The following is a 72,089-nucleotide window of genomic DNA, read 5'->3' on the forward strand; positions in this document are numbered from 1 at the left end:
ATGTTTCTTGAACGTTTATAAGCAAAAATGGGCGTGTCACAGAACAACCCTTTAAAGTCAGTCTCATGCCTCAGTAATTCCCAATGTGTAATAATGCTCTTTTTGATCTCATTTGAACTAGTAGAGTATTTAGAGACAAATACCTGACGATGTTGTTGCTTTTTCACTTTTGTGATAAGTAGAGAATCACGTGGTAATTTTTCAGTCTTATCCTTAGCTATTTCTAGCACAGTAGGAGGATATCTCTTAGATACATACTTTGCTGTGATGGTGTTCAGATTGTTTTGAAACGTTTCTGCTTGTGAACAGATTCTTTTGGCTCGTAACATCATGGAATAAGGTAAATTGTTGATGAGATTCCTGGAATGAAAACTGTTATACATAAGGGCCGTGTTCTTATCCGTCACCTTGTGGTATACTTCAGTTTGTATTGTGTTATCCTCTATTCTCACAAGTACGTCCAGAAATGCGATCTCTTTTTGTTGTATGTTACAAGTGAATTGGATGTTCTCATCATACAAATTCATTTGGGCAATTTTTTGTTCCAGCCTTTCTTTGGTATTTTGCCAAATCAAGAATATATCATCTATATAACGACAATATAAAATTGTATTGTCTGTCCATTCTTCATCATTCCTTAGGAACATATCTTCATACCTTGCCATGTATGTATTGGCATATGCCGGCGCTCCAGAAAAACCCATAGAGGTACCCTTGTTCTGCAAATAAAAATCACCGTTCCACCTGAAGTAACTGTGGTGTAAACAAAAATGCAAAAGTTCTAGCAAAAATTTTTTTTCTGCTGGTATCTCCTCTTGTTTCAACAGGGCCCATTCTACAGCCTCTATACCCTCGGAGTGTGGGATAGATTGACCCGCCAATTCCTGACAGTTTCTTTCCCAAAACAACCGGGAATCTACATGCTACCCAAAGTCCATAAGGATCTTTCGAACCCACCATTCCGTCCCATTGTCACCGGGTGCGGCACCATTTTTGAGCCTCTGGGTCAATACATAGACCAGTTCTTACAACCATTTGTCCAAGGCTGGTACTCTTATACCAAGGACACTACTCATTTTTTTAAAAAACTTATGGATGTACAGGTAAAACCAGGTGTATGGATTTGCACGCTAGATGTCAAGGCCCTCTACACCTCTATCCCACACTCCGAGGGTATAGAGGCTGTAGAATGGGCCCTGTTGAAACAAGTTACTTCAGGTGGAACAGTGATTTTTATTTGCAGAACAAGGGTACCTCTATGGGTTTTTCTGGAGCGCCGGCATATGCCAATACATACATGGCAAGGTATGAAGATATGTTCCTAAGGAATGATGAAGAATGGACAGACAATACAATTTTATATTGTCGTTATATAGATGATATATTCTTGATTTGGCAAGATACCAAAGAAAGGCTGGAACAAAAAATTGCCCAAATGAATTTGTATGATGAGAACATCCAATTCACTTGTAACATACAACAAAAAGAGATCGCATTTCTGGACGTACTTGTGAGAATAGAGGATAACACAATACAAACTGAAGTATACCACAAGGTGACGGATAAGAACACGGCCCTTATGTATAACAGTTTTCATTCCAGGAATCTCATCAACAATTTACCTTATTCCATGATGTTACGAGCCAAAAGAATCTGTTCACAAGCAGAAACGTTTCAAAACAATCTGAACACCATCACAGCAAAGTATGTATCTAAGAGATATCCTCCTACTATGCTAGAAATAGCTAAGGATAAGACTGAAAAATTACCACGTGATTCTCTACTTATCACAAAAGTGAAAAAGCAACAACATCGTCAGGTATTTGTCTCTAAATACTCTACTAGTTCAAATGAGATCAAAAAGAGCATTATTACACATTGGGAATTACTGAGGCATGAGACTGACTTTAAAGGGTTGTTCTGTGACACGCCCATTTTTGCTTATAAACGTTCAAGAAACATAAAAGAAATGTTGAAACGTCATCCTATGATTTCATCCAAAACCTACAAGGGCATGAAAAAATGTCAAAATTGCGTTCACTGCAATAATGTTATCGTGACTGACTGTGTAAAGCATCCCCACACAGGAGAAACAATCCCCGTTAGGATCAGTGCAGACTGCAACACTGCCAATGTTATATATGCCATCAAGTGCCCATGCGGACTTTTGTACATAGGCAAGACTGAAAGAAAGATTAAAATCCGCATTTCGGAACATAAGAGCACCATCAGAAACAAGAATCCTAAGAGCAGTCTAGCCTTACACTGGGATAACCACAGACACACCATTGCGCAGGTGAAATTCCAGATCCTCGAAGTGGTCACCCCGTCACCGGGTAAATGTCTCACTAAGACTCTTTTGCAGAGGGAAATTTTTTGGATTCGAAGATTACAGACACAAGATCCCAAAGGGATAAATGATCGAGTGGACCTCGCTTGTTTTCTATGAGAAACTGCACAACTACTGTATGCAGAAGGACATTTGATACTGTATAGTAAAATCGTATGTTTGTATTTTGTTCTGTCACATGGTGATATTATTGTTATGGATATGTATTTAAACCACTTCCAATATACTTCGTTTACACACATACTTTCCCACTACAATATGGCGCCTCCAGAGTTTTGCAATAATTGACCCTCAGGCTTGTCCATGGCTCCGCGTTTCCCCCGTTTCATTTTTTGGTCCGTCATTTATTTCCGTTCTTCAAGAGCCACGTCATTTAATGGCGTCGCGTTGCGTCAGGGAAGATAGATTGAATGGTGGCAGCAGTCCGGCTTGGTAGAAGCTCAGCGTCGAAGCTTTCAGGTACTTTTGCACTGGTTCCTTTTTTTGGCAGGATGTACCACGTAATTAGACGTAAGCATATTTCAGTTTCGCCGTTTCATTTGTTTTAGACAGTCGCACCAGGTTACAAGTGGAAAAATGCCGAGAACAGTTTGCCCGTTACTGTCGGATTAACAATAAGGTCAGTCTGAGATTATGTCAGTTTAGTATCACGGCACAGGTTCATTTGAGTGAAGAGTGCGTTTCACAGTGTATTGAACACGGCTTAAAGCCAAGTACATTTGAATTTATAGAAATTAGTTCGGTCAAATCATGGCTTATTTTGTTTCCTTTAGGTCGGGCGCACTGATTGTTCCCAAGTGATTGTCAACATATTCATGCTTGCCAAGTTTTGACACCACAGCAAAGCTTCTTGTGAGTGTGATTCTTTAGGGTTTAAACCGGCACGTTTAATTTTTACCCGTTTTTTGAGCGGGTGTATTTATCCATGTCTCTTCGTCATTTCTTTCAGTATACTGAAAAAACGCAGCCCTGACTCACCACGCTTTCAAATCAAATACCTTACAGAACCCCCAGACTCTGGCATCACTTTAGGCCAAACAAGTGAGTTATTTCACATATTTAGGGTCATACAACTCACCATATGTTTTTGGATGTATTTTCATTGTGTTATTTCAATGGGGCATTATGTATATTTTCATTCCGCACATGTATATGCATGACCCAGGTTCATTAGAGTTTTTTTTAAAAAAAGCGCATTTCCAACTTTATTAATTTGGTATCCATGTACGTTTTTACACGTTAAAAATTCATTGTGGCATATTGCACAACTGTACGATGTTAGACCAGTATATCAAGCAACAATAAGATTTATGTCTCTTTTCAGGTACTGCCCCCGACGAAGGGCCGCGTGGCCCGAAATGCATTGGGCATGATAACTTGTGGCCATAAATTGTAAGATGAAAGTTATATAGATTTGATTATAACATTAAGATTCAATGAATTCTTTCGCACAATCAATATGAGCGTTGTAAACATAATTGTGATTATGGATCAATAATACAATTCAATGTGACTGAAACCACAGCTTGTGTTGTTTTCATTTTGAATTTTGCAAGAAAATTGGTCAGAGTGACTATTTGAAACCCAAAAGGGCAATAGCCACAGTGCGCAGAGGGCAAGCTGTTTAGCTTGATCCTTTCATGTGTTGTCACAAGCTGCCTGAGTCCGAGGTTGGCGGGGTTGTCAATCAGGGTGGTGGAGTTGGTGTTGTTGTTGTTCTCGAGGTGGAATTTCAGGTCCCCGAGGAGGATGTAGTCCGCGGATGCGAGGGCGTGAGTGCTGTCGAAGTCAGCGATGGAGTCGCTGAACTGTGGTCGGGGTCTGGGGGGGTCTGTAGATGAGGGTTCCTCTGAGGGTGGTGTTGGGGTCGGTGTGGATTTGGAAGTGCATGTGTTCGATGGTGCTGAGGGTGTCGTTGGTGTTGGTGGAGACTCTGAGGGTGTTGCTGTGGACCATTGTGATTCCTCCTCCTACGGCGTTGGTACGTGCCCTGTGGGTGATCTTGTAGCCTTCCAGGATGGCTATGGCGATGTCTGGTGCCGTGGAGGGGTTCAGCCAGGTCACCGTCAGGAAGGCGACGTCCGGGGTGTTGGTGTTGAGTAGGTCCCAGAGTTCGACGGCATGTTTGCGGGCGGAGTGGGTGTTGAGAAGGATGCATCTGAGGTAGTTGGGTTTGTTGGTTGGCGGTTTGGTGGGCCGGGTGCTGGTGAAGCTGCAGTTCCGGCAGGAGAAGGGTCCATGGGTGTGCTTCGGGGCGGCCAGGCAGCAGGTGCATGATCGTCCGGTGTTGAGTGCGTGGAGGGTGCTGGAGTCGTAGCGGAGGCGGTCATTGTGGTCGTGGCGTTTGCGGGGTCCTGGGGTCCTGCCGCTGCGTGCGGTCCAGGTCCGGATGGGTGCAGATGGGCTTGCCTTTGGCGCGCCTTCAGCGTACCAGCGGCGCGCCGCTGCGCACGTCTGCTGCACAGGGGAGGGGAGGGACACTCAGCTGGGAGGCGGGAAACGGGGCAGGAGAATGGGCGCAAGGAGAGGGGAGGGGCCGGGAGAGCAGAGGGGGGAAGCGAGGGGTGTGGGCGGCGAGGGGGCCAGAGACCAGAGGGAGACAATGGGGTCAAGCAGAAAAATGGCAGAAATAAAGCAAGAACGGGGCACACAATAATAGTCCGCAAAATACAGTACAAATCCGAGCAAAAATGGCAGTGGCTCACAGCAGCAACAAGTTACTGTGATACGTTGTGTCAAAGAGAACGTGAAAAACAGCACAGTATATGATGAAACATGGCAAAACATCTCTCTCTACCAGCAATGACGCACATTATTCTGTTATGCTCCAGTGCACCCTTCCTTTCATCACAGTCCAGGGACATGCACCAGTGGTGTAACAAAACCTTAAGTGGCACCCCTGCAAGGTATGTTTAAGGGTCCTATAGTGAGCGGCCCATCTCGTACTGTACATTGCACACCCTGTAACATTCCTCTTGGGGGGCTCGCCCCAAGGAGATAAAGGGGTGCATGACTGCTCTGGGTCTCCATCCACACATACCACTACTCTGTGCGTGTATCAATTATTGGAAGGTTGGGTAGGGTCCAAGCACTGCACTGGTACGCCCTTGCCCTACGACCTGGTGCTCCACACTGGCGATGAGGCGGTTCTTACCCACGTCGTCCACGGCTCGACTCTGCTGCCAATGAGCCCTGCTCATTCAAGGGTGCTGGTTAGTGTTATTGCGCCAGCTAATTCCTAGACAGCTGGGGTTGTCACTCAACAACATCCTCATACTTGCAATGTCCCACAAATTATCAAAAGCATGAGATGGAAGCGGCCTCAACAGGCACCCGACCACATCTGCAGCTCCTCGACATGCCCAAATCATAGAGTAGCGGGTACACGCCATCCAGAGGCACCCAAACTCAACCCAGGCCACCCCGAAAATACCCGTGGGTGGACAATGCGGAAACTGAGGCCCGAGCACCCACCAACTGGCCTTTACTATGCAAAAGGAAAAACATGCTCCTGTTGTGGTGAACAGAACCATTTCGCAAAGGTCTGTAGGAGCGACAGATCCATAGCTACTTTTAACAGGGAACGTGGAATGCCAGCCAACATCAAGCAGTTATCCCTCGACGACCCGCTGGGGCAGGAAGACGTCGCCCCAAAAGACCTGGGTTTCAACATGGAAGGGGATGATGACAATGTATTCGTGGTGTCTTTTGCCAGCTGCACTGATCGGCGCCGGTAACAGACCCCATGTGTGCAAGCCTAGTGGCAGGGCTCGACGGTGTTGGCGCTCATCAACACAGGAACGTCCGTAAACTTCCTGGATTCTGAACAGTATGAGCGTCTCTCACCTTTTCCCCTCTTTCACCCACCAAGGCAAAGATCTACACCTATGGTGGGCCATAGCCACTCCTGAGAGGAGTGATCGAGGTAGAAGTGGCCAGTGAGAGACATGTTACTCAAGCAAAGTTCCATGTGCAGATGGGAAGAAAGGCACCCTCCTCAGCTGGCACAATGCGGAAGACCTGGATCTAGTCTTCTTAGCCAACCAAATCCAAGAATTCCCGAAGCTGTTCGAGCGTCGCTGAAACAAACAATTCAAGACAAAAGACAAACAATTCAAGCTGCACAAAGACTCCTCGATCCGGCCAACAGCACTGAGGCACAGAAGGGTGCCCTTCTACTTGCGCCCGCAAGTGGAGGAAGAGTTAAGGAAACTGGAAGAATTGGATGCCATTGAAAGAGTCACAGGCCCGACCCTGTGGGTGTCACCACTGGTCATCGCTCCAAAGCCGAAGCAGCCGGGAGCCATCAGGCTGCGCGTTGACATGCACCCCCCCAACCAGGCAGTGAAGAGGGAGCGCCATCTAACACCCACTATGGACGATATCGTGGTGGACCTCAATGGGGTTAAGTGGTTTTTAAACTTGCACCTGAGAGCAGGTACATCACCACCTTCTCCACTCATGTTGGCTTGAGAAGATACAAACGGAGTTTTGGAGTGTCGTCAGCCACGGAAGTCTTCAAGAACGTGATCTGAGGGACGTTGTTGGGCCTGCAGGGAGTCATAAACCTCAGCGACGCCATCCTAATATTCTCGGCCAGCCTGGAGGAACATCATATGCACCGGAGGAATACTCTCCAGAGCTTGGCAAGTAGTGACCTCACCCTCAACAAAGCAAAATGCACACTCTACTGAGAGTCGGTCGACTTCTTCGGGTACATCTTCTCCCACGATGGGCTCCAGGTAGATCCGAAGAAAGTTATCGCCATCCGGAAGGAGCTAATCCCCACCACCCCGACAGAAGTCAGCAGTTTTCTGGGGATGGCCACGTACAGTGGCCACTTCATACCAAACCTCGCCTCACTGTCAGAGCCGCTGCGAGCCCTCACGAAAAACGGGGCGCCCTAGGACTGGACTGGGGAAGCTAATGCATTCTTCCATGCCATCAAGGCACTGATGGACAAGACAGTCATGGCATACTTTCATCCAGGGCGGCGCACAGAGTTGGTCGTAGATGCAACCCCCGTCAGTCTCGGAGCTGTCCTCCTCCAAGAGAATTCAAATAAAGACTGGGCACCAGTGGCGTACGCCAGCAGGGCGCTTTCCGAGACAGAGAGGAGGTATGCCCAGATTGAGAGAGAGGCCCTTGCCATCAAATGACCCTGCAAGCACTTCCACCTCTATCGGTATGGACACAAATTCCGAGTGGTGACTGATCATAAGACACTGACCCCCTTCTTCACAGGAACCACGCGGTTAGCCCCTCCCAGGATAGAACATTGGGCCGTACAACTCCAGGCATATCGTTTTGAGGTGGTGTTTCGGCCAGGGTCCAGCAACCCTGTTGACTATCTGTCACGCCACTCCATCACGACAGACACGCCACATTTGCACACTGATGAAGAACACTCTGAGGAGTTTGTGGAAATGGTCACCAAAGAAGCATGCCCCAAAGCACTGATGCTGGAGGAGATAGGGGCAGCGACTGCCCAAAATGGAAACCTGACAAACGTGAAGGAGGTGCTGGCTCATTGGCCTAGCCCATGTCGGACACCAGGGGGTATCCAAGATGAAGGCCCACCTCCAAACCTGGGAGCGATCCAGCACTAGCACCCATCCTCAAAGAAGAGCCATGCGGCGACCCGTAGTCAAAGGTCAGCATCGTTTTTGGGGGTTTTCCCGACGGCCGCAACGCCATGGTCATGATGGACTCACACTCAAAGTTTCCTATCATGGAGGGCGTCTCATCCAGGGCATTCCCTCACGTCAAGGCTGTCTTTGACAGGACATTTGCGATGATGGGCCTCCCTGATGAAATCAAGTCTGACAACGGACCCCCGTTCCAGGGTCAAGAATTCCAGGAATATCTGGTGGCTCAAGCCATTCAACACCAGAAAATCCCTCTGCAATGGCCGCAGGTCAATGGTGAGGTGGAGCGCTTCATGCGGACCCTCAACCTAGTGTTCAGGATTGGAGTGGAGAAAGGAGAAGATACGGAGGCGTGCCTCCACCTGTTTCTGAGTGCGCACCGCCAGACTCCACATAGTATCACTCGCTGTGTCCCACCTCATCTGCTCTTCCGATGCGCCACACCGAACAACATCCCTGTGGATCCCACCTGGCACTCAGCTGAATTGGACACCGAAGCCACCCAAGCCAGGAGAGAGCCAACAACCGAAATGCAAGCCTCACTCGAAGAGCCCAGTTATCATCGTGCATGGGCGACTACGCTGTAATCAAGGACAGACAGCAGGGGTGGAAGTTCCGGACACCCTACAAGCCAGAAGAGTGGGAGGTCATTGCCACGCAAGGGACCATGATCTCCTCCAGGAGGGGTGCGCGAGTGGTAACCAGAAATGTATCTTGGTTCAAAAAGGTGGTCGGACCCCAGTCCGGGCAGGAGTGGGGTGCAAATCTAGAGATGGAGGATGACACAGCTGAGGATTTAGTTCCTTCTCCTGCGGCAGGCAGAGACTGTCGCGTACCGATGGAAACAAACAGAGTGGTCCCAACAGAGGTTCTGTCACCCCAGGTCTAGTGAAGTGCACCTCTCTCAAACAGCCGGGCTGGAGCAGGACTCAGCTCCAACTTCCGGAGCCAGAAGTATGGTCTCCGGGCAAATCCTGCCCCCAGCTAACAACTCAAAGACTTTATATTTTCCGTGCCTCAGGGGCGGCAGCTAAGTGAAAAGTAAGCACCTAAAGAAAAGGAGGTATGTAGTGAGCTACCTGGCTCGTACTGTACATTGTCTCACCCTGTATTACTTCTCTGGCTTGCCCATAGGAGATAAATAAAGGGGCTTATGACCGCTCATGGTCTTCACCCGCACATACCAATACTGTGTATGTGTATCAATTATTGGAAAGCTGGTTAGGCCCCAATCACCGTGCTGCCAGGCCTTTGCCCTGCGACCTGGCACACCACATGCCACATTACATTCTCAACCTACCACATATCATGTCAGCTTCTGTTTGAGTAGGGTGGGTGGTCCAGGGTGATAGCGCAACAAACTCGGGGCCTGATTACGAATTTATAGGAAGACCACCAGCCTGCGGCCGGGGCAGTCGGAATATGCCGCCAAGCTGGCGACATCCAGACCACAGAATTATGACACCAGAGCGGGGCTGGCCGTGTGTTAGTGGCACAGCCATGGCGGCGGCATTCTTTGTCTCTGCAAGTCAGATGCACTTTTCCCATGCACCATGTTGTGCATGGCAAACAGTGAGAGCACCAACAGTGCAAGCATTGGGGGGCACATCATGGGCCCTGGCAATAGTCCACATGTGCTTATGCCCAGGGGCCTTTTTGTGGCCCTTTACCTACCTTTCCACCAACCTTTTCATGGCAGTGTCACCTTCATTAAAAGGTCGGAGATAAGGCAGATTTCCATGGTAGTGCCCATGTCGGCACTGCCAACATTGACTGCCTCTCTCCCCACTGCCGCGGGAGCTCGGATCTTAGCGGTGGCAGCAGTCTGGAGGCGACCCCCCCACCCACATTGTAAACTGACAATCGGACCGCCAGGTATGCAGGCGGACCACCAAATAGCAATGGCGGTTCCCTGACTGCCAGTGTTGTAATCAGGCTGCAGAGGAGGAATGACTCCCTGTCTCTCTGTGCAGTTATCTTCACCTTCAGACTTATAGCTGCCCCAGGAGGAGGAAAGAGCCTGGAAATGTCTGTACAGGTTTCTGCTCAGGTACTTGTATGACCGTGGAATTCTGGTGGTACTGCAGCCTCACAAGATACTCAGACTCTTTTCATCTGAGAAAAACTACAGCACCATCGAAAAAGAAGCGGGAGCCTTTACTTTGCCTGCTTTGTCCCTGCTTGCCACCACTGTGGGGATTCTCTTGCTGCCTTGTCCCTGGTGCCCCCGCCACTGCAGGGATTCCTTTGCTGCCATCACTGCCGGGACCAGCCTCGCCGCAAGGAGGGAGCCTACAACTCCCAGGCTGCACCACAGCAAGCGGAGCTGCCGCGAGTGAAGGGGAGGTGTGGTGATCGCGCTTAAAGTGCTGCCTCTCCCCCCCGCGCGTGGGACGCAGCCCGGCCGGAGCCCGGGCCAAGGGCGGGCCCATTTGAGCCCGTTAGAGAGACCGAAAGAGGCCGGGCTGGGCCCCCCCCTCTAAACCCCTCAACCATCAACAAATCAAGGTCAGTTTGCACTAGTTCATTGTTTGTCTCCTTGAAGGCACCCACATTTCGGCATTTCGCTGTTATTGTACTCAGCCCAGGATGAATACGTGAGAGGGTAGGGGGAAAGGCGCATCATCTGGCAGAAGTGTGGCGGGGACGCTGGATCAGTTCCTAATTAGAGCTAGTTCAGTCCTCGCCCACGAGATCGCACTAACTGAGCGCCGCCTATCCCTTGATTCCCTCCACTCTAAACGATCTTCAATGAGTGGTTTGATGTCTGCTTGCACCCCCGAAAGCTGTTTGGTCACAGACACCCAATCTGGGCTGGTAGGAGATGTTAGCCAGTCCCCGAATGTGACACCAGATGTTTCTATTGTACCAGAAGCCCCTATCATCCCATTGACTACTGAGATGGTACAAAAGGGAACGGCAAGTAGCTTGTTCCCACGTATTTCCACAAGGTCTGTGCCCCAACCTAAGCATCAAACCCCTGATTCAATCCCGGAGCCATCTACAAAGAGGAAGCAAGGAGGGGGTTCCCAGAGGCAGAAAAACACAAAATTGCAAAGGACAAACAAGAATGGAGGAGCTGCATCGTTACTAACATTACCTATAGTAGAACCGACGACGGCTTCCTCTGGTGGTCCGAATTTAGATTTAGTAGGTGCTCTCGCCCCAGAGGGACATGAGGCTTTGTGGAATAAACTGGGGAACTTAATCTCAACTTGTTTATCCCCAATTTTGGACAGCTTGACAATGATTGAGGAAAGACTATCACATTTTGAATTTGAAGTTATGTTCAATTATTGTTCCATTGAGGGTTCTTTGGCAAAAATTAATCAGTCTCCTGTAATTTCGACAACAAATGAGCCCTGTAATCTTGCAATACCCAAGCCTATACCCGGCAATCCTCCTACAATAAGGCCATCGCCCCCACCAGGGGGCGATGGCGGGGTAGCTACTGTTCCTAATGTTGGTGTTGTGGCATCGGGTGGAAATATGGGCGAAACAGGGAATATGTTTGGTGAATTTGGTGAGTTTATCCCGAGCTCCCCAAGAAGGAAGGGTAGCAGACCATGTGTAAGGATAGTGAGTGATACAACCTTCTACCATCATCAAATTAGCCATTCAGGCCAGTTCTGTATCTGGGCCATCCGGCCGAGATCTCTCTCCTATGCATGCAGGATTGGCACATAGCTTAGAACCAGAAGGCCAACGAGCCCTTCACCTTCCACCGGCCGCCGCCTCTTTGGTGGTGGTTTTGAGGAATGTTCCTGCCCTTCACACTGGGCAGACAGAGTCCACCGACCAGTTAATGGCAAAAACCATGCACTGGCTTACCACACAACTGAAGGGAGCTGGGGTATGGGATTGAGATATTTGCAACCAGGTGATAATGGCCAGACGTTCTGCATGGATAGGGCACTCTATAAAGCATGGGGGGGGGGGGTGGTGATTGCGTAGTTGCTAATTTTAACAATGAGAAAGTTGTCAGATTTCTCCTGGCCCACTTAGGTATCAGAAATCAAGGAGATTATCCTGGGAAAATTTCCCTTTTGCCTTTAGGGTTCTTTTATAGACCCCACAATTTCCCTCCGCCTGGGGGAGGGGGCGTCCAATATGTACCATTTACATATTCACAGAGACCCTTTGACCTAAATTTAGCTAATAGATTTGCGCCCCTGTCTGGCCTAGATGCTTGTGATTGTCTACCATCTGAAGCCCCAACTGAGATAGAGAATTCCCTTACCCAGGCTGCTCTTTGTACCCAGATTAATTGAAGCCCCCAGTTAACAGCATCTATTCGAATGGAGAATACTGGGAATCTGCTATCGATAGAAGGGGGAGGCGGTATTGCTTCTGACTCTATAAATATTATATCATGGAAAATCGCTGGCCTTCAACCAAAGACCATCTCTTCTGACTGGTCAATTTTCATAGAGAATTATGATATCATCGCCTTTCAGGAGACTTGGTCACTGAGCATGATTTTTCGCCCAGGTTATCTAGCCTTTGGCAAACCGGCCATTGTAAGATCTAAAGGGAGACCATCTGCGGGTTTGACTATCTGGGTTAGACAGAGGGCGGGCTACCGGGTTGAAGAGTTAGTGATTGACAATCTGGATATTTTGGCTATTAAAATACATTCTGATTACGACCCAAAGCTTATATTGGTCAATGTCTACGCAAGAGGGATGGTGGGAGGGAAATCTTCTTCAACCATTTCTAGCCTGGACTCCTTTATTAAATCTTTAAAAGGTACATGTCATTGGGTTATCGCTGGCGACTTCAATTGTACGTTTGAGCCACTTGGCCTAGATGGGGGTAGCCTTACCAGTGATGAGGATGTGATTTGGGGAATACCATCTCTGACGCTCCCCCCAATTAATAAATGGACAGAGGCAGTTCTCCAATTAAAAAGTCTATCCTTGGAGAGGGGCCTAAGGGCTGTCAACGGGAGGTCAAAATCTGATAGTGAAGACTCCCATACTTTTAATAATGGGTCAAGAAGTAGTAGGATTGACTACTTTTTTATTAATTTAGAATTATGGACAAGGTTAAGGTATATGGCGGTTCATCAATGAACCGAGAGTGACCATGATCCCTTGATATTGACACTAGAGGCAAAGGGCCATCTATCAGTGAGGGTTGGAACAGAAACCGCAATGGCAGATGTATTTATGTCTCATGACTGCCGTAGATTAAAATGGGCACGGGTCTCAGAAGATGAGGGCACTATGGTCTTGATAAAGTCAACTCTTGAAGACACTCTTTTAGCCCTCTCTCATTTTGAAATTAATGAGGCCACTCTCCCTGCCCTTACAAAGGTCCATGAGGACCTGTTTGCAAAGCTGAAAGTTTTTTTTACAGTAAACAAAAAAAGATTCTATAAGCAGCCTATTAAAAAATCTGCAAAATGGTATGATGTAGGACAGCTTTTAGGCACCTCTCTCAAGCCATTAGGTTGGGAGTAGCCCAAGAGGTTAGGAAAGCTAGGTCTGAATATAAGAAAACCCAACTAAGGGCTAACATGACCTTTGATGAAAAAAGATGGAAGGACTTGCTATAATGCAAGCAATGGGAAAAACTGGTGTCGGTTTTGGCAAATAATCAAATGGGGTAGTGGTGACGCAGGGCCGGTATCAGTTAATAATGTCCCACCAGAAGCATTGGTCGCGCATTATCAGACTCAGTTTTCATCTTTAACTGACAGTTCAAGACATTACCCTCGAATAATCTCTGATTCAGTCCTAACCTTCAACCTAGGGGAAATTGAGAGAGCTTTGGACGGTGTCCCAGCAGGTAGGGCCCCTGGCTCGGACTGTATTCCAGCTGGTATATTTAAAGCCAATAGGCAGAACTGGCTTAAATATATTCTCATTCTAGCCAATGGTTTGGCTAGAGATGCCCCCATACCAGAATCCTGGCACGAGGCAGAAATTATCGCCATTTACAAAAAAGGGGACTGCGCCAGGCCATCTAATTATAGGCCTATAAGCCTTATAGACACTCTGCAAAAGATTGTGGCTAGATTAGTGCTTAGTAGGGTAAATAGGTGGATTGATGATGATGAAATTCTATCCACCTATCAAGCAGGATTTCGCTCCTACGTTAACACTACTGACCACATTTTTAGATTCATGATGATTTATTGGAATACAGTGATTTTAGCTGGGGGGACTCTCTATGCAGCATTTATAGATCTTAAATCTGCATTCGACTTAGTGCCCTGCTTTAAGTTGTGGGACACATTGAAGGAAGCTGGGATGCCCCCTGAGATTTTATAATTCATTATTAAGCTTCATGAGCCTACCTATGCCCAGGTAAGGTGGAAACAACAGGGTGAGGTAACTGATAATTTTTCTGTGGACAAGGGAGTTCGGCAGGGGTGTGTTTTGGCCCCTACCCTTTTCTCATTGTTCATAAATAATGTTATCTCATATTACACTGAATATCCGACAGATGCCCCCACTCTGACTGGTTCTAGGGTTCCGATTTTAATGTTTGCGTACAATACTTTAATTTTGTCTAAAACACAATCTGGTCTGCAACGAGCCCATGACAGATTCTTTTTAAAAATTTTTTTTTATTTTATTTATTTTTTCCTCATTCTGCAATCGAGTGTATTTGGAGTTATCGGGGACCCACATCTCTACTTTCCAGTCCATCACAACATCTGGAGTCGGGGAAACTCGCTATGTTTCTTTACAAAGACGGGTCCCCTTACATCCATGACACTTTCAATACTTTTTCTGCGAAGTAGGGGAGCTGGCCACCCTGACCACTCATACAAGCATCATGCCTGTTGGAAGTATTGCCATTGCATAATCATTGGAAATGTATAGGGCTTAGCATTTCAGTGCTATCAGTCTCCCAATTAGTAAACAAATTGCGAATCTTCCCAAATCTCCCAATAGTTGTATTTCCTGCTAGGTTTCCCTTTCCTATCCCACTTATTTACTCTGTTCACGGAGGCCACCCATTCTAAATGTGTGGGGGGGACTGTTCCTATCCTCTTAATACAAATCAGGATCATCATAAACAGCAAATTCTCTTCTTTTCTTGTTAAGACTGTTACCCCATCTTGATGACTGACCCCAAAAATAACAAGATCCATACTTACTATAAGTGGTCTTCGCAGTACTGCTTCTAAGATTTTACTCACTTCCTCCCAAAAGCCATCAAGTTGGGGACACTGCCAGAACATGTGCACATCGTCAGCCCTTGGTAAACCACATTTGGGACAGGATTTCGTTTTAGTGCCACTGAATTTGGAAAGACGCTTCGGCGTCCAGTAGGCTCTGTGGGAGGTAAAGAGGTGATTTCTCCTTAGGGTAGCAGATTTCACAATGGACCAACATTTGCTCATGGATACGTGCCACAGGTTTTGGAGGTCCAACGATGGAAGATCCTTCCCCCAGGTATTTTCCGGGATCCGCAGGTCCTCCTCCCTGGCTTCGATCATTGCCCAGTACCATAGTTTAATTTCTTTTCTCATTTGGGAAGTTGTTATCATCGATGCCTCTAGGGTGTTATTTCCGCTGCACTTCTCATTCAGCGTTCTTGCCCAACCAGAGAGTTGATAGTACTTGAATTTCGAGAGGGATGCATTTGTACTTGCACAGAGAGTCTCCCAGTCTATTAGAGTGTTCTTATCTACTAATTGGCCCCATACCTGAAAACCTGATGTTTTAAGCGGTTTTGCCAAACTGTCTTTAAGGCACTCCGGAGTTCCTGGGGAGTCCCATATGGGCGCAAACTTACTATAGTACGGGATATTGAGGGTACTCCTGATCTGATACCACAGTCTGGTTGCTGATTTTAACAACTTCAGTTTTATTTTTTTAAAGTACTTTGGGTGACCAAATTTGTACAGGAAGTGACCAGTATTATTGGTCATTGCTTTGAGATGTTCCGGATACAGATCTTGATTGCCTAGTAGAACCCTGATATACTTAAATTGAAAGGCTCTGTAATATTCTACTAGATCAGGGCTAGCAATTCCTCCCTCTGATTTTTTTCTCCGAAGTTTTGCCCATGCAATACGAGAACTTTTAGAGGCCCAGATGAAGCTTGTTAATTCACCTTGTATTTACTTCAGAGTGTCTCTCTAAAATTCTAGAGGGATTGCACTAAATAAAAATGTAAATTTCGGGAGAATAGCCATTTTAATCAAATTAGATCTGCCCAAAAAGGTTAGAGGGAGGCCTCCCCACGCCTTCAACAACTTTCTTACTTCCGCTAGTATCCTGTCCAGATTTATCTTGGTTATTTTATCTAGGCTTTTAGTCAACTCTATCCCAAGATATCTAAGATGGCGGCCAGCTAGAACGCTAGGTCGGGAGCTCCGGAATGACTACCTAGTAAAATGGAACAAACGCGGAGAAGTGCTCCCAAATTACTTTCTCCCCAATGAAGAGTTACCAGTAAGGCTTCAATTAACCTTAATCTCCGCCGAAGAGTCCACAGCCCAAGTAAAATGAGCACTCGGTAAAAAAGCTATTGGCAATCCTGCTTTTGCAGAAGTAAAAAAAAGAAAAGTACTAACCCTCGAGAGTTTTCCTTCCTCCGGAGATGCACCAAGCCACGCCGCTTGTCAAAAGGATTGCCCTGGAGAGAAGACGAGGAGGTGGAGGTATTCGCATGCCGACATCTACACAGGCGAGCTTGCCCCCCGCAGCACTAGCGGATCAGTGCGCAGATAGCCGGGGGAGGTGGGGACTGGTGACGATGCCTTACGCGGGGCTGTGGAGTGCAGCTCGGGAGGCTCGCGGGGCCTGTCGGAGTGCCGCAGGCAGAGTCTCCTTTCTTTTTAGAGGGAACGAAGTCGGCAGTGGAGGTGTTAGGCGTCTGTCTATATCCGAGGACGCTGCAAGAGGACAGACAAAACGGCAGTCAAAGGGAGAGATCGGAATACAGGCGAGTGACCCTTTTCAATGGTTTGGAATAAGGGGGGGCAGCAAGCAGCTTAGGAGAGGTGGATATTGAAAACGCTGTGTTTAATGTCAGAAATAAGGAATCCTTAGGGGACCAAAGGAGGAAAACATCCAACTCAGTGCATGTACAGGGTGGGAGAGAAGGTGGGAGAGGCACAAACACTCTAATTTCACCTTCCCAGGACGTAAGGCAGGCGTAAGAAACTCCCAGTGCACAACGCTCACAGAAACAGCAACGGATGAACAATCTTGATAACTCTAGGGGTATAAGGAGTTTTGGGTGGTAAGGTCCTGAAGGGGGAGGAAAAAACACAGACAATTCAAACAGCTCAGATCTAGAGCAAGTACACAAATTAAGAGTGGAGGTTGAGGTGGACTGCACAGAAGCGAACACGGAGGCTAGCAGCAGTAATACAGAGGAGGGTAGAAGGGCGGCAGTACCGGTGCCTGTGGAGGAGATAGTCAAAGAGGTGACAAAAGTCAGTGCAATCCAAGAGAAAGGCATATCAAGTTACTGCTTGAGAAACAAGCAATTCCTCAAATATACGACTCCAACTGTGTCTAAACAGGCTGTTGCCCCCCGTAGCACCAAAAGAAAGTCTAAGAAAATTCTTAAGTCAGACCCCAATAATTTCTACACTAAGAGGAAAACCCCTAAAGAGATAGGGAAGATCGGAAGTGCTCCAGACCCACCTCTTCGAGTCACTCCTTCTCTTAGATCCTTTTTCAGAGTCCAGGTCCAGGACCAGGACCAGAGACAGACATTTTCCATCAAAGGGGTCCAACAGGTTAAGCTATCTGAAAGAATCACTCCTTCCTCGCTCCCTAAATCCTGTCCACCGATTGCCGGGTCTTTAAACACAGTACCAATACCAAGTATGTCGGCTCTACAAGATCATATACCCTCCCCTTCTATAATAGATGGGAGAAGTGGGGATCCAACGCAAGAAATGTTGACGACTACCACAATACAAGTACAGGCAGACCTAATAACTGACGGATTGGAAGGCCCAGACACCATACACCCTTACCCACCAATAGATCAATCGAGTTCACTGCATAAAGAAGACCGGTCAGGAAGAGAGCGATCTCAAACCCAAGTTCCAGAACTAACCTCAACAGAATTGATTCTGGAAAAAATGTTAGAGGAGATGAGGGCAAAATTTTCCGTGTCGGAAACAAATCAGAGCAAAATCCAGGAAGTATGTGAAGCACTAGACAATAAGATGATTGCTCTAAGTGATCGGGTTACAGTTGTAGAGTCAGTACTGGATGGTCTCTCAAAAAAAGGGGAAAAAAATGAAAAAGATATAAAGGTTCTCAAAGAAAGTGGCAGAAGTACCAATGATAAACTGGAATCCTTAGAAAACCAGGCTAGAAAAAACAATCTGAGAATACTGAATATTCCAGAAGGGAAAGAGGGAACTAACGTAAAAAAGTTTATAGTACAGTTACTCAAGGAACACTTTCCATGGACAAGGGAGATAGGACTAGTTGAAGACATTCAAAGAGTACATCGAGACCCCTTCGGTAGAAATAAAGAAAAAAAGAACCCAAGGAAAATCTTGATAAACTTCAAAACCTATACCATTAACGAGAGAATCCTAAGTGAGGCGTTAAAAGCGGCCCGCATAGCAAAGATGATTGGTCATTTAGGATCCGCTCTGATATCTCAAAAGCCACTCAAGATAGGCAATGGGAATTAGGTCAATATATGCAGGAGTTGAAAAGCCTAGGGGCGACGGTACAAATGAAGTTCCCCGCCGCACTTAGAATTATGTGGCGAAATAAAATGCATAATATAAGGGAGCCTGCTGAAGTGGCCCATTTCCTGGAACAGATGAAGTATCAAGTGAGAATGCAGTCTGGGCCGGAGTTTGGGTCTAGTTCTAGGTCTGGTAGCTGATTCTTAATCCCTGCAGGAGAAAGGAGAATCATTAGTACTATAGGAAAATAAGGAGGTCTAGAAAACAGTAACTAGCTTAATGGGAGACTATATCCAAGTCTGTTCTTAACAGAAATCAAAAAGGGAGCACTTTGTGTAAAAAGCGGGCAGTCACGGAGCTCAAAAGGGGCTAATAATGCAGCCCAGGAGGAGAAGAAGGGAGGCTTCCCTAGGGAGGTTGTTTTTATATCACAAAAATATAAAATTATGCACAAGGGTGGGGAGCAAACTAGGGATAAAATGAAAAAAAAACCCTCAGAAGGCAGAAAAGGAGTTATTAGGGCTTGCAAAGTATAGGTCTAGGGAGGACATGGAAAATCAGCATGTGAGAAAAAGAAGATATGTTGGGGAAAAATGTTAACATACTATCTTGGAATGTGAATGGGCTAAGGCTTCCAAGTAGAAGGCGAAGAATTCTTGAATATCTGAGGGTGGCAGACTGCGAGATCATAATTCTACAAGAAACGCATTTGTTGAAGATGGAATAGGAGGATATCATAAAAAAATTGAATTGGGTGGACTGTTATGTATGTACAGATCAGGAATGCGTGGTAAAGGGAACAGCGATAATCTTCAAGAAATCCATAAAAGTAAAAATTGAAAAGACTGAACTTGATAAAAAGGGTAGATGGGCAATTACTAGGGTAAGAATGTATAACACACCTTATATAATAGCGGGTTATTATGGACCTAATTCTGATGACCCCTCTCACTTACAGAGCTTGTATACCCATCTTTTATCGTGTGCATCCCCGGTGATCTTGGGAGGGGACTTTAATCTGATTCCAGACCCTAAGGTAGATCGTCAACCTCCCATGGAATAGGTTAATCTTCCTAAAATGCGGGAGTGGTTGGAGATTTATAAAAGAGATCTGGGTTTGGCGGACATTTGGAAGGAGAAGGGGGATAAAAAACACCCTTTTACCTTCAAAAATAAAAGATTGGGAATAAAATCTCGAATCGATTTCTTGTTAATGGATAAAGCACTGACAGATAAAAATTTCAAAGTTGAACATTTACCTGCTATACTGTCGGACTACTCAGCCGTGCTACTAAAGACCCAAATCGGTAGTCAGCAGCCGGAAGTAAGATGGACAGTGGACTGCACTATTTTTAGTGATCAGCAAAACATTGAGAAACTTAAACTAGAATCAACAGAGTACTTTGAGAATAACAAGGAGGAAGTATCCCCGCAGCTCACATGGGACGCATATAAGGCGGTTATAAGAGGGAGGATACTTAGTTTGTCTGCATATAAAACAAAAAAATCAAAACAAGAGATAGGAAGGTTGGAAACTAACATCAAAAACCTAGAGCTATTAATAGACGAAGAGGCAGATCCCGAAACAAAATGGAAGTTGGAAGAGGATAAGGGGAGGCACGAAGAACAGTTAAAAGGAGAATTAGAGAGTAGACTCAGAGAGAGATGGGAGGCAAGCAAGTTGGCACACTATGAGTATGGGGAGGGGTGCAGCAAGCTGCTTGCGTGGAAAATAAAAACGGATGCGAGTAGAAATAAGATACACAACATCTTACCACAGGATGGTTCAGATATTAGCTCAGAAGATGTGGTAATAAGGAGAGAATTCATAGATTTTTTTTTCCCTGCCCCACTAAGTGAGGAGTTAGATAAGTACCTTAATAACCTGGATTTACCAGTCTTATCAGATCAGGAACAGGAAGAATTGAATGCCCCAATTATGAAGGAGGAGGTAGAAGATGTACTGAGAGGCCTGAAGAGGGGCAAAGCAGCAGGGCCGGATGCTCTCCCAAACAAACTTTACATTAAACTCAGCGAAGTTTTATCCTCCCCACTCACAAATTTGCTAAACAAAATCTATCTAGAGAAGGAGAGACTTCCCGACTCATGGAATGACACCACGATAAGTATCTTGCTCAAACCCGGTAAAAATCCCACAAAATGCGAATCCTATCGTCCTATAAGCTTACTTAATTGTGATTATAAGATCTTCACTCAAATTTTAGCAAAAAGGCTCGGTAAAATTGCAGGTAAACTGATTAAAGAAGATCAGAAAGGGTTTGTAGGAGGTAGGCATATACAGGATCTTACTCATGAGCTCATTGGCTCAATAGATATAGCGATAAGCGAGAAAATCCCCTTAACAATAATAACGCTAGACGCGGCTAAAGCGTTTGATAGAGTGAACTGGGTGTTTTTAAACGCAACGCTAGAAAGGTATAAACTAGGTGAAAATTTTCAGGAAGCTGTGAAAGAATTGTATAGATCTCCAAAAGCTAAGATCTTAATAAATGGGAGTTTAACAGAGAGTATAGATATAAACAGAGGGACTATACATTGAGCCGTTGGCGCATAGGCTTAAAGCTACTCCGGAAATAACCCCGTTCAAATATAACGGATGGGAAAAGAAAATAGCTTTGTATGCAGACGACCTGATGATTTTCACGGATAAATACGTAGGATCCATTAAAGATATTCAGGACATTCTAAATGACTTTGGTAAGATATCCGGATATCAAACTAATCAATCAAAAACAGAGATTATGAGCTGGAACTCCCAAGTAAATTGCATTTATACCAGGGCCCATGACAGATTCACTTTATCTTCCAACAACCATGATTTAGTTGTCAATGTTGACAAGACTAAATTCATGGTGTTGCATAAACATAAAACAGTGAAAGCTAGAGTACAAATGAATGGTGCGTCTTTTGAGCAAACTGATTCCTTCACGTACCTGGGCATTACTATGGGTAAAAGGATGAATTGGAAGCCACAGATTAAGTTATTAGTCTTAAAGCATAATCAGCTAGCAGGGGCCCTTTTAAAAGAACAGCGGTTATCCTATACCAAACCAGTTGGCCCGGTACTCATTATTTACCAAGGGAAAGTTAGGGCTTCAATAATCTATGGTGCGGAACTCTGGGGATTTGAAAATCTAGGTCCATTAGTCCTAGCCCAGAATACGTTTCTGAGAGCATTGACTTGTCTCCCTCAATCGTCTCCTCTTAAACCCCTACTTTTAGATCTTGGATGTATTCCTTTTGAGGAGGCTGCAGGTTTTAGACCTCTCGCCTATTGGCGTAGACTATTGACCACCCGGAGTTATCACCCTATGCCAAAGCTCTAAAGCACATTAGAGAAGCCGATACGTCCTCAAAAAAAAGATCTAGAGCACACTAATTGATATGGGGCTCGGCCATTTGTGGGAAGACCCAGAAGGGAGCCCGTTTCCATTGAAAAAAGATTTTAAAACTTTATATAGGGATATGTTCTGGCAGAAGTCCCTGTCACTAGTGAATAGTAGCTCCCTAACTGGTCTATTTCTAGACCAGAAATATGAATACAGGATGGAGACCTATTGGGATATCATTACGAAACCTGTACGTTTTTACAATACAACTTGGTAGTAGTGGTTTACAATCACACCTCTGTTTACATATGTATATGTAGGTATTGTGTGATATTTAACACTTTGAGATATTTTGGGATGGTGTTCTGTAGGTATCCAACACTACCAGGAGTGCAAGATCACATTGGACCGCAGGATCCCCTGTGTATACTGAACAACAAAAGATACCACAGCTCTCAATCGGAAGTGCAGGAAAAAGTCCATAAAGTAAGGATTTGTATTGATGATTAAATTGTATGGCTTATTGAAGAGAGAAGGAGTCAGTACTCTTTAGTACATTCATTATTGGACAACAACCAATCTTCAGTATATAATCGTTATTGAACAACAGCCAACATGTATTTCATCACAAAGTGACTTTTTCAAAGCTAACACTAAGTTAAGGATGGTTATAAATGCGAAGGCTCCAATGATAGAAGACCCATAGTCAGATGATGTATCTAAGATGAGCCAAGCAGGAAATAACTGCTGGTTGTGATGCCCATCTAAATATATTGATGCATTAGTAGTAAAATATGTAGTCAGTAAAGCAGTGAGCTTGTCGTACGTTAGGGTCTGCTATTCAAAGTATATGTCTGCATCATTTTGTAAGAGATCCAGGGAGTAAAATCTCTAGCCTGCCTATCCGCTGGTGAGCGAATAATCAATATGTCAAATGAGGGAACATCTTGTGTATGGAGAAGGATTCCTACCAATGAGCTGTATCTTTAGTTTGGAAGGAAAAGAGGAGCCCAGCAGGGTGGTGCAGCACCCCGCTGCAGGTAGTGAAAGTATAAACAGGTAGTAAGACACTGAATTGCTATCCCAAGTTTTCTGTGTTAGTTGGAGATAGAAAAACACTGTCAGGTGTCAAACTCTTGATTTGAACAACAGTATGTATGTTGACGGCTAAGGACTGCGGAGAAATGTTTCTCATTTCTGGGGTACTGTGTTGCCGCATTGAAGACTCCTTAACAAGTGGAGCTTATTAAGGTCTGCACACAATAACCATTTGATACTTTGACTGTCATACCAGTGCACGGCCCTCTAGCTGTGGCATAATGTAACTTGAGGGGGCCACCCTGCAAAGTATATGGGAGGCCCCCCACTCCAGAGTCAGTCAGGAGCTCTGAGGCCCGGGTACTGTGCTGAGGGGGCCCCCTGGAGCCTGACCCCCCACCGGGGGTCCAGGGGCCTTTGTAACACCACTCTCCTCTAGGTAGGGACTTTACTAAGTTTTCACCAATAACTAATAGACGCAGTACGTCCTGGACCATTTAACTTTACTCCACTTTCCATAGACGCCTTTTCTTTTCTGCTGCTTCCCTCTCCTATTTCCCACCCATCCCTCTGCATGCACGAAACCCTATGGAATTGGTAATTCTGTTAGATTTTATATCTAGTAAGTCTGGTTCCATAAAGTAATTCCTCATTCCATGGGGTTCAACTTGTAACTGCATTGTACTGGTGTAGTGTTACCTCAAGGTGATATAAATTGTGCATGCAGATTTACCACCCGGCAGTGCTGTGCAACTCATGAAAAAACCTTACTGTGAAAGTGAAAGGCAACCTATTTGAGATCAACATGTTCTGCCGGCATAGTGAAAGTATGACACGTAAAACATTTTTGGTGTTGTTTATTTAAAAAAATGAAGAATATGGTGTATGTGCATCTACTTACTGCAATACAAAGCATGATTGCTTTGAGAGGCCACATTTAATGCAGTTATTATCAGATTGATGGCTCCAGTTTTGAAACTGTATGAGCTAACCAAATAATTCCTGAACATTGACCATACCTAGTGCTTGGCTATTTGCAGAGCTGAATATGTATGTTTTAAAAGTTGTATGAACATATATGTATCAGTTTATTTTTAATCTTTATAGTGCACATTGGTAATAATAACTGGGGTCTGGAAAGTTGCAATTCATTGAAATGAAGTAAAAAATCAGACCTTACAGTTTGCAGGAGGCACCACTGAAGGTGTACTGTCAGGATCTTCATTGACATTGTGCAGCAGAATGGGATGGCAGTCCACGAAGGTCTCCCTTTCAGTGCTCAAGGCAGTGGCGGTTGGTGACCCACAAAAACGGTGATTCGACGTTAATACAATTAAAACACCACAAATGAAAAACTTTCACTTACCTTAGCCTGCAGCACGTCATTGGTTTTCTCTGGCCCCTGCTCCAGACTTCTCCAAGCTCGACGTCCCATGGGTCCTTATCCAATCCAGACACTGCTCTCATGCTGCATGCGAGAAGTGTCTGAATTGGCTGGAGCAGGCTGCCTCAGTGCTCCAAAGAGCTCTTAAGGCCTGTACCGCTCTCCAACCCAGCTGTGTATGACAGCCTGCTTGGAGAGGTTAAATTGTGCGCATGTCTGTTTGGCCATAATAATGTAGCTGGGCAAACCGCTGTGCGCAATTCATACTGAAGGGGCCTCTCATCATTGCTGCCAATCACTGGCCCCGCACTGCCCTCTCGGGCAGAAAGTTGGAATCATAGAGTGGTAATAAAATCCTTTTTTTATTTTTTCAGCTTTCTGCACTGCACTGTGGGAGGTTGGGGTGGCGCTCCTTCGCTCCCATGGAGGAACCACCACTCGCTCAAGGTAGAAGGGCAAGCAGGGGAAATTGATGGAGAGACAATTGCACAGGGCCTGCTGGGAGGCATGGTGGAGCCACAGCAAAGCAACCCAACAGAGTGGGGCAATATTATTTTCCATTATTGTGTTGGTGCTCATGGCAATTATGCAGGGGGCCCCACACCTTCCCCCTGTGAAGCAAATTACATCGGCGAAGGGGCCCAACCTACCCTGCTTCTTAAGCCGACTCAGCTGAACCCTGCTTCCATTTGAAGTGCTCTTATTTTGTTTTCAATTAAGGCCTACCTCCTCTACCACCCCAGGTACTGTGGGATTGGAGGGGTGTTTATTAAGCCCCTGCACCTCTTCTTCTTGTCTCTTGCTTCTCACTTGGTTACACTGAGAGACACAGGTACACCTTTTGACCATGGGCCTCTCTCCAGCTGCAACAATAAAGCAATAACTTTGAACTTTATGTTTATGTTCAGCCAAAGCCCTGCCTTTGCACTTTCAAAGTAGCACGCTCTGTCTAACAGCGGATGCTACTTGTTGCCTAACACAGTGCTTCCTAAACGTTTAAAAACCACAACCCAGTTTTTAAAACAACAAACTATGACGACAAACCTAGCATTATCGGACATCCAGGGGCGATTTTTTTAAATGTAAATAAAGCATTGTGTGGTAGCCACTGTTATTTACAGACAGCACATTTTCCATTAAAATACCCACTATATTTGCACAGGCAAAGAGGTTTACTGCTAAAACTATATTGCACACACATGATAATGTATGGAAATCGGGTTTCAGTGAATATTTATCATTGTGCATCTCCAAGTAAAGTGTTTTGATTTGTTTTGATCCTGTTAACACCTTTGTTACCGTCACACTTCAGAAATACTTAAAATGTTCTTTGTTTTCCTAATTGCTGCATATGTACAGGTCATTTACAGGTATTTACATTATCTTGGGTGTTATAAAGAAAAAAGACATCATACAGCCTTTCCTTCCATACTCCCTGTACTAAAGCAAGATTGTCACATCATTCACTTTACATTTCTTTCTTTGACTGCAAAGTGAGAAGAGTTTGTAAACACCAATCCCCATGTTAAGAAACTTAAGCATCAGTTTGTCAGAAGACATAGCCTGATATTTGACTTTCGTCTTTGAAGCGCAGCAAATGTGACAAGATAAATACAGAATTTAAAAGTATCTTTATTTCTTGGACTTTTGCGACCAACCAATAATAGGCTCGTGACAACCTGCAGTTTGGGTAACACAGGCGTAACATCCATGCCAGGATTACAATCACAATGCTAAGGTCGCTAATGGGGACCCATATTGGAATGAGGAAACCTCGGGACCCCACACACTGCAGGAGCTGTGAGGACGTGTGTTATACCCAAAAATGGATTATGGCAACGCCCTCTTTCTTGGCACACAAGAACAGATCCTATCCAAATTACAATCGGTGCAGAATGCAGCGGCCAGAATTCTGCTTGGCATCCCCAGCCGTCGCCCCACCTCCATGGCCATACGCCAGCTACATTGGCTAAGAGTTAAGAGCCGTATAAAGTTCAAGGCATTGTGCATTGCCTACAAGGCCATCCATGACTCTGGACCAAGGTTTCTCAAAGAGGCTTTTCGGATCTATGTTCCGCAAAGATCTCTTTGTTCGGCTGGCACTCACCTTCTTTCTGTCCCACGCACCAGAACCACTAGCTGGGGAGATAGACGTTTCTTAGTCGCCACCCCCAGGCTATGGAACTCTCTTCCGCTGCCCATCAAAACCAGTCCTACTCTTACTATCTTCCGCAAACTCTTGAAAACTTGCTTATTTAATCAATGATTCATCTGGTAGTGTTTCCGTTTCAGGGAGTTCGATATGCGCCGAGACACCTTTGGGTAGTTGTGCGCAATAAAAATTTCAAAAACATAAACATAAACCCTAGTATTTATGTTCTGTTAAGCATATGCTTTGTACTAGAAAGGGATCCTTCCAGTTCAAAAATTAACCTTTAATACTTTTCCAACTTTAATAATAAGCAGCAAACAATGGCGGACCGTAATAGCCACACCTCACTGCTATGTTCCTCTTGTAATTATCCGAAAGAGATGAGAGCTGGTGTGCACCTACAACACCTGCAACTGTCGTTGTTAGGTATCACCTGCCAAGCAGAATAGAAACTGTATGAGCGTGGAGAGGCGCACTCCCAAAGTTTCTTTTCCAATAAGGAAGACTGACCAATTCCTTTATGTCAGTCTTACTTATTGGAAAAGACACTTTGAGAGTGTGCCTCTCCACGCTCGTACATTTCCAACTTTGTATATGTGCCTACAATGCAGCAAACATGGCAAGTTTAAAAAGTATGGAGAAATTAAAACAGATCTTCTCCATTATGCCCAATGGTGGCTGGTGTTGGGACGCTAGACCAAAAAATGTATGTATATACACATGAGAGAAATGAGCAAGCCTGACGTTTCTCAGGAGGTTTCGGGAGGGTTCTCTCACTGAGAAAATGTTAAAACAAATTAAAAAGTGGAGTTTATAGATGCAATTTTCAGCACTTTTTCTGTGAAAAATGCACCAAAAATACTGTTGTTAGAGGCATTTATTAAGGAAACCTCATAATGTTTTTTTACCTTTTGTTTGAGTAGCATATTACTCTTGCAAGTGTTTATAACCTGCCATGACTGAGAGCTGTGGAGTTGAGGCTGAAGACAGTGTGAGGTTCTCACAATGCCTGTGAGTGTCAGAAAAGTGTTCAGAATACACGCTCATACAATCCTTGGACTCTTTTTAGAGTGCACAGAGCAGTGGTCACACATTCCAGTTTCAATTGTGTTTCTGTGAAAATGCGCTTAAAGGAAGTATACAGCTGCCAAAAATATTAATAAGGTAAAAGTAAAAGCCAATGTAGGGCTTCAATTCAGTCAATATTAATACTTTATTCGTTCGGATATACGACTATAAAAGCTCATAAAAAAGACAATTTATACGCAGCAGAGTATAAAAATATAAGACGTTTGATTAAATATCAGATAAAATCATAACATTTCACATCACTAGTTTAAATTCATAATACATGCATGTTTCTCAGACTCAGCAATTTATAATAAAAGGACAGAAAAAGTACAATTATATATCCAATCAAAGCAAATCATGTGAACTCACATCGCCAATTTAGCTTTATGACGGGTACCTTTTTCTCAGGCTCAAGGCCTGAATAATAAAATGTAAAACAGCGAAACAGATCAATGGGGACTCTAAGCGCTGCAAGAAAGTCAAGCCTTCAAGATGTGATTTAAAAGACCTAGCTTTAAGGATTTACTGTAAGAATCAGGATCTATAGGTTGCGTAAAATTGGTAGAATAATATAAAGTGCTTAGTAGTTTGGCAGGAAATCCCGTCACAATGACAAGGAGGCGAGCCATGAACCTGTGGTCTGGAAAGCCCCTAAATGATGAATCATATTCATGTGAAAACGTGAAAGATAAAATCTATATTTGGGAGTTCTAATCCACAAAAGATAGGGCTCCATGCCAGTGCACGTGGAAAGAGCTAAATTCTGTTGGACTTTTATCAGTCAATTGCTTTTTCCATTCTTAGCTTTTCCTTACGTTTCTAAGAACTTCAACATAATCTGCACGTTGGCAAGAATGCTAATGTTTCCTACATTTGCCCACAGGTCTGCCAGCCCCAATTCTTGCAAGAATAACTTGACATAATTTAACCTGGGAATGGCCTGTGCATTCCTCTGTTTTAAACAGTCTTCAACAATATCACGCATGAATTTCAAATCCGGAGACAGACATATTTTTACCCATACCTAGGAGCTAGTCTCACCAAATTTCCAGGAAACCTAGCTACATTTAATTATGTGTGATCAGACACGTAATGGATCTTGGGAGTCCTAAAAGTTTGGACAGAGATGTATTCTCTACGTCTGTAAGGACGACACCGGCACATATTCCCATACTCCCGCTCCATACCCAACCATTGACAGGCATTTGCTTTAATATAACATCACTATTTCTTTCGGGGTTTATGTCCCTATTTTTTTTTAGAAAATCTACAGAGTGCCTCGCCTGCTGCTTCAGTAAGTTGTGACCTCTGATTTACAAGTCTATCCCATGCCAAATTCGCCGAAAATAAAATCATCAGATAGCTAAAAGTTGACTTTTTCGTTTTTGGCGTGCCTCCCACAAAACTTCCAAGAGCGGATGTATTTGGAGCCACTAATCAGAAAATAAGCTTTTTTTTATAAACATATTTTTATTGTTTTATACATAAAACAGGTGCGGCACGATGTATTGAACTGACACGGAGCCTCAATTGAGGTAGACATTTGAGGATTACAGTAGCAACAATTTGCATCATCTCAACATATGCATAACATTAGTCACATATCCCCACTTCAATGCAGGTCTACGTCCATCCCCCATACAATTTTCCCTATATTTTTGCATGCTTATCCCGGCATCCCCATGCCTCATATCTTGGCTTCTTCTGTTTGACACACCAGCCACCCAGCACTTAGACTGTGCCAGTGTTAGGGGCCTGGAGTTCTTCCAGTGGGTGCCGATATTGCATTTGTCTACCAGCATGCCGCTCGATCTGAACAGGTCCATCCCTCACCCTCAAGTACTCCCAATAGGATTAATAGTGGGGAGAGGTCTATGTCAAGGTTTAAAACATCAGAGAGATCAGATACCACCTTCTCCGAGTAGCGGGTGAACCCTGGACAGGACCACACCACGCCAAAAAAATAAAATCGACTGGATTGTGGGAGCAGCGGAAACATGATGGGTTGGGAAGTAACCCAGCTCTGTGTAGCCTCTAGTAATCGTGAGGATATTGTAAGTACCTTGGGGGCCATTGACGCATCTTGCCAGTACGAGTTGTACAACGGGCCTAGCCAACCCTCCCAACGCATCCCCCCACAGGATTTGAACGTGTGGCCATGAGATCAAAATCAGATAACTGAAGTGGATGCATTGATCCTCTGAACCACCGCACCCAGCATTAGTTTGCTTTCCAGAAAACAGAGACATGCTGGAGATCAAGTTAAGGCAGTGGAACACTGAATGATTAGCCAGGGTATTAGATGGGATACCCAGGTTTGTCCGGCGTTGACCTTTTGACAAACATTGCATCAGTAACACTGATACATCAGGAGTTTTTCTCGTTGAGGGAGTCACATGAGCATCACTTGTTGCTTCTGCTTATCTTACTTACCTTGCTTATGGCATTGCCCACATACCACCAGGGCTACATGGAACGTACTGCAAGTTGCTGAGTAAACTCAAAGAGCTAAAAAAAAAAGAAATCAGCCACTCACCGTATCATTGGTCTGAGGCACATTTAGACCCGATAAAACAAGTCCAAAATGCATCAGCATTTTCTGATGTTCCTATTGGGACGAGATAGTGGAAGAGGTGTGGCGCAGTGGCCAGGGATCCTGACTTTGGAGTACAGGGATCACGGTTCGATCCCTGGAGCCAGAGGCAGGTTAGCCCAGCACCATGTGACTCTGGGCAATAGCTTGCTTAATCTTCCCGAGGTCCCCCAGCGCCTGGACACCACTCCGGAGGAAGCTGTGCGCTTTACAAATACTGGTATTTCATATACTTTGCAGTTTGGGCTGCAATGATTGTTTTAGGGTGGGCAGGCTGATTTGCATATGGTTGGTGCACTTCTGCAATGCTGCAGAAAAGTTGAAAATGATAGAATGCTGCCCAGTGGATTTACATTGTTTAAGTATTTCAGTCCATCACGGTTTGTCTGGCTAATTGAGCCTGTTTGTCTCCCCTCACTCCTTTGTCCCCCCCCACATGCAGACTGTACACCTCACACCCAGTATTCAGATTCCCAAGCAGTACTGGAAAGCAGGGGGTCCCGTCGGATCCAGTTTCCGGCAGCTATTTTTGGCCCAGGGAAACAGCTAATTCTGACACAGGGAAACATGCTGAATTTGTCCTGATGTAGATTTCCGACACAGGGACATGATTCAGCAACATTGTCTGTATTGACCTGCATAATTACAAAAAGGGAGTGGTGATGGACAGAGTATCTGAGTTAATCAGAACACTCCTACCCAGTCAACAGATCAGGGCTTGATCCATCACGTTTTTTAGCTCACTGCACCATCCCAGTTCAGAACCTGGCTATATGCAAATTAGTCTGACCCTGGCCCAGTGCATCATGGGAACAGGGCAGACCAAACTACCAAGCCAATTCTTCACTGGAAAGGAAACAAGCTTCCGGGGACCGGTTTCTGACATTACAGCCGTCTTCGGCCCGGCTTGCTTGAATCCTGATGGTGCAATGAGCAAGGGACTCACGTCTGAGCATACCCATCCACACTCATGGTGGCCAAAATAATTACAAAAAGGGGGTGGTGATGGACAGAGTATCTGAGTTAATCAGAACACTCCTACCCAGTCAACAGATCAGGGCTTGATCCATCACCGTTTTTTAGCTCACTGCGCCATCCCAGTTCAGAACCTGGCTATATGCAAATTAGTCTGACCCTGGCCCAGTGCATCATGGGAACAGGGCAGACCAAACTACCAAGCCAATTCTTCACTGGAAAGGAAACAAGCTTCCGGGGACCGGTTTCTGGCATTACAGCCGTCTTCGGCCCGGCTTGCTTGAATCCTGATGGTGCAATGAGCAAGGGACTCACATCTGAACATACCCATCCACACTCATGGTGGCCAAAATATTTACAAAAAGGGGGTGGTGATGGACAGAGTATCTGAGTTAACCAGAACACTCCTACCCAGTCAACAGATCAGGGCTTGATCCATCACCGTTTTTTAGCTCACTGCACCATCCCAGTTCAGAACCTGGCTATATGCAAATTAGTCTGACCCTGGCCCAGTGCATCATGGGAACAGGGCAGACCAAACTACCAAGCCAATTCTTCACTGGAAAGGAAACAAGCTTCCGGGGACCGGTTTCTGGCATTACAGCCGTCTTCGGCCCGGCTTGCTTGAATCCTGATGGTGCAATGAGCAAGGGACTCACGTCTGAGCATACCCATCCACACTCATGGTGGCCAAAATAATTACAAAAAGGGGGTGGTGATGGACAGAGTATCTGAGTTAATCAGAACACTCCTACCCAGTCAACAGATCAGGGCTTGATCCATCACCGTTTTTTAGCTCACTGCACCATCCCAGTTCAGAACCTGGCTATATGCAAATTAGTCTGACCCTGGCCCAGTGCATCATGGGAACAGGGCAGACCAAACTACCAAGCCAATTCTTCACTGGAAAGGAAACAAGCTTCCGGGGACCGGTTTCTGGCATTACAGCCGTCTTCGGCCCGGCTTGCTTGAATCCTGATGGTGCAATGAGCAAGGGACTCACGTCTGAGCGTACCCATCCACACTCATGGTGGCCAAAATAATTACAAAAAGGGGGTGGTGATGGACAGAGTATCTGAGTTAATCAGAACACTCCTACCCAGTCAACAGATCAGGGCTTGATCCATCACCGTTTTTTAGCTCACTGCACCATCCCAGTTCAGAACCTGGCTATATGCAAATTAGTCTGACCCTGGCCCAGTGCATCATGGGAACAGGGCAGACCAAACTACCAAGCCAATTCTTCACTGGAAAGGAAACAAGCTTCCGGGGACCGGTTTCTGGCATTACAGCCGTCTTCGGCCCGGCTTGCTTGAATCCTGATGGTGCAATGAGCAAGGGACTCACGTCTGAGCATACCCATCCACACTCATGGTGGCCAAAATAATTACAAAAAGGGGGTGGTGATGGACAGAGTATCTGAGTTAATCAGAACACTCCTACCCAGTCAACAGATCAGGGCTTGATCCATCACCGTTTTTTAGCTCACTGCACCATCCCAGTTCAGAACCTGGCTATATGCAAATTAGTCTGACCCTGGCCCAGTGCATCATGGGAACAGGGCAGACCAAACTACCAAGCCAATTCTTCACTGGAAAGGAAACAAGCTTCCGGGGACCGGTTTCTGGCATTACAGCCGTCTTCGGCCCGGCTTGCTTGAATCCTGATGGTGCAATGAGCAAGGGTATGCTCAGACGTGAGTCCCAGGCTCTCCACACCACTGGAGTCAAGCTATCCAGGCTGATGAAGGCTGATAGCCAGAAACCGGTCCTTGGATGCTTGATTCCGGTCTGGGAAAGACATGGCTTGGTAGTTCGGACTGGACTGTTCCCATGAGGCACAGGGTCAGAGCTGATTTGCATATAGCCAGTGTCTAACCCAGGGTGGTGTGGAGTGCAAAAAAAACGATGGATTTAGGCCCAGATCCTTGTACTGGGGTGAATGTATGACATTGTTCTACATTCTGTCCATCAACTGTGTTTTTTGCAATTTTCACCCCGAGTGGGCTGGGTATGCTCAGACGTGAGTCCCAGGCTCTCCACACCACTGGAGTCAAGCTATCCAGGCTGATGAAGGCTGATAGCCAGAAACCGGTCCTTGGATGCTTGATTCCGGTCTGGGAAAGACATGGCTTGGTAGTTCGGACTGGACTGTTCCCATGAGGCACAGGGTCAGAGCTGATTTGCATATAGCCAGTGTCTAACCCAGGGTGGTGTGGAGTCCAAAAAAACGATGGATTTAGGCCCAGATCCTTGTACTGGGGTGAATGTATGACATTGTTCTACATTCTGTCCATCAACTGTGTTTTTTGCAATTTTCACCCCGAGTGGGCTGGGTATGCTCAGACGTGAGTCCCAGGCTCTCCACACCACTGGAGTCAAGCTATCCAGGCTGATGAAGGCTGATAGCCAGAAACCGGTCCTTGGATGCTTGATTCCGGTCTGGGAAAGACATGGCTTGGTAGTTCGGACTGGACTGTTCCCATGAGGCACAGGGTCAGAGCTGATTTGCATATAGCCAGTGTCTAACCCAGGGTGGTGTGGAGTGCAAAAAAACGATGGATTTAGGCCCAGATCCTTGTACTGGGGTGAATGTATGACATTGTTCTACATTCTGTCCATCAACTGTGTTTTTTGTATTGACCTGCAGGCAGTGAGGGGCACCCAACCAAGCACAAACAAAGGCCTGATTTAAAGTGCCATCAGCCATCCTTTTATTCAAGCATCATCCTGGCCTAAATGCCAATGTAATGGAGGGGAGCAAAGATGCACGGCTTGTTAACATTTCACAAGCACTTAAGAGAAACTATTGGAGGCTGTTTTTTTTTTAGCTTTGTTCAGCTCCCTCTGTAAGAAGTGTGTTTGCACTGTAGGAATGCAAGATTCACCTGTCTGTATGAGTAATTACACAAATATTAATTTAAATGGCACCTAATATTTTTGTTTAATTCTTTTATAGCGCTACTCATCCCAGTGTAGGGTGCCAGAGTTCTTTACATCACACACAGATGAGCAATAAATCATACTAATGTTTAAATCAATGTAAAGGAAATGTTACATAACGCAACGATGGATGTAAGGTGTAGGAATCACATGTCATCTATACTTGGAGACATTATGGCTTTCCGACCTACATTGTTGGTTTAAAATCCGACCGCCGTATTACAATGACGGTGGCCAGAGTTTAAACCAGCTGGGGAATCTGACTCAGTTCCGATGGGCTCAAGAAGCCCGTCGGCCAGTCAGAAAGTCCTCATAATCACTAGAGGACAGCGTTTTCACCGTCTGGATTATGATGGCACTTTCCGACAGCAGTTCCATGACGGCCTGTCTCATCCCTTCACATCCACATGTATAAAAACTTAAATTTTTCAATAGAAGCTTGTGCTGTGTTTTCGGCCAGCTGCATAAGCTCCCATTGACAAAGGGAAGTTTGCAACCGGCCCCGGCCAAGGGTTGGGGTCGGATTATTTGTTCATGCTGATGCTGGCTACTTGCTTCTGCTTCTGCCAAGACCCTGGACCTTGCACGTCAAATTAGTTACCTCTTCTTGCGGCAGTCTTTCCCGGGATTTTGCATTGATTGTACCCACCGTTCTTGTTGCAGGGGGAATGTCACCTAGACAGCCTATGTTTTATGTTGCCTGGAGAGTACCTCCCTTCACCTTGTTCTAATTATTTTGCGGGTTCGGTTACAGTCCTTTATTATGTCGGCCAATTGTCAGGCTGGGTGCCATTATAATCACCCCTCTGCTCTAACATCTTGTTATATTGAGTGGAAAAAGGTTTAGATCATAGTCGTCTTTTTTATCCATCTTGGGCTGCATCCTCCGAGGTCTTTGGGATGGGGAGGAGAAAATCTATGGAGGGCACCGGTGGCGGGCAAGCTGGGAAAGGGAAAAATGTCAGGAAATCTCTTAAACATTCAGCCAGCAATTGCGTATTAGTTCGCATTGATAGCCTGATTAGTGAGTGTGATAATATTTTAGATGTAGAATCATCCGTTTCTCCACACACTCTCACCGGCAAACCAGCTGGCCAACCCTCTCTCACAACTACTGGCTCCAGCCGCCTACCCACCATTCCAGCTAAGTTTAAAAAGTCCCTTCCTAATGGGGCCATTGCACATATCCAGGAGGCCTCATTCAAATCTGCGAGGGCTCACTCTCACTCTCCCCCTTCTAATTCCCCTAATTCCCCAATCCCCCGTGTAGCACAACACCACAGTTAGAACCTATCATCTTTTGTGCCAACAGGTTCACTCCTCTCCTGACCTGCCCGATGAGCCTAAGGAAGATTGTCTCCAACAGTCTCTTGAGCTTTCGGATGTGACTACACCCTCTCCAAACCCAGAGCCTCTGAACTCGAACACCCCCCAGCTTATCATTGATCTCAGGGCCAAATTCAGGTCCCTGAGAGTAATGATCGATGGTCTCACCACACTAGTCAAATCATTACTATGCTCAAGACTATGCTCCCGAAAACCAAGCCCGTATCTAGCCGAACTTAAAATATACCACAGAGCTGTATGCAGGGCTCGAGCGGAGATTAAACTGAGTTCCAATCCCGCTAAAGTCATCTTTAAAATTCTCAAAGATCTCAGTACCCATAAATCTTCTGCGCCTATTCCTACGTCACAACTCCAATGCGAAGAACTAGCCAGTTTTTTCGTAGAAAAAATACGGGCAATTTATCGATCTTTTCCTTCTATGGCTATGCCCAGCCCATGTCTTCTCACTAGACCTACGTTAGCCTCTAATCTGACGGCTATTCCCGAGATTTCCTGGGAAGAATTTAGAAAATTGACTGTGAAAATCAAGTCCGGCTCTCCGGCTGACCCACTTAAACCTGCACAGTTCAGAGAATCCCCTCTGTGCTGTATGGCCCCGTTACACCAGCTGATCAATGCCTCCTTTTCATCCACTATTGTCCTGGTGAAATGGGAACAGGCGTGGGTCTCTCCCATCCTCAAGAAACCTAGTCTGGACCCTACGAAACCTGAGAATTTCAGGCCTATCTCTCTGCTTCCCTGGATAGCGAAGGTGGCAGAATCCCATGTTAACACCGTACTCACCAACACTCTGAGTTCCAACAACATTCTGGATGAAATGCAACATGGTTTCCACGCTGGTCATAGCACTGAGACTGCCCTCTTGGCCATGACGGAACACCTGCGGAACATTCTTGATCATGGCCAAACGGCGGCACTGATCCTGTTAGACCTCAGTGCCGCCTTTGACACTGTCTCCCATAAGATTCTGCTCCACTGGCTTGAGGAGGCAGGGATCATCGATCTGGCCCTTGCTTGGTTCAGATCTTTTCTGACCAAGAGGTCCTTTCGTGTGTCCACTCCTCCTTTCTTATCTCAGGCACATTCTATTGAACAGGGCGTCCCTCAGGGCTCGGCACTGAGCCCCACCTTATTTAATCTTTATGTCCAGCCACTGGCTGATGTCGCCAGACAATGGGACCTTACCATCGTCTCATATGCTGACGACACTCAGCTAGTGGTTGCCTTGACTAAAGCAGCAGCCCCAAATGTCTCTAGGTTTAGAGGTGGCCTCACTGCTGTGGCAGAGTGGATGACTTCTAACTGTCTGCAATTAAATGCAAACAAGACAGAGGTGCTATTGGTTGGAAAAAACGTAGATTTATGGGGTGATCATTGGTGGCCCAATGACCTGGGTAAAGTCCCGGAACCCAAATCAGAAGTAAAAAACTTGGGAGTGTGGCTGGACTCCTCACTTAGCTTTTGCTTTCAGACAAAAAAAGTCTCTGCCACATGCTTTGGCATTTTACGAGGTCTAAGGCCTATTTTAAAGTTCTTCGATTCATCTACAAGGCAGTTGATTGTCCAGTCCACGGTTCATTCCCGGCTGGATTACGCTTGTTCCTGGCTCCTGGGAGCCAATCAAGCTGAGATTTCCCGGATGCAGCGCATCCAAAATGCGGCTGCTAGAGCCTTAGTAGGCCTTCCCCGATTTTGCTCTACCTCCGATACCATCCGGAAGCTTCATTGGCTTCATATCGCTCAGCGAATTCAGTTTAAGACACTATGGGCCTCATTAGGATGACGGGCGGACTTTGCCCGCCCGTCATCCCATCGTAAATCGGGACCGCCCGCCATAAGGGCGGGGGTCCCGTGGGTGCTATTAGGATGTGCCCGCCACAGTGGCGGGCACATCCTGTATTTTCAGCATTGTGGCGGGCGGTGCTCTCTGCACCGCACGCCACAGTGCTGAAAATGCACTTTCACATTGTCATTTACAAAGCGACAGGCACCGCGCGGTGCCTGCCGCTTTGTAAATGACAATGAAGGGGGGTACCACAGGTACCCCCCATGCGCACCCCCACCTGTACTTCACTCTGGGGGCCCGCAGGGGTCCCCCAGAGTGAAGACCGCATGCCTTTCCGTGGCGGCATCGCCGCCGCGGAAAGGCACTGAAAAACAGACATCATAATATGGCTGGCGGTGTCTGTTAGACACCGCCACCATATTATTCCTTTTCCGCCCCGGCCGCAAGGCGGCCGGGGCGGAAAAGCGGCGGACGGTCTTTCCGTCCACCGTGGTCCCCCCCGCCATCCTAATATGGCGGGGGGGAAATCTGGTTATGATATTGGGCGGATTGCCTCCGCCAGGCTGGCGGTGGCTACCGTCAGCCTGGCGGAGGCAATCCGCCCGATATCATAATGGACCCCTATGCCTTTCCTTCAAAATTTTTAAATTTGCTACTCACAAAATGCTCTGCAACCTTTTGACCCCGTATGTTCCAACTCACGTATTACGCTCTACAGGTCAACATTTGGTCAGGGTTCACCGGATCAAGCGCTGCCAAGCGGGAGGTCGTTCCTTCCACTATTTTGCAGCTAAATTGTGGAACTCACTACCAGCACACATACGTGAACGGGAAAACCTGTTGGACTTCAGAAAGGCTGTTAAAACCCACTTTTTTCCCCGAACCTAAGCCTGTCTGGTACTACGCCCTGCTAATGTTCACTGGAGTCAGTTATTTTTGCTGCTACAAAGCGCCGGGACGCCCCTTTGCTGGGGCAGCTGAGCGCTATATAAACTACTGTAACATAACATAACATAACATTACTACAGAATGGCTTACCTCCTGCATTGTCCGCCAAGCCCACATCGGGAGACGACTCACAATCCAATTGTAATCGTCCCATGCCCTTCCAATTAAATTCACGCCAAAGGGACACTCCCATCCATGGGCCCCCCAATTACATCCTGTTACTATTCCCTGCACACAAACACTCTCTAACCCCATTGCCAATCGAGTCAACTATCCCTCTAACCCAACGGTTGCCTGCCGCCCCTGTAATCACCAGGGACTAGCAACATCAACCTGCCTCAGGGGCAACCATCGCCTCATTATGGCCGGATGCATTCAACACAACCAGTCTTCTCTTGCTTGCCACCCGCTCAGAAAATCTTTATGGTTAACGTCTCTAAACTTGGCACAAGGAAGGGACAGTAGGGGGAAGACTCCTTGATTAATAAAGCGATCCATTGGATCTGCCACGTTAGGGGCTGCCGCTCGGTGATTCGTGATGACATCATCAAGGTACATAGATACACATTAACAACTCAACCATTGGACTGTATCGAACTCACATTAAAAGAGCTAGATTTGGCTGAAAATCTCCTCACCCTAGAATACCGAACCTGGTCCCCTGACGCCTTTTCAATCCAGTTCAAGCGCTCTATACCCCTCAAGCTAACCCCATCTCCATCTCTGGGCGGAAGACCTAGTGGTTCCACCTTAGAACTTAATGATTGACTCCTGAAGGAAGATTACTAGCCCCCTAGGTCATGCCCTACAACCTCTCTCCACATAGATACCCGCCCTAGCGACAAGGCCCCACAGAAGGTGCCCCACCCATGAGAGGACAGCCTCTGCTAGAAGTAGGTGCAAGCAGTGCCTCTACCAAATCTAGTGGAACGGAGGGTGTATTCTCCCATATGGATTTCAATGCTCAATTACCAACTCAGGCCCTGACTACCCATTGCCCCTTCATCCCAAATGCTGTGCTGTCTTCTAGCTTGGATTCCCATCAGCAGCTTTGGGTAATATCACGGAATGTGGCTGGGCTAAACAGTAAAATGTCACTTCCTCATTGGAATGCTCTAATTGAGGGATATGACATTTGCATTTTTCAAGAGACTTGGAGTTTGGTTCCCCTATTCAAACCAGGCTATGTGTGCTAATGTTCACAAGCAACAATAGGGAGAGGGCATCCAGCACAGGGGTTGATCATTTGAGTGGGTATTGCACTGGGGTTCCAGATTACCCTCCATTATAGCTCTAGCCCAGATATTTTAAGGATTGACATTAAGGGACCCATGGGCTGAGGTACCATTGATTTGTTCAATGTTAATATTAGGGGACTAAAGGGGGCAGAGTTTCACCTACTCTCATCCTATTGGAAGAAAGCCTAGCTAGCTTTTGAGCCTCTTGATAGAGAAGACCCACTAGGCAACGAGGAAGACAACATCAAATGGGCTGTCCCCCGTCCCCCGTTTTTACCCAACCGCGCTAGGCGCAAATACCCAGCCCTCGCGGTCAAAACCTGTTCGTTCAGCGCCGGGACACCTCCTTATGAGGTAGCTGTTCGCGCTCTAGAAAATTCCGTATTATTATTATTATTAAACTTATCCCCAGTCAAAAGATGGACTCAGATGGCACTCCTCCTTAATGCCCTTAATGTTGAGTTTGGGTTAAGGGCAGCGAATGGTAGAACCCCATCGGACAGGCATGGCGCACACACCTACAACAGAGTTAGTTGTTCATCCCGCATCGATTACATCCTTCTCGATGTGAGGCTTTGGAGAGATGTGGTTGACATGAAAGTGGGTACAACAACAGAGAGTGACCACAATCCACTTTCCCTAAGCTTGAACTCTTTGTGGAAAGCATCTTATCACTCTGAGAGCAATCCACCCCTGGCCTACACTAGAGATGTCCTCCCCTCAAACGACAGGAGATCCTAAAAATGGCAAAAGGTGGCTCTTCAAGAAAACAAGTTGAAAGGCATACAACACAACCTATTAGTAGGCACCTCAGAGCTCTAGTCCATGGTTGCTAGCAAACATGGATTGGCCAATGTAGCCATGACTCACTCGTGAACTTTCGACCGACTTAGCTCATGTTTTTTAGTTCCTAGGTCTGATCGAAAGTCTAGCATCTTTCCAGGGGGAACATACATGTGGTGTACAAAGGACTGTAAGCGCGAGTGATTTCTTCTAGCGTCAGCAATCAAAGCCAAGAACGACCGTCTGATCAAAGCATCTAGGAAGCGCTACAAGGCTACTTTGCGCTCAGACAAAATGGCTTGGGACGAATCCCGCTGGCAGCAGCTTAAGGAGGCCAGTGCAGCCAAGAACCCTAAGTCATTCTAGCCCGCAGTCACCTGGGGAAGTAGTTCGGGAGCCCAATCCCCCCCATAACTTTATCACCGGCCAGGGTTGGTATGAGTATTTCCGGAAGCTCTATACAATCCTTGGAGACAAGCCCACAGTCAAGGTGGTTGATTTCTACAGCGTCCCTGCGGATGATTTTTTTTTACCCTGGGAGAAATAGAGGCCGCAATAGGTAGAATAGTGCCGTCCAAAGCCGCAGGCCCAGATGGAATCGTGGGGGATCTATTTATAGCTGATATTCCAAACTGGGCCCGCTACATTTCTTATCCTGTTTAATGCAATAGCTAGCGGTGCCCCAGTCCCCGAGTCTTGGAAGGGCGCAGAGGTCGTCCCATTTTATAAGAAAGGAGCTAGAGATGAACCCTCAAACTATAGGCCCATTAGCCTGATTGACGCCCAACAGAAGGTCCAACTATGGGCGGACGAGAATGCAATCTTATCCAAGTAGCAGGCTGGTTTTAGAGTAAAGATGGGGACTACTGATCAGGCATTTCGGCTTCTGCTCCTTTATTGGAAAGTGGTAACGATCGACAAGGGCAGTCTTTATTTAGCTTTCATCGATTTAAAGACTGCCTTTGATCTAGTCCCCATGGGAAAACTATGGCTGGTGCTACAAGATATGGGCATTTCGCCACCCATTCTTAATTTGGTAGTTCGGTTACACAATGGGAACTACGCACAAAGCAGATGGGAGGAGCAGGGGCAACTGACCAATCGCATACCAGTAAGGAATATGCGATGTTACAACGCATGCGATACATTGCATGGCATTACAATGTGGTCGTTACAGCGACCGTGTTGTTACATCACATACCATTACAATGCAAGTCGTTACATCGACTTGCTGTAGGGGGTGCTGGATGTTGGAATAGTATAATTTATTATTTCAACTCCAGTCTGTGCAACAATAGGGAAAGTGTTGGATTTTAAATCCAACACCTTCTGCCCCCTACAGTAAGTCGCTGTAACAACTTGCGTTGTAATGGTTTGCGATGTTACAATGCGGTAGTTGTAACGACTGCGTTGTAATGGCATGCGTTGTATCGCATGCGATGTAAAAGATGCCCCCCCTAGTAAGTAGGGGCATTCAACAAAGCTGTGTCCTGGCTCCCAATCTATTTTCTCTTCATATGAACGGAGTGGTGAGCTTCCTGCAAGAAGAACCTGCAAATGTACTGACCTTGGGGGTCAATAGGTCCGACCCTCTTGTTCGCAGATGACATCCTGCTGGTGTTGAAGACCCCAGCGGGGTTGCTGCGATTACTTAACAGATTCCACTCCTTCTGTGATACTAGGGGGTTGGTTGTCAACATGTCTAAAACCAAATTCATTGCCTTCAACCCCCACAAGTCCTATAAAGGCTGCCCCTTGCTAGGTGGGACTCCCCTGGAAAGAGTTGGCACCTTCGACTACCTCGGTGTCCGACTCTCAGACAAAATGTTGTGGAAGCCCTACCTAACCAAGATGCTGCTGGGTCACAAGCGAGTAACCGGGTCACTAGGAAAGGAGCATCGCTCTTCACATAGCAGACCGGTAGCTCCAGCGCTTCTGGTGTATGACACAAAGGCTGTTAGCACAGTGTGGTATGGTGCAGAGCTGTGGGGATTTGACAAGATCCACGATCTTTGCAGATCCGAGCATAAATTCTTAAGGGATTTAGTGATGCTGCCCCGTAACATTCCACTCACTCCCTTAATGCTTGATACGGGTAGGCGTTCCATTGGTGATATAGCAAGACTTCACCCGCTGCTTTTTTGGGCCCACATTAGGCGGTCCCCAGAACTCCTACCCTACGCAGAAGCCCTGTCTGAGGTTATCCGCCTATATACAAGTAACAAGGTAGGCTGGATCACCAATGCCTGGGAGTTGATGTCCGAACTAGGACTCCAAATGCAGTGGGCCAACCAGGATCCACTGAGGAAAGATGTTCTCAAATGACACTACTCAGAATGGGCGGATCAACAAGAGTCTACAAACCTGATTTGGGGAGGCTAACCGCAGAATTCCATCTCCACAAACAGAAAAAACACCTGAAAACCTATCTAGATATAATCCAGGTCCCTCGGGACAGGATGTTGTACATCCATTTTAGGTTTGGAACACTTCGTAGTTGTGAAGTAACTTCTAATTGGCACCCACGCAACTCAACATTAAAGGATTATCCATGCTGCGAGAACCCGGTGGAAAGTGTTGCCCATGTTATGTTTGCTTGTCCGGCATATGAGAAACTGAGGTTGAGATGGCTTACACCGATTTGCCGGCAACTGGGCACACGGAACCATCGGGTTGCCTTGCGCATTTTATGATCCGATTATAGACAACTTTTTGCTTGTGGAGTGGCCAAATTCTCAAGCCACGCATGGCTTATAAGACGTAAGGCTCAGATAGGAAAGACATAGGACCCTGCAGGATTGGGACCATACACAGCCGCACAAGGACTCACAGGAGGGCATTTCATGCTTTTACCCATATGTTATGCACTCGCACTTTGTCGCTTTTAGCCTCCTTGCAATACTGTCCGGAGGAGGGTTGGAAAAACCAATATTTAGGCAGCCTGGGTTTTGGGAACTGGAACCAGTTGTGAAGGACTAAATTGCAAAAAATTGTGATGTCCCTTTCTCTCCTTCATATTGTTTCAACGTACGTTTTTATTACCCTATCGTTATTTATAAATTGCATTTCGTTATTGATGTGTTGAATTTCACATTGCTCCTCTGTTGCGGCCACGCAGAAGATTAATTGTTTGTATATTCTTAATTGTAATAAGCCCTTGCATGAGCTGTCTACTCTTTTATATTGTTTTTACTATTATATTTGGTGTTTTTACAGCTTTTATGACCGAGTTGTTGAAATAAAGCTTATACAACAAGTTACTGGCACTGAACAAAACTACTTTGCGGGCCGATATGCTCCTTGTGAAAGAGCAGAATGCTGTCAATCACAGTGAAACCAGCCGATACAGAGAGAGAGAGACAGAATTTAAATAAACAGAAAGGTCACGGTCAACACCAGATCAAATTAGGGGCCCAATAATTTAAAAAAGTATCAAAAGTACACCCATGGTATATGTCCTTGCATTGAGTGCAGCTATATGGTTTTCGTGAATTCCCAAGAATTTACAGAAGTAGGACATGAAATAGTCCAAAGGCCCAGGCAAGCTCGCACCCCTACGTAACCCAGACAGACAGTGCAGGTTCACTGCCGACCTCCAAGAATCCAGACGCACCTGCAGACGTCGTGAGAAGAACTGGAGAAATAGCAAAATGTCAGATCGCACCACCTACAATAACGCCATGCCAGAATACCACCAACGCATCAGATCCCCCATAAGGATCTTCATCCAAAACAAGATCCTCTCCAACTCCAGCAACTCCAAGGAACTATTCAGCGTCATCCAGGAATTCACCACGTCTCCCAGAGAAACCACGGACATCACCTCTTCCCATGACCTCTGCAATAAGCTTGGATCCTACTTCCATCTGAAAATCAAGGGCCTCTACAACAACTTCAATGACCAGACACCTGACTCCGAAACAACTTTCTTCTCCAGCAACGCCAGCCAGCCCACCATCTCCTCATGGACCCCAGTCACCACCGAAGACACCACTTCGACCATGAAAGACATCCACTCAGGAGCCCTCGCAGACCCCTTCCCCCGCACATCTTCCACAGAGCCGCCACCGCCTTTGTTCCAGAACTACGACGCACCATCAACGCCACTTTCAATACGGGCATCTTTCCTGGGGACTGGAAAGGCGCAGAAGTCAGACCCCTGCTCAAGAAGACCTCAGCAGATCCCACGGACCTCAAGAACTACTGACCCATCTCCCTCCTCCCCTTCGTGGCTAAAGTCACAGAGAAGACTGTCAATGCCCAACTAACAAAATGTATCGAAGAAAACTCCATTCTGCAGCAACCACAGTACAGAGACCGCTCTACTTGCCGTCAGAGACGACATCCGCACACTCCTCAACTAAGAACAAACGCTGATCCTACTTGACCTCTCGGCAGTGTTTGACACCGTCTCCCACCGCACACTTACCGCCAGACTCCACGATGGTTGGCATACAGGGAACCGCCCTCGACTGGATTCCCTCCTTCCTCACCGGCAGATCCCAAAGAATCAGACTGCCACCCTTTCTCTCTGAACCCACGGAAATCTACTGCGGAGTACCCCAAGGATCATTGCTCAGCCCCACCCTCATCAACATCTACATGGTCCCCCTCGCCGCCATTGTCAGACAGCACGGACTCAGCATAGTATACTACGCCGACGACAACCAACTCATCCTCTCCCTCACCAAGGACCTATCACCACCAGACTCAACTTCCAGAAAGGAATGAAGGACGTCACATCCTGGAGGAGCAGCAGCTGCCTGAAGCTCAACTCAGAGAAGACAGATGTCCTCGTCCTCAGACCCTCCCCCTCTGCATGGGACAACACCTGGTGGCCCACAGCCCTCGGCAGTCCTCCCACCCCCACAGACCACACCCAAAACCTCAGCATTGTACTTGACTCCTCCCTCTCCATGTCCCGACAGGTCAACGCCGTCACCGCCAGCTGCTTCAACACCCTCCGCCTCCTCCGAAAGACCTTCAAATGGATCCCCCCCAAATCAAGAAAGATCATCACCCACACACTCAAAACCAGCAGACTGGAGTACGGAATCGCCCTCTACGCAGAAATCAACAAGTCTCTGCCCTGCAAACTCCAGACCATACAGAATACAGCAGCCAGACTCGTCCTCGGCATCCCTCGACACAAACACATCACCCAACACCTGCAGAACCTCCACTGGCTCCCCATTGAGAAGAGCGTTACTTTCAAGATACTCACCCACGCTTACAAATGGCGGTACTGTACATGTCTATGCATGAGGAAAAATTAATCTACAGCAACAATCCGTTCATACATTCTATCAAAACTTGGATGCATTACATCGACGACATCTTCTTGGTGTGGTCAGCCACCACTGTAGAATTACAACAATTTTTTGAATGGCTCAACCAAAGATCGCCAGACATAAAATTCAGTATGAACCAATCTACAAGCAAAATGCCCTTTCTGGATGTGGAAGTCTATCCATCCAATGAAGGTCTAGCAACAACACTGTTCATAAAACCCACGGACAGAAACAAGGCACTTATGTTTTCAAGCAACCACCCAAGAAGCCTCAAGGAGAATCTTCCTTACGGCCAATTTTTAAGGATTTGCCGGAATTGTACATTTGTGGATGAATACAATGTCAATGCCAACAATCTGAGCAAGAAACTCTCTGAGCGGGGCTATCCAACAAAAACTATTAAAATCTACAATGAAAAGAGCCCGCTGGACACCAAGAAAGGCATTACTTCAGAGAAATGCAAAAACTGCAGTGGACCGCCAGGTGTTTGTAACAACTTTCTGTCCCAACTCTAATCTTCTAAAAAAAACAATAAATCAAAATTGGCATCTGATTCAAAATCTGGATCCCTCTTTTGCCAATGCTCCACTCTTCGCATTCAAAAAAGAGAAAGTTTATCCAATCAGATCGTTAGAGCAGCTTTAAAAACAACACCGCAATCCTCCTTGAGAGACATGATGGGCTTACCCCCCATTACGGGCCACCACAAGTGTGGCACATGCATTTGCTGCGAACAGACACTTGAAGGCTCACTTTTCAGCCACAATGGTATTCATTGGAAGCATGACAGCTTCACAAATTGTAAAATCAAGTTTGTAGTCTACGGAGTCTTATGCCCATGCTCGATGCTGTACATAGGTAAAACAAATCAAGAAGTGCGACAGCAGATTATCCAACACAAGTCACGCATCCGCCAAAAAATCCTCACCGCCCCTCTAGTCAACCATTGACTCAAAAAAGCCCACACAGAACAGGATTTACGCTGGACTGTTATCTCCAAAATAGAAAAAGATCTACGAGGCAACGACCACGAATTGAGATTATCTCAACGCGAGGCCCTACTCATCGTTAAGTTTAACACTGCTTGTTCAGGATTAAATGAACTTTCTGAAATTTACAATTTGTAAGAACCCAGCTTAGCGAGTGATTCTAATGCTTCTCCCAAGCCAACAGCTAATATGCTTTAACACTACAGCTACCAGAATCCTTAGCGCAGTGGGATGTTTCCCTGAACTCATACAACCAATAAGGACGCGCCTCGTATTTATACCAGGATCTCGCGTGGTTGTAATTGACACTGGAAGAAACTGACAACAGAATTCCCTGCACCCCGTCGTTTGTAAGCTGCTCAAAACAAACAGCAGGTATGCTGGCCGCGAAAACTGCGAAACAGGCCGGAGAACACCCACACAACTATGCTAATGTCTCATATCTTTTCTCATTCCAGCAGCCTCCAAACAATTGCGCTGCTGCCCTTCAAATGATACCGAAGCCGCCTCATGCCCTACACAGGTATGCCGCCATCGGCTAGTTTTTCTATCTCAGACCCATTAAAGCTCCGGCCCCACCACGAGGTACTTTTTAGTGTATTTGCTGCGGACAGGATCCCCGCATGCAGGGTGGTCGACGCGCCCATTTTTATTCCATTTCATTTCATTTTTGGAAATACTTGCAGCGCATTCCCTCTACAACACTGTTTGGATGGCAATACGGCTCTTCGAAATTGAGTCATAACGGGAGCTGCAATACATTAGATGTTCTCTATGTCTTAAACGTACATGAACATTGAAGTGCATTTGATACATCGCGCTCATTTATTTTCAGAAACATACCTGCAACGACGCGGCACCGTGACGCCTGAAGATCCGGCTCCACTCCAGCAATTAAGCTGAACATTAGGTACGACTGTTCATGAAGCAACCATACGCTTTGCAACTGCCTCAGAAATGTACCTCTAAACCATGCATCTGTTCCTCTCTGTCTTTAGTTAGCCTAAAGCACACGGAACACACGAGAGCAACCACCTGGACCTTACCACCACCAGTATTTCTTGGTAAGAAACTAAGAACAATGAAAAAAACGAAACTGCCACAGACGACACAGCGGTTTTTAGTGACTTTATTGATTTATTCTTGTTCTATGTCTGATTCTTTCCTTCTAGCTTTTTCCTTTCATTTACCTGAACAAACCTCTTTTGACCATTAGCGGTGCAACTAAATAGGTAAGACACTATGTGGCTGCTAGCTGCATAGGTGATGCATTCTATCATTGGAAAGTCACTAGTATTGTTAAATATCAGTCCATTTTCTTTCTTCTTTTTTACAGTTCCTTTTGTGGTCCTGAGGAGGACCCCACGAATATAAGGGGTTCGAAACGTGTCGACCCTCTTTCTTCTTTTTTGGCAAACAAATGCTTTATGTAAACACATGGACTGGTTATGCTTTGTATAAATAACTTTTTTGAATTATTGCTCATGGTATAGTGCATAACCAAGTTTAAATATTGATTCCTGGCATTGTTTGATTATAGGCCCCTGAGTTTAGCCTAAATTCCAATTGAACCTTTCGTGCTGGGGCTGCTGTATGTAGTAGTGTGGATGTTGAGTAAGTGTATTTGTATATGTGAAGTGGAAGTTTGAATGAATCTGGAGGTGAATGTTTTTTAATAATATCCCTATTGTATTTAGAGTAGTATTTTTCTTTTCAGGTGGTGTAATTTCTTTCCAAAAAGACGGTGTTAAGTTGTTTGTAATAAATGTTTCAAAATTTGTGTTTTCAATCAAATAAAGATAATTGATTTATCTGGACACATTTTGACTGGATGTATGTGTCCACTAAAAGGATTTAAACAGTGATCAGTATTGGCACTTCTGGTTGTTTTATCTACAAATGTCTCCACAGCACCTGACCCCAATACCTCAACGAGAGAATCTCCTTCCAGGTACCCAAGAGAATACTCCGATCAGCCGACCTCGCAGAAACCCCACGCATCCTCAGAGCCAGAACAGGTGGAAGAGCCTTCTCCTACTTCGGGGCCAAAACCTGGAACGAGCTCCCGATCAACATCAGACGCGTACCCTCCCTGAACATCTTCAGAAAGACACTCAAGACCTGGCTCTTCGACTGAACTGAGATGCTTACGCCCCCCCCCCGCGCCTTGAGGCCCTCACAGGTGAGTAGCGTGCTTACAATTCCTCTGATTAATTGATTGATTGATTAGTACTCCTACAAAATATTGGTGAACTGCATTTTATCATGAGCAAATAGGCATGTGTAGATTTGCTCATGCGAAAATCGAAGTGTTTGCAAGTTCACTTTCCCTTCAACTACTTGTTTCCCAACTCTGGAAGAAGGTTTACGTCTGCCATTGTCGGGAGTAAATTTCCAACATTTCTCAGTATGGGAATAGATTAGAGAAAAGTTGTTGAAAACCCTTAAAACATGCAAGTTAGTAGGTTTGCACAGGCTCAATAGGGCATTCTAACTCTGGAACTATTGCTTACCACTACCTTCAGACTCAGTATGTAGATCTGTGGAAACGTGGCAACATAAGGGGATTGCAAGTATTCAAACACTACTATTGTATGAACCCTGGCATAATCAGAGAGGCTATATTAAAGCTCTTATATAATGAGACTGCTGCCATAATTTGTCATCACACTACATGGTACCAAAAGGACAAGTGGATTTTCTTACAGGAAAAGTCGATTTATTAAGCAACCTGCCTCATGGACAAGTCCATATTTTTATTAAATTCCAAACCCCTGGACCTGTATAATTTCCATGCTTAATTCTCTCGAACATCATAAAAATGAATACTGACTCTTCACATTGTTTTATTATTCGCTGTCATTTAATATAAAAATGAAAATCCCAGTTGCCGAGTGACATTCTGAAGGATGAGCACCAGATGCCTTTGCTGTGGAACAGTTGCGAGGATATCATTCACACACTGTAGGATATGCGGAGCTGGTCACATTTCCTCAGAACTGCAGCAAATAATGCAGGATTCTTTTCAAAAGATGTTAGGTATTTTCTTCGTTGTATTTTTTTTTCACCTATACTAATTCTCTAATACTAATTGTACTGTTTTCTTGACATTATACTACAGTAGAGCAGTGCATAATAAAGATGGGTCCCTTTCATATCGTCATGTTCCTTGACTTTTCAGAAGTAAAGTGGGAGGTCCCACCGAATAATACTCCGCTAGGTTTCCTCCAGATGTGTGCAGTATCCTTACTGACAGGACCTTATCTAATATTGCAAATATTGCACAGATAAGTCAGTGAGACACCTTTCTGCCTGCCACAGGCTCACAAGGTATGGACACAGGTTTGATGGTAAAAAGAGGTCTACCGGGTGGTCTAAAATCTTTGGCTCGCCTCTTACATCAGACAGTAAATCTGAGCTCTCGACTCATCCCTTCACAAGGCTTGTCCTTTGCCTTTCCTGTACCCCATTTCCTTTCTGTCAAAAATGGTTGGCCCTCTATCTCAAGGCTCGTCCCCTTTGCTTCTACGGGGCTATTTAGACCCAATGAACTACTTCTCTAACCCTACTCCTGACTGAACCCTGTTCAAGGCTTTACAATCTCCATTTCACTTACATCCAGTTCTACTTGGCTGAGCAAATGGCTGATTATGTTATATTCCTGGGTTAGGCCCATATAGCGAAGAAGCTTATTTCTTACATTGTCCTCACAATAACATTTCAGCTGTGAACTTTTCCACACATTTGCATGCACTACAATGTTGGATTAGTTTCTCTGAAACTACTTTTTTTTTACACATCTAGCTTCGCACAACATTATCACGATGCCTAGAACATCATGTACAAGACCTCTTTACGCACTATGTACAAATGTCGTTCTATCTTCATCCACGAGTCGACATATATCCAAAACATCACTAATCTACACGTACGTCGCAATGCTGCTTTCTATTCTAAATAATGAGCATCCCAATAGATTAGTGGAGGAGGCACTTCAGCTGACACCGAGGGTCCCTGCATACTGAGATTTCACCACGCAGCGGTCCGACATCTCCGTGCGGGGTGTCCAGTTCGTGAACAAGACGGGCTCCTACCTTCTCTACCACCAGGTATTGGGTTTGGTTCATTTCTTGGAGGGCTTCTTGGCTAAACACCTACTCACACTCTAGGCACATGCAGAGTAGGGTTTCATATAGTAGGAGTACACCTGATTACTGCCTTGTCTATATGCCTGCATATATGCACTGTTTTAGCACCATGGTAGAGCTATATGTAGTATTTACGCTTTTGGTGCTTTTAATCACTTTCATATGTTTTTGTCGACTGAATATTGCAGCACATGTATTCTATACAAGAATAACATTAGTTCAATAAATATATTGAAAACGTCCCACTGTGTATTCTGTATCCATTCTCTGAGCACAAGTAAGCACTAGTGACTGAGCGAAAGGTTCTGACCTGTTTCCACAATCTCTGAGGGGTCAGGGTTGTCATGTTCAGTGGTTGCCAGAAACCATTCAATTCCTGGTAAGGTTAGGGGGCTTACGGTGGCACTGTGAGCTAGATGGTCTATAGGCCAGCATATATCCTGCGGGGGTGTACTGAATCAGTCTAGAAACCAAGCCCCTAGTTTATGTTGTCCAAACAAACGCGCAGATCCTACTGATTAGTACCAGACAGTCAGTCCTTGCCATGCCCAGATCTCCCCACAAGACTTGCACTTCTGATGACAATATGGAAGAAAGCAGTATACCATTCCGACCAGCCATGACTGAGTGCTACCCGTGCTCCTTTGGTAACCCACATCTGTGGGTGGTCTGATACAGATCTCAGTGTTATGTAGCATATTGCAAAACTCCATAAAGAAATTGGAAGGACATGGTTCTTCAGCTTGCTGTTCCATATGGACTCTAAAGGCACCTCACTGATGACGAACAACAAGGCTGAAACTCAACGGGTTGCTTGAGTTCAGGTTCAGAGGGTATGTGGTCCAGTACTAAAATATTTAAAGATAGTTTTATTTAGAGTACAGGTACAGTCCCAGCCCTTCAGTTCTCCACACAGGTCACAGACAGCAAGTCTAGTCATCTTCTGTATCACCACAGGTCCTGAAAGTGTGTTGAGGTGCTGCTTTTGTTCAGTAAACTAGCCAATGTGTGGTGGTGACTCCTCTACACACCATGGCTAATGGCAGAAACTTTCCCAAGGGCAAACCTTCACACTTTTGCAGCACATCCTGTTTGCCTAGTGCACCATTCTCTGTAAAATCCAGCATGGCAGAATCTTTCTACCCCTTGTACAAGTATCCTCTCCAACTAAACTACTCAAACCTAGTTCTGGGGCCAGCTGTCTCCTCCACTGAGAGTAAAGCAAAAGGCTAAAGTGTATTTTGGGATCAAAATATGCATCTTCTTCAGGTTTCTGTTATTAAACTATAAAAAATATAGATATCCCACTGATCTCTTCCAAGGTACCATTCAACACCTCATCAAAGGCAGCACTGACTTTTTATAAGTTACTTTTTCCTGTATATTTACCAAAAATCCTACTTTAGCATTGAATTTGATTTTTAATAAATAAAGAATTGGTTGAATCATTTCTGGAGGTTATCTCTAACCCAAAATAGCAAAGTTAGTATCTCAATTGCACTTTATTCTCATAGGAACAGCTATATCCAAATACAGTGAAAATAGCTTTTGGAGTCTACATCGTATCCCACTTCCCAGGTTGCTTAGTATTTCAAAGTGGAACATGTAAGAATTTATTGTTGGCAGAGTCCCACAGTGACTAAACCTCAAAAACTATTTTCTCTGTATAGATTTCTTATGAGAAAATGCAATTTTTGTAACTTTGCTTTGGAAAAAGTTCTGAGTTCCTTCAAGCAGTGCTTTCAATATTTAAGAAACAATTCATTCAATAGTGAAGTTGGAGTTTTGATAAATATACAGGAACCCTGACCTTAGAAAGTTATACTTTTCCTTCTTGAAGCAGCGCAAGGCTAATTAGCATTGGCCTGCTTGGTCTACCCTCCCTGCAAGTGCTTCACCTTTGAGTAGGTGTGAAAACTGCTCCTAAAGCTGAGACATTGGCTTGGACCTTTTGACATGATAGCCTGGGTTTAGGTATGTGAATCCGCTTATCTCAGGAAGGGCCTTGGGAGGGTATAGGAACATCATTAACTTCAATGGGACTAGAGTGAGGCCTGCCCATTCATAGTTTAGTGTAAAGTGAGCCCTCCGCAAGAGGGGCATTTTGATCCCAAGGTACTCTCCAGGTATCCTAAATCAATTTACAGGGGAATTAAATCTGGTTCCAGAACAGGTTCTTTTGGCTAGGTAGGAAGGAAATGCTCATTGCCATCGACCCAACCCTGGGTGGACCACTCGCTCTGCCATGGAAAGAAAAGTTCTGCCATCTTGATTTTCCCTGCGAATGGTGCACTGTGGGATAGTTTATAGGAAGGCAAACAGGGTGTTATTCAAAAGGGGAAAGGTTTACCCTTGGGAACATTTTACCCTTTAATTACAGAGTGGACAGGAGTCATGCCCACCCACTGGCTAGCGAACAGCACAAAAGCTGAACTTGCTCCCACCTGTACCTAGGGCTGACAAGTGGATTCCAGGGGTCAGTTGACTGACCTCCTCTGTGGCTACAGGGATAAAATAATTTGCAAATAGTCTTTCCAAGAAATGACAAGGTGACCAGAGGCAGGTGGACCCAAACTGCACTGTGCTGGTGGTCTCTGCGGGATTGAGGTCCATAGCCTTAGAAGGCCACAGCACCAAGAGAAGTGGCTGCAAAAAGAAAAAATATTCTTGATCCCTGGAAGACTGAGACTAGCCAACAAAGCTATCCAACCAAGGTGTGACCCGGTCAGGCAACAAAAACAGGTAAGTCCGACTGGGAGCTTTTTGCTGTCAGAAAGAATACTTTGGTGGGCCCCTGCAGCTAAGGTATCTGGCTTCATTGCACCCTGTCCATCTACAGCTTCCCGGCTTGTCTGACCAATGGTTTTCAAGCTCCAAAAACTAAGCCCTAATTCGAAAACTTGACTGGGCAAAAGTGCTTCAGGTATCCAGCCGATGACAGGACTTTGTCGGGAATGTAACTTGTATTTTTCGCCTTGGAGCCTTTTCTACCAAAATCAATGACATTGTCGCAATGGATACTGAACTTCAAGGGGACTTCATCAGATACAGTCTTCAGCCTTGCCCTGCTGGAGGATTTCTACATCCATAAAAGGGACTACTTTTAAACTAGAATCTTTGACTGGTCAGCCCACTAGGTTTGGCCAGCATATAGTACCTCACGGTCAGCCTCAACTTGTGCCTAAGTCTGGGTCTAATGCAGCCATAGACAGTATGCAGTTTTACTGACACTTTTTAATAAAAAAACAATCAACAGTTCTTATCTCCAGTTCCCGGACTTAGATTTTTTTTGTTAATCAATTTTATTAATTTTATGAGAGCTACAAAAGAGAACAGCAGACCAGCAGTTTGAACACTTATCAATGCAAAGCAGAAATACAACGTCTTACCGGAATTATATTTTAAGAAGGCATTTGTAATTTTTCTTATTACATTTTCCTTAAATTTTAGAAATTGAATGTTGGATTTTTATTGTGATCTGTTTGACATTTTAACTGTGTTGATAATGCTAAATACTTTGTACTCCCATTAATCTCTATTAATTACCCACTTTTTACAACAACATTTTTGGTTAGGAGTGGATATAAGCCTAATCACGTCCACATTCTCAGGAAAGTTGTGTTGCCATTGTATGGCATGCACAAGAAGGGAAACCAAATGTTTGACATCCTGCCCTTGATCCATATGGCATCTCTGACTCTCCATACCCCTGTGCTCCTTCTTGTAACTTCTCAGCCTTGAGTCCTGCACTAGCATGGACCAGCATGCTGCCAGCTGGCAACCTTCAAGGCTGCTACAACTGTGGGCATTCTGATGCCGTTGCGTCTTGATCGAAGCAGACATGGGGCAGATTTACAAGCCCCTTGCGCCACTTTTGCATCACTTTTAACATGGGAAACTGATGCAAAAGTGGCGCAATGGGCTTGTAAATCTGCCCCCAGGAATCCTCTGTGCACACTGACTCTGAGGACTTCTCCAGGTGAGGCAAAGTACACAAGAGAACCAGTGCCATCCAGTCTATTGATGCAGGACCAGTTGACCATCCTGCCGCTGGTGAGTTGTTTGCAGGTGGAACACAGTACATGTTAAAAGACAATGCAGAATTCTTTTGCAACAAGTATAATGTGGTTGTATTGAAAGGGTGTGCAACACTGTCACTCACCCAGTATTCCAAGGGGTGTAGATATCGAAGTGCTCCCAGTTCTCTGTCATTTAGAACATCAAATAGACACATGTAAAAGACGTATGATTACCTAAAATCTAGTTGACAAATGAAGCATATGTAGGGATGCTCATCTTCAACTTTACACACAGAAGGCAACTTGCACTTTATGTATTTAGGACTATATTTATGACATTGCCTTGGGGTCATTTAGAGTTTGGCAGAGGGCGTGCCACAGTAAAACAATGTAAAGAAAACAGCCCGCCCCCCCTGAAAATGAAGATGGTTCCAAGGGCAAGGGAAACAAGCAATACATGCAAATAAATACCCCTTGGCAACCTGAAAGTAGAATTGAATAAATAATAACGAACACACCTGCAGAACATGTGAAAACAATAAATGTGTATTTTAATTAAGTTGATACAAACATGTAATATTAAATTAATGGGGTTTGAAAAACTAACAATTACAAATAATCATACATATATCAGTAAAAGAACAATATTCAAAAAAGGACAACAACTTACAAAGACAGAATACAAGATCAAAATTTGCAAAATGAATGAAAAGACAATATATACAAGTTAAAAAATTTGCAAATATAGTGCACAACAGAGAAATGTGGACTCACTGAATGATCTATTAATCAACTTTATATTATTATTGCGCCAAGTGGCACATGATACAGAATGTTAAATAATCTGTAGACGTGGCAACAAATGAATCTTGTTCTACTCGCGTTTCGGCGAACTGGGGCGCCTTCTTCAGGAAAAGAGCCAGAACAGACTTTGTACCTGTAAAGTTTCACATATTCAACAGGAGAATGTACTGCAGTAAAAATGCAGTCCTCCGGCTCTGCCAAACTTGATGCTCCCTAGTGTGTGGGCTACATCAGCCAGCTTAAACCTTTAAACTACTGGACCGTCTACCAACTCATAGTGACAGTTGCCCTACTGCCTGTACAACAGGGTGATATCACTAGATTTCTCTGCACTGGACAATTTTGCGCAGGGAGAACGCTCTCCACATTAGGCCACTTATTTTTTGTTTTGCAGGATAAAGTTTGGTCTTTGGGAGTTTATTCTTGACAAACAAAGAGGTTTACATAGTGAGGGGAACAAACCTGGCTTTCACTCCTTTAACTCTTTAGCCATCACATCAACTTGCGCACCAGCAATCCGCTCTGAAGGCTTTAGAAATCCCTGGCAGGTAGATAGGGATAATTTGCTCCCTTAGACTTTGCCTTACCAGTGGTGAACATAAGAGGTGACCTTCTGCTGCCGTACTGCACATCTTCTGTGAGGTAGGAGAGTTTGCACTGCCTCTACCGTGCCGTGTGAAGGTTGCCCTGCTGCTGTAATGATGTACCTGTTCTTTGTATGACTGAAGCTTGCACTGCTGCTGCATACTGCACATCTTCTGTGAGGTAGGAGAGTTCGCACAGCTTCTACCGTGCCGTGTGAAGGTTGCCCTGCTGCTGTAATGCTGTACCTGTTCTTTGTATGACCGAAGTTTGCACTGTTGCTGCCGTACTGTACACCTTCTGTGAGGTAGGGGAGTTCGCACTGCTTCTATTGTGCCGTGTGAAGGTTGCCCTGCTGCTGTAATGCTGTACCTGTTCTTTGTATGACCGAAGCTTGCACTGCTGCTGCCGTACTGCATATCTTCTGTGAGGTAGGAGAGTTTGCACTGCCTCTACCGTGCCGTGTGAAGGTTGTCCTGCTGCTGTAATGCTGTACCTGTTCTTTGTATGACCGAACCTTGCACTGCTGCTGCCGTACTGCTCATCTTCTGTGAGGTAGGAGAGTTCGCACAGCTTCTACCGTGCCGTGTGAAGGTTGCCCTGCTGCTGTAATGCTGTACCTGTTCTTTATATGACCGAAGTTTGCACTGCTGCTGCCGTACTGTATACCTTCTGTGAGATAGGGGAGTTTGCACTGCCTCTACCGTGCCGTGTGAAGGTTGCCCTGCTGCTGTAATGCTGTACCTGTTCTTTATATGACCGAAGTTTGCACTGCTGCTGCCGTACTGTATACCTTCTGTGAGATAGGGGAGTTTGCACTGCTTCTATTGTGCCGTGTGAAGGTTGCCCTGCTGCTGTAATGCTGTACCTGTTCTTTGTATGACCGAAGCTTGCACTGCTGCTGCCGTACTGCACATCTTCTGTGAGGTAGGAGAGTTTGCACTGCCTCTATCGTGACGTGTGAAGGTTTCCCTGCTGCTGTAATGCTGTACCTGTTCTTTGTACGACCGAAGCTTGCACTGCTGCTGCCGTACTGCACATCTTCTGTGAGGTAGGGGAGTTTGCACAGTTTCTACCGTGCTGTGGGACGGTTGCCCTGCTGTTGTAATGCTGTACCTGTTCTTTGTATGGCCGAAGCTTGCACTGCTGCTGCCATACTGTATATCTTCTATGAGATAGGGGAGTTCGCACTGCTTCCACTGTGCTGTGTGAAGGTTGCCCTGCTGATGTAATGCTGTACCTGTTCTTGGTATGACCGAAGCTTGCACTGCTGCTGCCGTAATGTACATCTTTTGTGAGGTAGGGGAGTTCTCACTGCTTCTACCGAGCCGTGTGAAGGTTGCCCTGCTGCTGTAATGCTGTACCTGTTCTTTGTATGATGAAGCTTGCACTGCTGCTCCCATACTGTACATCTTCTATGAGGTACAGGAGTTCGTACAGCTTCTACCGTGCTCTGTGAAGGTTACCCTGCTGCTTTAATGCTGTACCTGTTCTTTGTATGACCAAAGCTTGCACTGCTGCTTCCGTACTGTACATCTTATGTGAGGTAGGGGAGTTTGCACTGCTTCTACTGTGCTGTGTGAAGGCTGCCCTGCTGCTGTAATGCAGTACCTGTTCTTTGTCTGACAGATGGTTGCACTGTGCGGCCGTACTGTACATTTTCTGTGAGATTGGGGAGTTTGCACTGCTTCTGCCGTGCTGTGTGAAGGATGCCCTGTTGCTATAATGTTGTACCTTTTCTTTGAAGGACGAAGCTTGTACTTTTGCCACCGTACTGCTGATCTTCTGTGAGGAGTGGAGTTTGCACAGTTAGTGCCCTGCTAAGCCTGTTCTTTAAGTAAGGAAGCTTGCACTTCTGTTGCTGTTCTTTACATTTTCTGGGTGGCTGAGGAGTTTGCCCAGTTAGCATCATGCTATGCCAGTTCTGTGAGGAGGGAAACTTGCACTGCTTCTGCTGTATTTTACGTGCTCTGTGAGATAGGGGCATTTGCACTGCTTCTGCTGTGCTTTACTCACACTGCTTGCCACTGTCTGACATGCCGCGCTACTCTTTGAGTGAGAGAAACCTACACTTCTACTGCTGTACTGTATATCTTCTGTGAGGAGTGGAGTTTGAACTGCTAGTTCCCTGCTTAGCCTGTTCTTTAAGTGAAGGAAGCTTGCACTTCTGCTGAAGTTCTGTACATCTTTTCAGTGAACTGCTTCCCATCCAGCACAGCTCCGCCTAGGTAGGTGCTGCCCCTGACCATTGCTGGTCCAAGTTTAACGCCCTCCTTCACCCGCAGGCACCCGCCTGCGCCTCATCTTTGGTGGTCCAGTGGGAGTTTCTCTGCTGCTGCTTTACCCTCTGTCTCTTTTTCTCTCCTTTAATTTTTCTTAGCTTTTTTCTCTTTTTTTCACTTTTCTCCTCTCTTGACTTTTCCTCTTTGATTCCTTTTCCCTCCATGTCCCTGCCGCTGCCTGTCCCCCATGGCCCTGCCCCCCTGCAGTGCTGCTTCCCACTTTCCCACCTCCCAGCTGTCCAGTCCTCCCCTCCCTCTACTTATGGCAGCTGCTGCACTGTGAAGGGAGCAATCTCACTGACCTTGTCAGTGAACTGCTTCCCTCCCAGCACAGCTCCGCCTAGGTAGCTGCTGCACCTGACCCTTGCTGGTCTGAGTTCAAGGCCCTTCTCCACCCTCAGGTACCCACCTGCACCTCATCCCTGCTGGTCCAGTGGGGAGCTTCCCTGCTCTGCCCAATGTCTCTCTGCCTTCTGATCTCTTTTTTCCCTCCTTTAATTTTTCTTTGCTTTTTTTCACTTTTCTCCTCTCTTGCCTCTTTCCTCTTTTTGCACTTTTTCCCTCTGTGTCCCTGCCACTGCTCGGCCCCGCCCTCCTTCAGCGCCACTTCCTGCCTTCCCGTCTCTTAGCTGTCTAGCCCTGCCCTTCACACTACTTAAGGCAGCAGCTGCGCGGCTACGCACAGCGGGCACGCCAAAGGCAAACCGGTCTGGGCCCGACCGCACCTTGACCGAGCCCAACACAACGGACCTTGGTCTTGGACCATTCACCACTACGACGCCAGCACCCTCCATGCCCCCAGCACCAGACACCATACTGCCTGCCACCAAGCATCGCCGAATGACACCCGGGCCCTTTTTCCTGGCAGAAGTGCAGCTGCACCTTCAGCTGCCACTGCACACCAACCCCACCCACCGCACGACCGACAATTACTGGACCCGACTGCCTCCTGCTCAACACACATTCCCTCCACAAACACGCCGTTGAGATCTGGGACCTGCTCGACTCCATCGACCCCCGACATCACCTTTCTCACAGAAACCTGGATGAATCCCACCTCTACGACGGACATCGCCACCGCCATTCCAGACGGCTACAACATCATTCACAAGGACCGCATCAACAAACCAGGGGGAGGCATTGCATCATACACAAAAGCACCCTCCTCCTCACCACCCACGCGGACGACCACTTGACCAACATGAAGCACCTCCACTTCCAGATACCAGACCAACCCAAACACCACCCTCCGTGGCACCCTCATCTACAGACCCCATGAACCCCGCCCACCCTTCAGCGATTCCATCATCGACTTCATCGCATCACACGCTCTCGCCTCAACAGACTACATCCTCCTTGGCGACCTCAGCTTTCACCTGGACAACTCCAATGACAAAACACCATGTCCCTGCTACCTTGCCACTGTCGGACTCAAACCAGGGGTCACCTCCCCAACCCACTCAGCATGACACACGCTCGATCTCATCTTTACCACCAGTGACATCATCACCTTCAGCCAAACCACCAAGCTCCTGTGGACCAAAAACCACTGCGTCCTCTTCTCCTTCACCAAACACACCGTAAACCACCACGCCCACTGCTACCCTCTAAGAAGCTGGAACAAGGTAACTGAAGAACAGCCGCTAACCTCCCTCAGCAAAACCCACCCTCACCAACATCCACGGATGCTAATACCTCAGCACGCAACCTTCACCAGTGGTTATCCAACTGTACCGACACTCTGGCTCCCCTGAAGAAATCCCCAAGTAAGCGACACTCCAAGAAAGTCCGCTGGTTCTCTCCCACCCTTCATGAGTCCAGACGTACCTGTAGACGGATCAAGAAGAGATGGAGGAGCAGTAAGACACTGAAAGACTACTCAGCCTTCAAGACTGCTGTCACCGCGCACCACCACCTCATTAGAGCAACAAAGAAAGCAACCATAAAAGAAAGGATCAACACACTCTATAGCAAAGAATTTGCCAGACCCAGCACAGAGACAGCAGACACCCCACTCTCCCAAGACTTCTGCAACAGCCTTGGCACCTTCTTCCACAGCAAGATTAAGGAGATATATGACAGCTTTGACAAAGCATCCCACCCGCAACTACCACACACCGACGACACCAGACCCCAGCAGACCCTACTCAGCTGGACTGATCTCACCACTGAAGATAACCTCAAGATCATGTAGAGCATCCACTCTGAGGTACCCTTGGACCCCTGCCCACACCAAATCTTCAACAAAGCCGGCACCACCCTCGCCCCTGAACTATGTCGCACCATCAACGGCTCCATCAACTCCGCCACCTTCCCGGAGACTGGAAACATGCAGAGATCAACCCCTTGCTGAAGAAACACTCTGCCGACTGACAGACCCCAAGAACTTCAGACCCATCTCTCTTCTGCCCTTCCCAGCCAAGGTCATCGAATAGGCCATCAATGTTCAACTTTCAGAGTTCATCAAAGGGAACCACATTCTGGACCTCTCCCAGTCTGGCTTCCAAAGCAACCTCAGCACTGAGACTGCCCTCCTCGCTGCTGCACACAACGTCCACACCCTCCTCAACCGAGGCAAAATTGCAACCCTCATCCTTCTGGACCTCTCTGCCACCTTTGATATCATCTCTCACCTCACCCTACGCACAAGATTCCACGACACAGGAATCCGTGACAAAGCCATGGCATGGATCCCGTCTTTTCTTACTGGCCGAATACAGAGAGTCAGACTACCACCCTTCCACTCCAACCCTACAGAGATCAGTAGCAGAGCTCCTCAGGGTTCCTCCCAGAGCCCCCTTCCCTTCAACATCTACATGACCCCACAAGCAGCCATTGTCAGGAACCAAGGACTCAACATCATCTCCTATGCCGACGACAGCCAGCTGATTCTCTCCCTCACCAACGAACCCACAGTCACCAAGAACAACTTTCACGACGGGATGAAGGCTGCCGCCATCTGGATGAAGAACTCAGAGAAGACGGAAGTCCTCATCAATGGCTTCACTGCCTCAGCCTGGGACGACTCCTCATGACTCAGCACTTGGAACCCCACTCCACACCCACAGACCATGCATGGAACCTCAGCCTCATCCTGGACTCTCACTCACCATGAGCCGCCAGATCAACGTCTCATCATACTGCTTCCACATGCTACACCTGCTCTGTAAGATCTTCAAGCGGATCCCCATTGAGTCCAGGAAGACGTTCACCCAAGCACTCATCAGCCGCAAAATTGACTATGGCAACACACTCTACACCCAGTAACTTCTCAAGAAACTGCAGAACATTCAGAGCGCCCCTGCTAGACTCATCCCCAACATCCCCAACATCCCCCGCCACAGCCACATCACTCGCTCCCAGTCAACAAAAGAATCACCTTCAAGCTCCTCACACACACCTACAAAGCCCTACACGATGCAGGACCTGCCTACCTTAAACACTGCTAGCATTTCACGCACCCACCAGAGACCTCAGCTCTGCCCATCTGGCCCTGGCTACCGTCCCAAGCATCTGCAAGACCATGGCCGGAAGAGGATCCTTCTCCTACCTCGCAGCAAAGACCTGGAACACCCTGCCTCTTCACCTCAGGCAATCACCGACACTACCTCAATTCGGAAGGACCTCAAGACCTGGTTATTTGACTGAACCACAGCGCCTACGATAGACCAGCAGTCTCCACCCCTCCCAAACTCCCTCAGCGCCTTTAGACCCTTACGGGTGAGTAGTCGGCTTTATAAGCCACCTGATTGATTGATCTCTTTCACCATGCATACCAGGGAATGTATCTAAGAGATTGTATGTTCTCCAGCACACTGCATTCTAAGGAGTGCATGTAGTGATTGATGCACATCAAGGGGACATTTCAGAGCAAACTTAGCACCTTGCCCACCAAGAAGTACTAAACCCATTCGCTAAGCGCGTGCACGCAAATAGCTAAGTCACAGAGGATCGGCTGTCCTGCAGCTTGCACTGCTATTTTGTAATTGCTAGGGCTGGACTGACCATTTATCTCATTGGTATTTTCCTAGAAATGGAGGGGTGGGGTGGGAACTAGATCTACCAGAGGCTGGTTATCGTCTGGCTTGACAGAGCAGCAGTTATCACACAATTATGTGAGCAGCACCAAGGGAGGAGTATTAGCTTCACCCAAATGATGGGAGCCACAGGGAGTACATTTTTGATTAGGCAGAAGTTGTGAGCTTCCGCAAAAAAGTGCTTGCTCTTTACACAGCTGTGATGATTTCATTTATTCATCCAGCTGCCTGAGATTGAACTTTCAGGGGCACACACGTGACTGTCAGGCCCGGTACCTCGGAAGCAATGCTCTCAAGATGCCCTCCTTCTGGAACTGGGGTGGCAGAGTGGGCTAAAGAACGGTGATGGAATAAACCCAGATCTTTTGACTGGGTGTGAGTGTTTGATTGGTTCAGATGCTCCGTCCATCACCACCCCCTTTTGTACCGCTTTGTTTGCCATAAGTTTGGCAGGGTATGCTCAGACATGAGTCCCTTGCTCACTTTGCCACTGGATTCAAGCAAGCCTGGCTGAAGACAGCTGGAATGCCTGAAACCGGTCCTAGGAAGCTTGTTTCCGGTCCAGGGAAGGCATGGCTTGGTAGTTCGGGCTGGACTGTTCCCATGAGGCACAGGGTCAGACTGATTTGCATATGGCCATGTCTGAACTGGGGTGGCAGAGTGGGCTAAAGAACGGTGATGGATTAAACCCAGATCTTTTCACTGGGTGTGAGTGTTTGATTGGTTCAGATGCTCCGTCCATCACCACCCCCTTTTGTACCGCTTTGTTCGCCATAAGTTTGGCAGGGTATGCTCAGACGTGAGTCCCTTGTTCACTTTGACACTGGATTCAAGCAAGCCTGGCTGAAAACGGCTGGAATGCCAGAAACCGGTCCTAGGAACCTTGTTTCCGGTCCAGGTAACGCATGGCTTGGTAGTTCGGGCTGGACTGTTCCCATGAGGCACAGGGTCAGACTGACTTGCATATGGCCATGTCTGAACTGGGGTGGCAGAGTGGGCTAAAGAACGGTGATGGATTAAATCCAGATCTTTTGACTGGGTGTGTTTGATTGGTTCAGATGCTCCGGCCATCAGCACCCCCTTTTGTACCGCTTTGTTCGCCATAAGTTTGGCAGGGTATGCTCAGACGTGAGTCCCTTGCTCACTTTGCCACTGGATTCAAGCAGGCCTGGCTCAAGACAGCTGGAATGCCAGAAACCGGTCCTAGGAAGCTTGTTTCCGGTCCAGGGAAGGCATGGCTTGGTAATTCGGGCTGGACTGTTCCCATGAGGCACAGGGTCAGACTGATTTGCATATGGCCATGTCTGAACTGGGGTGGCAGAGTGGGCTAAAGAACGGTGATGGATTAAACCCAGATCTTTTGACTGGGTGTGAGTGTTTGATTGGTACAGATGCTCCGGCCATCACCACCCCCTTTTGTACCGCTTTGTTCGCCATAAGTTTGGCAGGGTATGCTCAGACGGGAGTCCCTTGCTCACTTTGCCACTGGATTCAAGCAAGCCTGGCTGAAGACGGCTGGAATGCCAGAAACCGGTCCTAGGAAGCTTGTTTCCGGTCCAGGGAAGGCATGGCAGTTCGGGCTGGACTGTTCCCATGAGGCACAGGGTCAGACTGATTTGCATATGGCCATGTCTGAACTTGGGTGGCAGAGTGGGCTAAAGAACGGTGATGGATTAAACCCAGTACTTTTGACTGGGTGTGAGTGTTTGATTGGTTCAGATGCTCCGTCCATCACCACCCCCTTTTGTACCGCCTCCTTCTGGCAGCGGCCCTGAATTTTATATTCCACCAGAGTATTTATATGGCCAAACCGGGGAAAGGGAAGTTAGGGTGGGAACTGCAGGGAAGGAGACCTGGAAGGTAAAAGGTTATAGTCAACAATTTTTAGTTTTACTTTCATTAATAATTATATTTACATTTCACACAAGAAAACGCTGGTTGTTTCCACTAAGAGAGCAATGTCCAGAATTACAGTTTCTGATGTTAAATAATACAAAGTTCTTGAAATTCCTGAATCAAAAGCCATAACAGCTATTTTCAAGGTTAATTGTGAGCCGCTATATTTCTAAAGACAAATCTCTGCTGGGGTGGGAACAAGGAGTTAGTTCCCAATGTGTCTCACATGGTATGGTTGGTTGATCTCCCCTCACCAACCTCTGGTGCGGACCTAAATGCACCCCCCAACTCACCACCTTACCTGAGTGCTGTTTTTTTCCCAATTTGCCAGAAGAATTTCTGCTTGAGCGACAGAAGGCGTTACCACGTCTACAGAGGGTGAGAAGGGACTGAACACTCGCAGTTAGAGAGCACGATGTGCCAGGAAACACGCGCACCCTTGATCTGCAGGAAGACCAGAACAGCTCTCTGAAATCAGGAAAACCTCTTGGGTGTTTGACTCCTAGCTGTGGCAGCTCTTTTCAATACCAAAGATGAATAGCAAGCGCAACTGAAAGAACACAATCTCTTTAAATAGAGGTGCCATTTCTGAAGGTGGTGCCCTCAAGCGTGTTCCAGAACTTATACCTGCTGCCAAAGGGAAATAACAATGAAGTCTAAAGAGTCAGTACAAACAAAAGAGTAATCGGGGTCAGCGGGTCATTTGAGCATGAGCCAGAACGTACGCCTGCTGCCAAAGGGAAACCACAATGAAGTCACCAGAGTCAGCACAAACAAATAAGTCATCAGTATCAGCAGGTTATTTGAGCATGTTCCAGAACTGCTACCTGCTACCAAAGGGAAACAAAGAATGAGTCATCAGAGTCAGCACAGACAAATGAGTCATATAGTGAAGCCCCTTACTGGCATCAGTGTTCAAGCACATAAAACAATAACAATAAATACATTACAGTAATACAACATATCTGGCTGTTTAAGCATTGGAACATGTTGGTTCAAACATGCTATTGAGGTGGCCTTTTAATACTTGTTTTAATTCACGCGGCAAGCTGTTCGTGACAGTGACACTGTAATTATATTAAAGTGTCTTAGCTAAATAGAACATGTATGCCTTTTATCTCTGGCAGCAGCACAGATAGGAGTAGGTAGTCATTACCGTACATTAATTTTTAGGTCTGACTTAACAGTACATTCATAAAACCTATTGGCATTGCTAATACTTGTTTTGACAATAAAGGGACACTGCTGGTACTTCCGTCACTTTCTCAAACTGCCTGAGGTTAATTACAGCAGGCACAGTGGGCGTGAGAGATCAGGCAGGGTGAAGAGAGAGATGAGAGAAACAGAAAATGTATTGAAAAAAACAGAGGGAGAAGGAAGGAAGGGAGAAGGTCTAGTTTGTGCATCTTTGCCAAGGTTGCTTTTGAATTCCAATCCAACCCTGGTATCTCCATATTTATAATGGGTAATTAGTAGCCATGTACAAAGTATGCCAGTCCATACATCAAAATGGTGCCCGTCTCACGATGTATGCAGGAGGTGTGGGGAGTGGTCCTTAGACCGGAGGCGAAGAGGTGCCTGTTAAACATTTGGGAACCCACGGACTTGCCACCCCGTGGGAGATTGTGGGTCACCCTGGGTTACGCTGTAGCCAAGAGGAACATTGCTAGGTTGTGGGGGCTGTTGGAGCCCCTAAGGTGGGCCTCTGGAAAACCGACATGGACTGGTGCATGCTCCAAGAAAAAACAGTGTATATAGCGCAGGATGCCCGCGTAAGTGGATTGAAATTTGGTCCAAGTGGAACGACTACAGAGGCAATATTTGTGAACCCCCTCAGGTTGTCCTTACAGATGAAACTCTTGTAACCTGACCGAACTGCGTACAAATGCCCTTAATGCTTTCTGCAATATTGATATTCTGTATGTATAGTGATCTCCTGCATTGCACATGTAAGCTAACCCTTGCTTTGACCTGCTGACCATTTGTTCTTATTTTCATTTTTGTTCTAAATAAAAAGAATTAAAAAAAAATGGTGCCCGTCTCTCTCTGCGCTTAGCAGAACCCACTAGCTGGAGCATTCAGCTTTCCTGTACCTGGTACCATGATTGCATACATAAACACTGTCTGGGTCCCCATGCACTTTTACATCTTCATACCCTGTCAGCCTCTCCTAAATTGGCATGAACTGTTTATCTCTTTACAATTTTTCCTTGACAGCATGTTACCAAATGGAATAGGCTGGATTATACTGTTTGACCCCACAAGCATTTTTTTTAACAAGCTATATGTGCCCTGTCTTCCAAGTTCTCCCTTCTGAGAATCGTAAATGGGATAATAAAACATTTCTTGCCTCTCATTAATTGTCCCTTCCATAAAGTATGCTGACAGCTCCCCTTAGTGCAGCCACTCTCTGAGCTCTTATGTTCCAGGGTGGCAGGCAAAGGCTGGGCTGGAACGCTTGAGCCTGTCTCACCGCAGTTCCTGCCATGTTGCCACATCTTAGAGGCTGGAGACAGCTTGTAGGAAATAAAAACGGAAAACAGCTCAGCTTGAAAGGCAGTGACAGAACGTGCCCATAAACAAGTACATCGAAGGCCCTCATTATACATTAAGAAATATAATTCCTTGTAAGCCTAAGTGAATGTTGCCATGTTAACAGCATTAACAGCATAAGACGTGCTGTGAATATACTCCAACCAGGGTTCTTCAGAATAATTTCCTTACACGATGATTTTTTTTTAACTCTCTTAAAATACTTTATATTTGTGACAGCTAGAGAAGAAGGATTGCTGGAAAAGAACTGTGCATTTTCAATCCTTTCCACAGAGTTTTGAATAAGGCATTGAAATGCCGTGTACCAGGTAGGGTAAAAACTAGTGTTCTGAGGATTCTGGAGTGCAGATATTTAAGCAACAATAGCAACGAGATGCCTTTTATGTCCCCTCCATTTCTACGATTTTCTACGACCCATCCCTTAATGTGAGGTGACTGCATCTCCCGAGGGAGTGCCAGTGCTTGCCTTGCAATCAAATAAATATACTATACAAACAACTTCAGTACGCTCTCCTCCTGGATATCAGTAAACCCATGCATCCAACTTTCCTTATGTGTTTAGCAGGTCTCACCACAGACAGCTTTTTGGGACATATGTACAGAAGCAGGAAACAAATGTGGGAGCACTCTGCTTCACCTCCCAGCGGGTTCGCCCCTGAGCATTGTGGTCAATGCGGTTCAACCAAGCGTGTTTGCTCGCAGAAAAGTCTCGAATAATTACACCTGCGTGCCATGAGAGGTACTGTGACCCGAGAACATTTTGGCAGCCTGCTCAGCAACCCCGAATACTTGATGCCTAATCTCTGCTGTTGACGGATAAAGATCCAGAAACACGTGTCCAGAGCTGGCCAGCACAACTGTGTAATTACTCGAGACTTTCCTAAAGCACACACGCTTGGTGAACCGCATTGACCACAATGCTCAGGGGCGATCCCGCTGGGAGGTGAAGCAGTGTGCTCCCGCATTGGTTTCCTGTTTTATGTACAGAAGCATTTGTGCAGCCAGAAACTGCCTGTTTGCAGTATCTCGCCGCTTCAACCCGCAAAAATGCTTTTGTACATATGTACTGAGCACCAGTCACGATTCTGTAACATGTTAACGAATTGCAATTTGTGTTTAGCGATTTGGTATTTGGAAGGGGTTTGTTAGGGCTTCCCTTCCAAATACCGGATTGCATTGCAGTATATGAATGTTTTGTGATCGAATTATGGTTGCAAAACATTCACATTTTACCGACACCTGAATGGTGGTGGTAACAATTCGCAAATGGAAAGGGGTCTCCATGGGACTACTTCCCCCTCGTGAATGTTGAAACATATATTGTTTAACAGCAGACAGCGGTCCAAAGGACTAAGGCCTGCTCTTAAAAAACATACAGCTTAAATGTTTTTGAAACGCATCCCATTTACGCATCCCATTTTCCAGAAGGAAATCGAGCTGCATTAAAAAAAAAAAAAAAAAAAAGATTGCTTTATTTAAAAGCAATCACAGACATGGTGGTCTGCTGATCCCAGTAGGCCACCGTCCTTGTGATGGATGTAACTCCTAATGGGCCGCAAATTGCGACCTACCTCATTAATATTCAAGAGGAAGGTCTATTTGCGACCCCATTGGGAATAGCTATTTACTTGTACATTTTTGTTCATTAGAAATTGAAATTTCTAAATCGGAATTAGGATTTGCATTCCCTAAATTATGTACCTATAGCCATGTGTTATCTGTTGTCGAAAATACCTATTCTGGATATTATGAAAACTTGCAGTGGGCTTTGGGCCTGCCAATTGCTGAAAATTATTTTGCCTTCACATTAATTTACTTGCTTCTTACTTAACCCCTTCAATGCTGCCGTCGGCCATTGGCCGACGGCAGCACTACCTCGCTGGTGCTGCCGTCTGCCAATGGCCGACGCGGAACCACCCGTTTTGCGGAAGTGCCGCACTTCCCCAAAATCGGCGGCGCAGCCAACGGGTTAATGTCCTTCCTTCCTGTACTCAATATTATCCCTCTCTTGTTGCGTAGCTTCCCTATCATCCTTTTGATTGGATGACTTGTATTCTTCTACTTCTCATATTCATGGAACTATTATTTTCTTTTGCTTACTGCACGCGCCTACAGTGCATGCTTTCTTGCTGTCTTCCTCATGTGCTGCCTCTCCCGCAAATTTTTGTTCTCCGCACTTCATGTTGCTTCCTTCTCCCCCTCCAGCTCATAGTTTGCTTTCCTCAAATCTGCTTTGATTTGTTATTTCCTTCATTACGTTGCTCCCCAACCCTTCCTTTTTACTTATCCGGAAATAATTTTTCCCCCAACCGCTCCCCCACCCCCACCTTTGTTGCTCCAACACTCCCCTTTTTTCCATTTTATTTGGTTTATCTGTGCCAATTGCTATCAGACCTCTCTGTTTTTGCTAAGAGCTTTTGCGCATGTTGCATTAATTTTTTTGCCTTTATCATTCCAAGTAGCATTCACCATCTAACAACAGGTAAGCTAAAAAATACACAAAATGGTATCTACTTATGCGTGGTGATGCTGCCTACCCATACATCATCATGCTCGGCTAACCGGTCATGACATGTATGCATGCATTCCAGCAGACACGCCATTGTGCTTTTTTACTTTACTTTTTTGTTATTTTCTTTTTCTGGTGCTTCACATTGGCAAAGCATTGTCTTGTTTCTCCCCCTGTACCAAGGCAGCCAACTTAATTTTGTTTATTCTTGTTTTTGACATAGCTAGCCCCTCTGGAAGGGTCCCTCACTTCAGGTGTGGTCCAACTCGCTTCTTGGCTCCTGGTTGTGCCAAGGATTAGTGAATTTTGCCAGATTTGGCTGATAGAAGAAGAAGATTTGGCAGCTAGGCAGAGATGTCCCCACAGCGCCACATAATATGACTCCTAGAAGGCATTCGGCTGAAATTCTATTAGTACCACTATGTTATGTTGTACATCATACATTATCTTTGTATTGGTTGTTCTGTGTTCCCCAGGTCTCGTGCCTGCCTTGCGCTGCTTCTCCTGCCGCGTGCCTATGCCCAAGGGTTCTATGACGTTTGATGGTTCCACGGTAGAATCTTGGGCATGGGTGACGGTTGGAGTGGCAGTTGCGGTTACCTGCAGCCCTTTTGAAGACATGCTCTCTGGTGTCAGTGGCATTCTTACAATAAAGACTTTTGAACTTACCTCCTGCCTCCGGGGAGTCTTTATACACTACCACTACCTTCAGGAGGGCTGAGTGGAGGGGACAGAGCTGTTGCCGTGTTCGGCGGGTGGGAGGGTTGACAGAGGAACACAGAAGAGATGTAGCTTTGTGGATGTTTTTTGCCAGTGACCCAGATTCTAGAGAAGGTGAGCTTTGAGTGTTAGTGTTACAATTGAAGATTCCTTCTTGATAAGCAGTAGTCAGGTAGCCAGTTCTTGTATAGGTTAACAAGTTGTGGGTTTATTGAAGAGAAAACGGGTTACTTAGAACACCCCACCATGAGCAGAATTCTCTCTGCTCAGCCCACTCCCTCTAACTCCATACATACTTCCAGTCACCCACCAGCATTCTATGACATCATAAGCTAGGCTGAGCAGAGCGGGGAAACAGAAGAGTGGAGCAGGGAACGCATTACAAACACAGCAGGTCACAGGGACGGACTGGGAACTAAAACCGGTCCTGGCAAAGTGCTGCCCCCCCCCCTCCCCCGGAAGGTTTGGGGGTGCAGCCGAGCTGTATGACAGGGCCAGTTTTGCCCAATTTTGTTACAGGGGCCGATATTGCAGCTATGCTGCAAAAACGGCACTGTAACAAAAACGGCCCCCAGGGGCCCAAAACCGGCCGCCACCCACCGGGGAAATGCCGGGTGCCCGCTACGGCCAGTCTGGCATTGGCAGGTCATAAGACATCTCCTTCTCTTAGAAAATAATAAAAATACAAACAGATCTGTAAAAGACTCTAGGTTGGATAAGACAGATACATTAGTCACACAGAGGTTGCCTCCAACTCCATCCACACAAATCTGAAATCACACCTGTACGCATGTCACAGAGAACAAATCCAAACGAAACCTCTACCATGTACGGTCCCAGGGAAACAATATTTTCACACCAAGGAGACACATACACAGCCCTTAACTTCTACCGTGTACTCTTGCAGGCCCAGTGACACTTACTTCACATACCCTCTATTGCGTACTCTTATAGAAACAGGGACATAAATCATACACTGTCCCTCTACTCCTCGTTTGCACAAGACTAGGGGCATAGGTACACTTACCCTCTACTGCACACTCTCATCACGGTCTCAACTCAAGATTCCACCTGGGACCAATCAGTTAGATGACCTATTCTGTACAGTTGAACAGTTGCTAACTATTGTATATGATTTACATGTTGTGAAGCGCTCTGATACCTTTTGGTCTAGCTAGCGCTATACAAAACTACTAAAAATAAACTTGGGAAATATACCATATACTCACGCTTAACTGCACACTCTTGCAGGGTTAGGGACATACACACACTCTATGGCACATTTTTGCAGGACTAGGGACAAACACTACACTAACCATCTACTGCATACTTTTACAGGACTAGGGACGTATAATCAAAATATACGCTACTGCGTAGTCTCGCTAGACTAAAAACACCTGCAGCACACACCCTCTACTTTGCACTCTCACAGGACCATGGACTTAAAAGGGACAATACATCTATTCTATGGGTGCAAAACTTCCACTGAGAACAGGGGTAACAACATTACTTTCCTCAATAAAAAACTATTAGTATCTACTACTATAACCGCTAACTCCTAACAGGACTATTGCATGCACAACAATTATAAAAGTACTTTTCCTGGCCATTCCCCTCAACAAAGGATTCGAATAAGCAAAAATGTACGATACAACTGACATCACTTGTAAAAATGCAGCATAGCATTGAAAAATATTTTTGGGAAGCAAACCCAATTGTGCTCGTCCTCCTCCCTGGCGAGAGATATCTCACCTGAAAATTCACATAGGACAGTGCCTGTAGTTCCAAAACCATACAGTACCAATAAAATGCTGTCCAGCATGTCCCATTGAAACTGTCCAACAGTTTATAAACAAACAGTGGATCGTCACCCCAACCTGTCAGCACCGCACTCCTCGGTCAAAACAATCCACTCTTCTACTCCATAACAACTGTCCCTCTTTACTTTTGGTGCACAGATCGATTGAAAATGAGGCATGAAACGCGTGAAAGTCCTTTCTCTTTTTCTCTGATGTTATACC

This window comes from Lissotriton helveticus, chromosome 10 (assembly GCF_964261635.1).
Source record: "Lissotriton helveticus chromosome 10, aLisHel1.1, whole genome shotgun sequence".
Lineage (NCBI taxonomy): Eukaryota > Metazoa > Chordata > Amphibia > Caudata > Salamandridae > Lissotriton > Lissotriton helveticus.